Source organism: Phyllostomus discolor, chromosome 3 (genome assembly GCF_004126475.2).
Source record: "Phyllostomus discolor isolate MPI-MPIP mPhyDis1 chromosome 3, mPhyDis1.pri.v3, whole genome shotgun sequence".
Lineage (NCBI taxonomy): Eukaryota > Metazoa > Chordata > Mammalia > Chiroptera > Phyllostomidae > Phyllostomus > Phyllostomus discolor.
In genome coordinates, this window is record NC_040905.2 from 929,068 (window position 1) to 989,491 (window position 60,424).

The following is a 60,424-nucleotide window of genomic DNA, read 5'->3' on the forward strand; positions in this document are numbered from 1 at the left end:
CCCCCTACTGGGGACGTGGCCCGCAACCCAGGCATGTGCCCTGACTGGGAATCGAACCAGCGACCCGTTGGTTCGCAGGCCAGTGTTCAATCCACTCAGCCACACCAGCCAGGGCACCTGGTGACACTTTCAAAATGGCAAAGATGACCAGAGTGCCCCCTTCCCTGGCAGGGTCCTGGTTTCCCACGGCAACGGAGGGTGCCCTGTGCTGTCTCCCCCACTAGAGCCCGTTAGGGCAGCTGCTGACGCCGTGTCCCAGAGCGCCCGGCCCCACCGGCTCCTGCCGACCAGGTGAGCTCGCTGTAGACAGCAGTGCGGCCCCTCCCCGGGAGGACTCCCGCGGCCTTGGGCTCGGGGGGCCCGGCACAGGGCTCTGCTTGGTGTGTGTCTGAGCAGTGTATGCCCTGGCTGTCTCTTCTTGGCTGCATCTGAGAGTTACTGGGGTTCTTTTTTTTTTTTTTAAAGTTCTCCCCCTTCTCTTTCCAACCAAACAATCGTGAGAAGCCAAGATTTACCGCCTGGAACCGAGAGCCGCTGCTCACCCAGCAGCACAGTCTGGTCCCCGGCTGAGGGCGAAGGCAGCCAGCGGTGAAGGCTTCAACCTGCTGAACCCGCCCGGGCCCCGCCTCCCCCGCACCAGCCCGCAGGCGGGAAATTCCTGGGCCCAGAAGGGTCAGCCTGCCCACGGGGAACTGGCCAGCCAGCTGGCTCCCCTGGGCACGGGGCCTGGCGTCGGGCCAGCCACAGCCATCAAAGCGGGGGCTTTTATGTTCTTTCTGCTGGAACTCACGGTCCTGGCCCCCCCCCTCCGGTGCCCCCCGGGCCTCGGCTGGGACGTGTTAATAATTTGCTCGGGGCGGCAGCAGCGCTTAGATGCATGCAGCACAGACGCACGGGCACTGCGCAAAGGTCGGGCTTGCGCAACGGGGGTCCCGCCCGGGGGCCGGGAGTCGACTGGGGAGAGTGGCCTTGCCTCCGGGCCCCTCCTCCCCAGCAGCGCCTGCTCTTCCCTGGCCCTGTGGTGGGAGACGGCGCCGCCCAGACGGCGGGTGGCAGCGGAGTCCAGCCCGAGCTGCGGCGGGGTGCGGGGGCGCTGGCCTTCCACACGGGGGGTGTGCCTCCCGGGCGCTGACCAAGGCCTCCCCCCAGAACCCGCGTGCTAGCGTGGGGAGGGCATCACAGAGTCCAGCATCTTCACTTCATGGTCGAGGATGCGGCTGCGAGGGGTCAGGTGGCCTGTCGGGGTTCCCTCCTGCCGCCAGACCCCGGCATGGTTGGCCCTTGAGGACTGCCCCAGGCCTCCCGGCCCCACAGGGCCGGCAGGAGTGAGGGTGAGAGGAAGCAACCTTCTCAGAGCTTCTGCAGCCCTCTCTCTGCACCCACCCCCACTTTGGGGTGCTGCTCCCCATCAGCTCCGAGCACCGCCACACAGCCCTCGGCCTGTGTAGCATTGTTCTCAGTGCCTTGGTCTCAGGGGCCTGGCACGCTGGGGGGTCCCCCACCGCTCCCCGGAGCCACCATCCCGCACCCTCAAGGCCCTGCTTTCTGGAGCCAACACACCCACAGGCAGCGAGGGGGACAGTGGGCTGACGCCCCGCCCCTCGCAGACCTGCGACCGGTCACACGGACTCCCCTCCGTCCCAGGGCAGAGACGCATGGGCAGCCCCAGCTTCCCTGGGGTGGACCTCCGGGTGGCCGCACCTACCCCAGGCGCTTCCAGGTGTCATGTGACACTCACCCGTCGGCAGGTTTCAGAGCTTGGGAGAAGCTGGTCCGGGCCACTCGGGGTCTGGTGGGGAGTCCCGGGTGGGGTGTCGGAAGCCCAGGTCCAGGTCCATGTTGTCACCTGACGGTGACCTGTCCAGACAGACAGACAGACTGTAAAACCTGCTCTAACCAACGCCTCAGGGGTGATGTGAACACAGCTAAACAACGGATATTAAAGTGGTCATTTAAAGAAATGGATGAAAAAGAGTTCTATATGCGAGGTCTGTCCGGAAACAGCCCAACCACTGTTACCATGACAAGGAGAGTTTGTGCAGCACCGATGTGGCCCGGCCGCCAGGGAGCGTGCACTGGAGTGTGCACACGCGTGAGCAGTGACGCCCTCACTGTGCCAGTCAGTGGGGGCGGTGGACGCCGCTGAGTGAGCGAGTGTGCGCTGTGTGGCCGTCGCACTCAGAATGACTGAGCGAGCCGAGCAGCGGGTCTGCGTCCCATCCTGTGCTGAGCTGGACCCTCCCCCGGTGGACACCGCTCGGACCATTCGCCATTCAGCGGCGACTGGGGCCCGGAGCAGAGTGCAGCAGGTCCCGGGGGTGGGGGGCGGGGTCCTGCGGGGTCCTGCAGGGTCCCGGGGTGGGGGTGCTGCCTTCACGGGGCAGGGGGGGCGAGCAGTCGGGAGCTCTGCTCCAATGTCGCCACCGGGATCCACCAAGAAGTGGGTGTTCGGCGCAGACACGTCGGAGAGAAGCCCAGACACACTCGTGTGTGTGTATAGTTTGGGGCCCTCCGCTTTGTTTTCGGGGGGTTCTTACGCTCCCCGAAATTCCGTCAGAATCAATGCAGGCGTCGCAGGCACGCTCCCAGGGGAGCAGCACCCCCCATCTTGTTCCTTCTCCCGACACGACACACACACACACATGCACACACGTGCACACACATGCACACACACCACACCACAGCAGTCGCAGAGCTGCCCGCGACCCCGGGAGGAGGGGTGGCGATGCCCCCCCCCCCCCCCCCCCCCCCGCACTGTGCCCGGCACCGCAGGGAGCAGGTGAGGCCTCCGGTCCCCAGGCGCCCGGGACGGGCCCAGCGGAGGCGGCCTGTGGTCCGTCTGGTGTGCGTCTCGACCCGTGCAGCACCCCAGCACCTGCACCCCGGAGAGCGGCAGACCCTCGGCCCGGCTGCCCTGGAAGGGGCGCCCTTCCCGCCTCGGGGAAGCACCCCGGGGGGCGCTGGTCTCGGTTCCCTAGAGGAGAGACTGGGCTGTTTTCCTGGAAACCCTCTGTTCAGACCGCAGGCTCCCAGAGGTCCCACTTCGAGCGCCTGGAAGGAACTGGGATCTGGGCCTCGGTCACCGGGCGGCCCTGACTGCGTGTCCACCCCCCCATCTCCGTGCGCAGCCCCCCACCCCGGGGTGCGGACCCAGGGCCGCCCCCACCTGAGCGCGCCGGTGCCGAGGGAGGCGGCGGTGGAGGCCGGAAGCGGGCGGCCAGGCAGCGCGGCCGACGTGCCCGTGAAGGGCCGCGGGGGGGAGGGCGGCGAGCTTCCCCGAACTAACCGGCCCGGCTCAGGCAGGGCCAGAGAGCCCACGCCGGCCCCCGGCCCCGGGGCGGTTGTGTGCCGCGCCACCAGGGCGGCACAGGACACCGTGCGGCGGCTGGGAAGAACCGTCCCGCCTGCGGCCCGGGCCCTCCCTCCCAGACGCAGCCCCCCCTCCAGGCCCTTGTCTGTGTCGCCAAGGCCTTCAGCGCCAGGAGCACAGTGGCCCCGAGACGTGTTTTTGGAAGGAAGGCCGCCACCCCCACCCCTGATTCTTTCTGTTCCGCTGTGCCGGGCGCGCCGTCCGCCACACCTCGTCCGGACGGGGCCCCTGGGCAGCCCCGCTCTGGAGCCAGGCACGGCCTGCGGGGTGGGTGAGCGGCAGGCAGGGACCCTCGCAGCCAGCTGCCCCGCTGGACTGCACCCGGGCCGCCGTGGGCCGGGTCCTGCCCTGACTCCCGCAGTGAAGCCGCATCGTGGGGGGGCGGGAGGGGGGGGTTCCTCAGAGGCAATGACCTTGGTGCAGGGAGGTCACGGGGCAGGGCGCTCCTCCCGCAGAGCTGGCCGCCTTTCAAGAAGGAAGCGAGACAATCCCTTTTCCTCTCCGGCGCACACACCCGGGAAGGCCAGCGAGGGCGAGGTGCGGGGCCGCCAGCCAGGGGGGCGTTCTCGCTGGAGGCCACGGCTGGGGCCCCTGTGGGGGGAGGGGGCGTGCTCCCTCCGGGCCTTCGGGCTCGAGCACCAAGCGCGTCGTGTCCTGCTGTGCGTCGCTGGGCGCCGGCCCCCAAGGCTGCTCGGCCCCTGGGAAGCCTCGGGGCCGCCCGGAGCCTCCACCGCCTGCTCCCCGCGCACGGCCTCGGGGGAGTCCCTCAGCGTGTGCCTGGGGCGCCGCACCGGCGCAGCAAGGACGCCGGGAGCCCCTGAGCCCGGGCCTGCTCGGGGGGTGGCCTGAGGGAACACCTGTGAAGGCCGAGGACGGCCCGGGGGGGAGGGGGAGCGAAGTGGGGGGGCAGTTCCAGGGGCTGACGGTAGTGTTGTCCCGACCTGAAGCCCCTCCTGGCGGCTGCAGGCCCGAGTCTCGGCCCTGCGTCCGAGTGTCGTGCCGACAGCTGAGGACGAGATGAACCCACAGACGAGGCCGAGTCGCGGTGCAGACCCGACCGGGGAGCGCAGGGGCCGCCCCCCGCCCGGCCGAGGGCCCCCCACTCCTCAGTTCCGGCCTCGGACCGCGCGGTGGGGACGCAGGCCCGGAAGGTCTGTCGGATGTGCCCGTGTTCACGGTTCAGACCAAGTGCATGTTTAAGGCGTGTGCTGCAGCCCACAGGAGCCAGGACGGGGCGGCTTTCAGCCTGCGGCCACAAACACGTGGCCTTTGCCTCATGTGATGGAGACGGGCTCCCCAGCGCACAGCGGGCACGTCAGGCACGCCGGGCACACAGCGTCCCGTCTTCCTCGCAGCCAGCACAGCACTGCCAGGCTCGGCCCCGACCCGGCCTCCTGCTCCTCTCTGCTGGCCACAGGCAGGGGGTCCTGGAGGAGCCCAGGGCACCCGGGCACCGCAGGGCCGCAGGGGTGAGGAGCCCCAGCGACCACGCAAGGATGCCCCGCCCCTCACCCCTCACCCCCCTCCCCTCTCCCCGGGCTGTGATGACAGAGAGCGGTCAGCCCTCCCAGAGCCCCCGAGGCCGGCCAGCGTGGACTCCCAGAGGCGGTTGAAGTCTCCCTCTCTCGCGTCAGTAGCCACGTTTGTCCGTCCAATCTCAAGAGACACAAGATAACTTTTGTCATGCTGACAAGGTAGAAAAAGAAAGAACACTAAGGTTACCTGTCCACGTGGTTTTGAGTTTGCAAATCTCTGTCTTTTTTAAATCGTATGTTATGGATCATGCTACTCCAGTTGTCCCAATTTCCTCCCCTTTGCCCCCTCCACCTCGCCCCCTCCCCACCCCCCCAGGCCGTCCCCGCACCGTCGCCCACGTCCATGGGTCACGTGTGTGTGTGTCCTTCGGCTACTGTGCTTCCCGTGCCGCACGTCACAGCCCCAGGGCTGCTCTGCAACTGCCTCTCCGTGCCTCTCCGTCCCCTCACCGTTCCCAGCCGGGCTCCCTCCCCCCTCCCCCCTCCCCCCTCCCGCCTGGCAACCGTCAGAATGCCCTCTGTGTTCATGGGTCTGTTTCTGTCCCGCTTGTTACTTTGGTTTTTAGATTCAATTATTGATAGATACCTATTTGTTGTCATTTTACTGTTCATAGTTCTGGTCTTCATAAAAGAAGACCCTTAAACATTTCATATAATAAGGGCTGGGTGGTGATGAACTCCTTTAACTTGACCTCATCTGGGAAGCTCTTCACCTGCCCTTCCATTCTAAATGGCAGCTGTGCTGGGTGGAGCCGTCTCGGCTGTAGGCCCCTGCTTCTCATCACTTTGAACACTTCTCGCCACTCCCTCTGGCCTGCAAGGTTTCTGTTGAGAAGTCAGCTGACAGTCTTACGGGGGCTCCCTTTCCTCCTGTTACTTTTAAGATTCTCTCGGGCATCTGTCTCTCTTTCTTTTCCAAACTGCCTTCACCAAGGAGCTCTTCTGCTGGAGAAGAGAAGGCTTCCGCGGGCAGAAAGCACCCTAAAAGCAGCGAGGAGGGGGGTGGCAGAGATGAGGGCCCCCCCGCAGCCTGTCCTCAGGCCCTGCCCCCTGCTCCCGGGGGCCCGGCCCCCCAGCCCCTCCTGAGCGGCCCCACCGCAGGGGTCGAGCAGAGGATACAATGCCTCTTCCCTCTCACTCCGACATCTCACTTTTCTGTCTCCACCCGCAGGACTTGCGGATGCTTGAAACTCCTATTTTCAACATTTGCCCCAGACAGAAACACTAATGCACTAGAAATTTTTTAACGATCCTATTTAAAATCATTTCCTTGTTTGGAAGCTTGAATAATTTCTACACCAGTAAGGCATGCATGCGGAACACATCAGGAAAATAAAACTCCAGAATGCAGTTTTACGGCCTCCCGGGCCCGTTCTCAGCACGGAGCGCTCCGGGGGCCGACCGGTCAGCTGGAACGCGGTGAAACGGAAGCACAGAGCAGAATGACCGCTGCGGTAACGATGGCCGCTCTTCAAACGACTCGGCGTGCCGTCGGCGCCCACGGGTGTGGGAATGACATTCTCCGTGATCAGAGAGTAAAGCTCGGAGCGCCATGACGACGCCGTCCTGTGTGGTTCCCCGGGGCACCGGGTGGACACTGAGAGGGGTCGGATGTGGCCCACGAGCCGTGGACGTTTGGCCCTGCAGGGGATGGAAACCTGCGTCCTTCCACCCTCCCTGGCTCTGCGTCCGGGCTCTGAGGCAGACGGCAGACAGGCGAACGGAAGAACAGCACACGGACGTGTACCACCATGCATACCACACCCGCGTGTGGGAGAAGTTCGGTGGGGGGCAACGCCAAGGGCGGCCAGAGCTCAGGCTTGGAGAGCGTCTGACGAGGAGCAGCAGGCTGTGGAGAAGGGAGGAGACGGGGGCGTGGGGAGGGGACAGACAGGAGACAGCTGGACGGTGGGCGCCCTGCTGGACGGGCCCTCTGGCCTCCGGGGGCAGCACCCCTCCCTGTCGCTGGTGCGGATGTGGATGGGGGGGATGCTCTGTCCCTGGGGGTCTGTGTTCTGCTCCTGGGGGGACTCAGGGAGGGCAGAGAACTCCTCCTACGCCCGCCTTTCCTTACTCGCTGCCGTGTTTTGGGGTGGCGCACGCTGAGCCTCCTCACCCTCGGTGGCAGGCCCCCGGCACAAGCCAGGAGCGCAGCTGCCTCCCATGGCATGTGTCTGTATTTTAGCTCAGCACGTTTTGTGGTGCCCGTGTTCGTTAGACGTGTGCGTGCGCCGTGGGCTCCTTGTTACGGTGAGTGGGCTTGAGTTGAACTTGAGTCCGTGAGGTTCCTCTCTGTGGAGTCCAGTTCAGGGACTACGGCATCCACGGTCTATTTGTTATTGTCAATATATTTGTTAATGAGAAGAATATTAGTCATGTTTTGGTTACTAAGCGATGCTCAGATATGGACCTGGAACAACATTAAAACTCAGTCTGGACCAATCTGCCCTTAAAATCACATTGATTTTTCTCTCTTTGATTTAATGCTTCCAAATAAACTCTTTTTAAAAAGCGGCCAAGGAACAGACAATACAGAGTGAAAACGACGAAGAGTCGGCTCTCCGAAAGCCGCACGTACAGAGAGCAGGAGCTGCCGTGTATCTTCGTCTGAACGGTGCGCTTCAAAAATAAATGAACAGATTCGCCGTTTATTTTGCCGGGATGGCGCTGAGATGAGTCTGTGGGATGCGGATGTGCCTCCGAGCGGCCGTGAGGTCCGGCCCAGGGTGGGGCCGCGGGGGCCGGCACGTGGGGACCGACTGCCACTGCAGCCCAGCAGGGATGTGGGACAGCGGTCACAGTGAGCTGCCGCTGGCGCCGCTGCTGCCGCTTCGGGACGGTCGAAACCCTGGTCATAGACACAGTTCAAGGTCGCCCGACCCGTGTGGCTCAGGAGTCGGTGTCATCCCGCGAAGGGAAAGGTCCTGGTTCGGTCCCAGGTCAGGGCACGTGGGGGGGGGGCAGAGAGCGGTGCTTCTCCCCGACCCATGTCTCCCTCCCTCCCCCTCTCTCCAAGAATAAACATCAATGAGCAGCAGTTAAAATCCTGGAGGTCTCACGGCTGCGAAAGCTGTGCATCGAGGGCTCACTTCATCTTCCCGGAGTCGGAGGCTCCGCCCCCAGTAGGCGGGGTCAGCTCTGAGCTCTGCGCCTCTGACACCCCCCCCCCCACTGGGGAATGCCCCTGGCCGTGTGGATGACCGCAGGACAGCCGTGCAGGGACTGGACAGGGGACCAGCGCCCGTGGCAAAGTCCGAGAGCGAGCGGGAGGTGTGGCTGCCCTGGGCTGGGGCGGGGGTAGGTGAGGCCAGCTCAGAGGTGGGCGAGCGGGTTCCCCACAGAGCGCTTCGCCGTGTGTTCCGGTTGGGGTCCTCCGCGGAAACGACGGTTCCGTGGGTTTCTTCCCCCTGTTTCTGAGAGATGAAGTGGACAGTCCAGTCGAGGAGCAGGCTGACGCCGCCTTGGCCGGTCTCCCCGCAGGGAGGCCGTGGGAGAGGCGGGGGGCGGGAGGCCAGGGGCCTGGGGCGCAGGCCCCTGCTCCCACACGAGCCAGGCGGGTGTCTCGGGGGTGTGCCCCACCCACCTCGACGCCCTCAGCGGGAAACGGAGCGATGCCCCCCACCCCGGTGTTTCCGTGCGGATTGACGGGACGCTGCCCGCACTGCCCGGCGACAGCAGGCGCTCAGGAAAGGGTGGCGCTCACCGTCTGCACCCCTGCAGGGTGCTGCCTGGGCCCAGCCCTCGGCCCCCACGGGGGGAGAACACCCTCGTGCCCTGCGGCCTCGGCACCCAGACCTGCCCCCAGTGGGTGCAGGGAGCGCTGGGAGGAAGCGCCGTCTCCCCCAGAGAGAGGCCCCACGGCCCGGCGGGAGTGGCTCTGGGCCAGGGCCGGAGTCCAGGGCCTTCTGCGTCCAGCTGGGACCGGATCAAAGCAGAGCAGAGGGGGAGCGGAACCCCCAGCGCTGTGCTCATCGGCTCCTTCCAGCCGCGCCCCAGTCTCCAGCCCACACTCCCTGTGCCCCCCGCCCTGGGGTGCAGAGGGGGACGGAAGAGCTGGAAACTGGCCTCAGCTAGGTGGCGACGCCGCGGAGTCCAGGTGCGGAACGACCCGGAGTCTGCCCCCCACATGTCGGTCTGAAGCAGCGCCTGGATGTCTGGCCAGCAAGGCCCGGCCCTGCCCCCAGCTGTGCTGCGCAGAGCGGGAGACCACGGCCCAGAGAGGCTGCTCCGGGCTCCAGCCTGTGCACAGCGGTCCCGGGCTCCGAGGGAGGACCGGCCCTGCTCTGAGCCCGGGCTTGGGAGGAGCACAGCGGAGGGACCGGCCTCTGGGGGGCGCTCTTGGGCCCTGGGGCGAGACCGCATGCATCTAACCTGGGGTCACTGCCAGGGTGGCCGCGGAGCCCTCCTGACAGGGGCAGCACCTCAGGGTGGGCGTTGCGGGACCGCCCTCCTGGGCTCCCAGGAGCTGGAGCAGCCGGACAGCTGTGTGCCCTGGACCGGGCGGCCGGGGAGCGCCCTTGGCCGTGCAGGACAGGACCCGCCCCTCCAGCTCCCACAGGGGCCGGAGCCTGGTGGTGGGGGTCCCGCCGTCTCCGGAGCCCGACACTCCCCGAACTGGACAGACTCACTCTCAGAGGGGGAGGCGGCGGAGACCGCGCCCTGGGCCCCGCTCGCTCGGGCTCCAGAACTCGGTTTCTGTTGCCCGGTGACAGAGGGGGGTCCTGGACCACACGGCCCCGCCTTTCTCTGCTCCTTTCCTCCCCCGCCACCGGCCCCGGCGGGGGGCAGAAGGGTCGCAACCCCGCAGGCTGCGACGAGAAGCACACGTGGTGACAGGGCCCGTCAGGGGCTCCGCATGTAGGGAGCCCGGAACCCGGACAGGCCAGGTCGCTCCTCGGGGAGGGGCCGGTCCTGGGGCGGGGTGGGGGGGTGGAGATGGGGGACGGGGCAGTCGGCGCCAGCGCCGGCCGGCTGCGAGCTCTGTGGGCACGGAGAGGCCGCGCGGAGTCGCGGAGGCCGCTTCGGTGTGAAAAGAGAAAGGCACGTGACCCGGGGCCGGCCCAGACCTTCGAAGGGGGACCTGGCCGAAGCGTGAAGTCTCGGCCTCCCGGTCAGACACGACCGTGCCCTGGGGGGGAGGGGGGGGGTCGAGGTGCTGACTCTCCCAAGGACTCAGATTGTTCTGGGCGGTCCAGCCCAGCCCCGCCCTCCGCGGCCCCTCCGTCCCTCCCCGGAGCCTCCCCTGGGATCTCCGTCGGCCGCTCCTTCCTGGGATTCAGACTCTGATTTGAGAATAATTCCCAGTGCGAGTCCCCTGTGGTGTGTGGGCCAACCGGGCCCCCCCTCGGCCGTGCGAACGCAGCCTCTGGACCTCGGGCCGGGGGGGGGCGGGGCAGGACAGGCGGGTCGCACGGGCGGGCGGCGCAGGAAGGGGCATCCCACTTCCTGTGTCGGGGTCCTCTCGCCGTGGGCCTCCACGCTGGGCCCGGGGCCAGGGTCCAGGGCGGGGCCGGGGGCTGAAAGGCTTGGCTGAGGGAGCAGACGACGGGGCAGGGGGAGCCGGAAGGGGCCGGCCAGCAGCGGGGGCTTGGCAGAGCTTCCCGAAGCCTTGCTGGACACCATCGGCCCAGCTGCCCATCTGGCCTCGGTCCTCAGAGGCCGGTCCCTTCTGCCACGGAAGGGGCCTGCCAGGAAGCGGCCCCTGGGGGAGGGGGGGCCTTTGGAGAAGCCGGTCGCGTCTGGCTGGGGCAGCTCTGAGCAGGCGGGGGGAGAAGGCAGCTCACAATGAGACCCCCGAGGCCGGAGGGGCGGCCGCCCCAGCGCTGACCCCGGGAGTCCAAGTCCTGGGAAAGGGCCCGGAGCACGGGGGCGAGGCCGGGACGCCGGGGAGGGACGGGGCGGCCAAGCGTCATCCCTTCGGGGGACACTGTCGGGGCCTGTGTCCTCCGAGACGGCCCAGCTGGGATGACTCACCGACCCTTCCCAGCTCGCGTGGGCCGTCTCCCGGTGAGTCACCGGGAGCCTGGGTCCCCGGTGCGCATTTCACACTGTAGACTCGGGCGCAGAGCCCGCCTGCTCTCGCCCTCTGGCCTCGGCCTCCAGGGGCCCGAGGCTGCGCCCCTGCCTGGGGATGCGGGGCCTCCCTCTGAGCCTCCCGGCTTCCTGAGGGCCTCTCTCCTGCCTCGGTGAGTGCCCAGCTCCGGCCACCAGGCACCCGCTCCGGGCCCTGCCCTGGCCAGCTCCTCCCTCCGTACAGCCTGCCTGGAACCCACACTCCCGTCGCCTCCCGTTGAGACGTGCTCCACACCTGTTCCCTCCTTCCGTGGGGGCCGGCGGGAGAGTTCACGGGGAAGTCCCCGCCCGGTGCCGGCCACCCGGAGAGACTCAATGCGGTGACCTCGGTCGGAAGGGCGCGCCCAGGCCTGGTGCTCCTCCACTGTTCTCCACGCCTGCGCCCAGCGAAAATGGCCGTGGCTTCGCCATCCACTGGGACAAACAAGGGAAAGACAAGGGGCCGTGGGGGCTGGACCCGGCCGGCCGCCCAGCCACCCCCATGCCTGCCGCTGAGGGCTGAAGGGGTCCGGTCCCCCACCTGTGCCTCGGACGGAGGGCGGGGCTGGCCCAAGGTCTCGGGGGAACCCCACCCCCACCCCCACCGCACAACAGGTCATTCGAGAACTTCAAGACTTTACCTCTGAAGTTCCAAACCGCTGGTGACGACTTCACGGTGGAGTACAGACCACAAGTGAGTCCTGGCAGGCGGGTTGTACTTCACGAGGGGAGAGAATGCGTCTTTTTATCTTTTCACCCTCTAAACGCTGTGCGGAGACCGGCTCACCGTAGTGCTCGGGAGCATTCCATTGTAAATGTTAGCAGCAGGATGTTGATCGAACACTCGGATACTTATCTCCCTGTTCTGGCCACCACTCGCACGCCCACCACTCACACGCCCACCACTCACACGCCCACCACTCGCAAGCCCACCACTCACACACCCACCACTTGCACGCCCACCACTCACAAACCCAACACTCACACGCCCACCACTCGCACGCCCACCACTCACGAGCCCACCACTCACAAGCCCACCACTCGCACACCCGAGGACCGTCACATGAGGCCAACCTGCATGGCAGAGTCCCAAACAGACAGAGGCTCAGGTAAGTCCGCTTGTTTCCTTGTTTATTTTCCTCGTCAGCTCTGGTCCTCGGATCACCGGTCCAGGTTGGCGGTTCTCCCACGTGGCCGTGCAGGAACGCAGCCCCTCCCTGTGTCACTCAGCCGCCTCTCAGGGCGAAGGTCAGCACCTCACAGCCTGCACGTGCACCTGCCCCACCTCCTGCTTTGGAAACAGAGAGTCACCGGAACGGAGCGATGCTCGTTTGTATATCATCTGCGGCTGCTCCTGCGCCCCGACAAGGGTGGAGCTGAGTAGTTGAACAGAAACTCTGTGGCCCACAGAGTCTGAAATGGTTACTGCTGGGACCTTCGCAGGAAAGGCTCGCTGGGTGACAGGAAGAGAGGCCAGGAGAGGACAGACACAGCCCATCATTCAAGGCCCAGACACGGCAGACTCGCCTGTCACTTTCACGCACATCTCCTTGGACCACAGCCGGTCACATGACCTGGCCTAGCTGCAAGGGAGGCTGGAAATGCCATCTCTGGCTTAGGAGCCTACAAGCTTTTTCTGTAAAAAGCCAAATTGGAAATGTTTCCGGTGCCGAAGGCTTCACACGCTCTGCCACCGTCACTTGACTCGGCCAGTGCAGCAGGACAGCTGCCGCGGACAAAGTGTGAATAAACTAGGTCACGGCCGCGTTCCAACGAAACTGCGTGTGCAAAAAGGGGCTCTGTTCTGGGCTAGAGTCCTGTGAGCTGTTTGCAGAATTAAAACCAGGAACCTGCCCAAGGAGGCAAGGACACACAACGGGGTGAGGACGGTCTCTTCATTGAAAGCTTTTGGAGACTTTACGTGAGCCCCTCGTCAGACCCCCGCCGGGGCTCTCTGCGTCGGCCGGGCTCGCCGTTCCCATCGCACGGGCACTCAGAGCGACTCGCCAGGACGAGTCCGGGCCCTGGCGTGTCCGGCGATGCGCTGGTCAGAGCAGCTGGAGATGGATGTGCCGGTGGGCGGCGGGGGGGAGGCCTTCTCCAGGGAGGGGCCCCTTGGGCATGCGGTCGGGGCAGGGATGGGGGGCGGGGAGCACAGGCAGAGCATGTGCCAGGCAGGCAGGCTGGGCTCCAGGAGTGACCCTGTGGCCCGGCACCATGGGCGGGACCCAGTGGCCAGGGCCAGACAGATCGAAGCCGGGTCACAAAGACAGCGTTAGGAACGGGGCTGCAGAAGGCAGGGCTGGAGCCAGGGCAGACGGCGGGTCCCTCGGGGACTCCCATGGGACAGGACCGCGCCGAGGGCAGGAGGAGCCAGCCAGGGAGGCCCCGGCCCCACGGGGTCCTCGATGCTCTGCCCGCCACTCCGTGGTCCTGTCCTTCTCCGAAAGCTCCCGCCTCGGACATGGCCATGGCCCGTGCCTGTGGCTCAGCCCGTGGAAGCGCCAGCCGGGCCGTCTGTGGACAGGCGCTGGGGCGAGTCCCTTCTTCCTCAGAGTGTGGCGCGTGCGTGCAGGAATCGCCGCCGTCGTCCTGTCACGGGGGGCACCGCGGCCCGGAGAGCAGGTGGTGACCGAGAGCCTCCAGGAGGAGAACGTCCACCACGAGCCCCCCCCCCCCCCGGGGAACCGCCAGCTCAGAGACGAGGCCCCGTGCCCCCCCCCCCACCCCCCGCGCTGCTGCAGGGCGGTCTCGGGGGGCGGGGACAGCGCAGGAGCACGGGCGAGGCCGGGACGGCGCCCAGCGCTCACTCTTTCATGGGGAGGGACGTGTGTAAGCGACGGGAGGGCCCCTCCCGACGGCGGAAAGGCCGGCTGGCCCGCACTCCACTCCCTGCGGAGCCGGAGGAGCGGGGCCCGCAGTGGTGAGCCCGGTCTCTGCCGTCTGCCCGGTCTCTGCCGTCTGCCGGGAAGCGCCTTCTCGCCCCGCAGCCCCGCTGCCCTCGGAGGCCGGAGCCTGGCTGGTCCCAGCCTGCCACCTGCTGGCGAGACGCGGCACAGCACAGCCCCGGTCCCGGACCGCCGCCCTCCAGCCGGGGTTGTGAGTGGGCGCCTCTCCCACTAGGTGAGCCTGGCGCCCGTCACACTGGGCAGGCCGGCGGGAAAGCAGGTCCCAGAGGGCCGCAGGCCGCGGTGGCCGACAGACCTAGGCCACTCACCAGCTCTGTCACCTCGACCTTCTTGTTCCCCGAACCCCAGTTTCATCGTCTGTAAAGTGAGGTCCCAGCGGTAAGGGTGTGCTGCCTGACGGGTGGGTGGACAGAGACCATGCGTGGGCGCACTTTTGTGGGTTGGGCCGCAGCCCACGCCTGCAGAACACCTGTGGCGGCACGGGGCACTGAGAGGGGGCACTGAGACGGGGCGCAGAGAGGGGGCCCTCTGGGAGGGGGCGTGGTGGCGGGGTCCAGACGGCAGAGCCGCGTGGCAGGAGGAGGCCGCTGAGGCCGCTCCGCCCGCCCGGCTGCAGGTTGTGCCGGCGTCAGAGTGCGCCCAGGAGATGCTCGGAGGTCTGAAAGCAGGCTGTGGGGGGGCTCTGCAGGAATGCTCCGCGAGTTACTGCCTTTAGTCCCTAACTCGGCCGCCTAAACCACCCAGGACGGCCCCCACTCCACTCCGCAGGTGAAGCACAGGGGGCGCGGCGAGGACCCAAGGTTGCCCCCCCGCCCCCCCCGGACCTGCCCGCCAGACCTCCCCGTGCCCTCCCTGTGCTCCCGGCTGGAGTTCGGCTTTGTCCAGACGTCCGTCCCTGCCAGGGCCTCGGGTCTGAGAAGCCGGTCATAGGGGCCACAAGACACTCGCTGGGGGTTGGCCGAGGTGGGACCAGGCGGTCCAGCTGTGTCCAACGGTTCGCAAGGCCGGGTCTCACCCCCCTATGCTGCTCACAAAAGCTTTGTCGCCCGACCTCTGAGCTTTTAGGAATTCGTTGTTTTAAATCAGTTTTATTTTATCGCAAAGTTCCAGGACAGTCGGGTTGCATGTGCTTCTCCTTCCAGCCAGTGTGGTCCACGGGGGGTCTGTCCCACGAGAGTCAGGACACACAGGAAAGTTCCGGAGCCACGTGTGGTTTTGTCTGATCTTCCCTTCGAAACGGACAGGAAACGGCATGAGTTCAGTTCATCGAATCATCGGAGTCAATTCCTTAAATGCAGTTTTCACACTGTGTTCAAGCGTCACACTCGCCCCACTGCTCTGGCACGGCCATGCCGAGCGAACAAGCACCGGCGTCCCTCCCATCGCCCCCTTCCCACACCGGCCGCGGGGCTGGGGTGGGCCGGTGACCCCTGGGAGGGGGCGGGCCAGTTCATGTTCCTTTCCCACGGAGACACTCCTGCTCACGCGGCCACGAGGGGACAGCCTGCACCACAGCAACGCAGACCCCGAGCACGACGGCGAACACCGGACAGGACACACGACACACTCGCGTGCGGGGACTGGGGACAGTGGGCACCGGTGGCCTGGAAGGACAGCCCCACGAGTGCACCACACACGCACCCCGCCCAGGTGCCTCCCTGAGGGCGCTGGCAGACGCGGCGGGACGCGGGTGCACCGGGCAGCATTCTCACCGGGCTGAAGGGGCAGCAGCCGGGGGCTGCAGTCCCGGGCGCTCGCTGCTCGGGGAGCCAGGCCCCGGGGAAGGGACAGCGGCAGGGGAGGCGACCTGAGTCCCGCACGCGCGACCCCGAAGCCGGGCTCCGAGCCGAGCGGGGCACACAGGGCAGGAACGGGCAGAGAAGGGCGGAGGTCAGCGGGCGTGGAGGGCTGGCCAGGATGCCCGCGGTCGGGCAGCAGAGCCCAACGCCCCTCCTATTGAGGGGGAGGCGGCCGGCGGCTGTGCCGGGGTTCGCACGGAAACTGTGGAAGGGTGACACCCAGGGAGTCCGTGTGGTGCGTGGGGAGGGAGGGAGGGCCAGGTCTCAGGGCTCGGGGAACTGGGATGGGGACGCCGCCCGAACACGCGAAGAGCCCAGTTTTCACACGGTCTCAGTGTTCACGCCACACGCAGAGATGCACCCGCGGTGGGTCAGAGGCTGCGGGTGAGGGTGAGACGATAAAACTTCTGGGAGGAAAGGCAGGGCCTCTGGGCGGGCCGCTGTCCCTAAAACAGGGCACACGGACACGCTGGTGAACTGAATTTAGTTACATTAAGAGTTTAAGACCTAACAAATGACAGAGTAAGAGAACCGCAGAGCCAGCCTCAGGCGTGCACACACACACACAGGCACACACATGCATCCACACATGTACTCACACCACACACACGTGCACCCTGACGAAGGACTTGTGTCTAGAAGGCACAGTTTTAATTCTGGGAACTGACGGGGAGAAGACACCACCGTTTTTAAAACAGGGAGAATTCTGAGCAGGCGCCTCACGGGAGAAGACAGCGAATGGCCGGACGAGCCGGACGAGCCGGCGAAAGGGGCTCCCTTCGCCTCGTTGCTCCCGAGGGAGGACCCGCATTGCACACCCTGACACCGCGGGCTGCTCGCAGTCCGGAGACGCGGTGTTTCTCTCTGGACCAGCACTGGCAGAGCCCGGCTCTGACTGCGGACACAGCCAGGGTCCAGGGTCAGAGCAGCTGCAGTTCAGAGAGAGCAGCCTCCGTGGGAGACGCTCCCCTCCCAGCGAAGCGACTGGAACTCCCCCGTGGTCGTGCAGAAGTCACTCTCGCCGGCCTGGTAGTACAGAAACAGCAGGAGGCGGGGACGGGGACCAGCCACCGGGTGGGGGGGTAGGAGGTGGGGGGAGGGCTCCTCGGAGAAGCTTCTCGGGAACCACGAGGTGCAGCCTGGCCTTCTCCCGACGCCTGCACCCCCTGCTGCCCGGGTCCCCGAGGCGCAGGCACTCAGCCAAGGTGCCCCTCCCAGGAGGCAGCCGTGACGACAGGCCGGTGCGTGTGGGCAGCGCGGAGGCAGGGACGCGCCGGCCTGGGCCGCACACCACTGCAGCCCTGGCTCTGCCCTGCATGAGGTCAGGGGGCTGGGCTGGGGCTCTCCCGCAGCCCTCGGGGCTGCTCCGAGGGGCTTCTCACTCGCCGTCTCCCCGGGGCTGGGTCTCGGCGGAGCTGCCCGCCACCGGCTGCCTGATGGGAGGTTCCGGGGTGAATCCAGAACCAGCTCCTGGAAATGATCGTTTTGTGTCCCCAAACCCAGTCCTGCCCAAAATTTCATGCTGCGAACTGAGATCTCTTTTTTACGTTCCCACGTCTCCACTTGAGTTTCAGTGGAATTTCTCTCCCCGAGGGAAGGAGGGGGAATGTCGGAGTACAAGCTCCGGAAGCTCACGTCCAGGCGAGGTGGTCCACCCCCTGCCGCGTGCGTAGCTGCCGCAGCAAACCACTCGCAGATGAGGCAACTGGGCCAGAGGGGGGGTCCAGGCGTCGTTTCACTGGAGACACTTGGCCGGGTCAGTGCAGCACCAAAAGGGCGGTCGCTGCAGGGACCCACAGCCCGTCCAACGCGCTGTTAGGTCGGCCCAATAAAACACACGACGGTTCGACTGAAATTCCAGTTTTCTGCCCCACGAGCTTAATACAGATCTGTTCGCTCTAACATCATTCTCAGCGGAAAAGAAAATAGATTTTTAAAAACCGTGTCTTAGGAAAAAATGTGAAATCAAAACAGGCATTGCTGATGTCGCTCCGCATTGGGAAACCGTGGCCAGGCACAACCACACGGGGAAACGGCCCCCTGCACCACAGGTGAAGGAGACCCCGACCCCGCCGGTGCCGAATGGCCGGCGCTCTGCTCCCGCCACGGGCGGGCCGCCTCCACCGAGGGCCCGAGCCCTGTCCTGTTTCCTTCCTGCGAGTAAAACACGGCCATTCTCTGACGATCGCCGGTTCAGTCGCCGACTCTCTGGGTCTGTCTATGGACTGAGCCCGGTTAGGGCAGCTCTGTGCCCTGAAGCCGTCACGAGTCCCTGGATGCTGGGAGTTTTTCTCAGGACACCTGATGGGGGGACTCGGAGGCTAAGATTCTCCTGAGAAGAAGAGATCGGAGACATGTAGGAGACCGCTCTGCGTGGCGTGGGCCCAGCTCCCACTCAGAGATAGATGCACAGGACCCACGCCCACGGATAGGTTCTCCCGTGGGGCATCAGCCCTGCAATGTACCTAGGCCGCTGTGGGTCTTGCTTTTTGCTAAAACTCCCTCACCCTGAATTGAGGACATTTACTGCAAAGCAACTTCCTAAAAACCATGCTAAACCTTCCAAGGATGAGTGTAACCGGTTCAACCACTTTTCTCTTTTCATTTGCAAATATCCCTCTTCTGTGATGTGATTAGCAGCATTGGCTCCTTTGTTTTCTGTAAAAGGTGACCGCCTACAGCGAACTTCTACATAGTTAATGAGGACCTTCACGTAATGGGCAAGAAACCCAATAAAGGCCTGTCATGGCAGAGGCTGAGGCTTTTGCTCCCCTTGAGAGCAAAGCCATGCTGTCCCCTTTCCTCCACCGGACCCGGTGGTCCGTGTGAACGTCTCACTTCATCCATGATGATGCGGATACTGCGGGCCGGGGTCTGCATCAGAGACAGAGCCGCATAGAGAGGCGACGGGTGGCTGGTCCCGGAGAAACCCCAGACGGGGTCCCCAGGAGCGGATGGGGGCTGTTTTCCCCCCCCAGACTCAGCGGTCTGAGGGGCCGGGCCTGGGCCCCTTGGCTGACTCACTCACCCTCCCCCCCGCCAGCCCTCCCTCAGGGAGGGAACCCTCTCAAAGCTGCCGAGCGTGTGCACGGGCAGCCCTTGCTCGGGCTCCCGGGGAGCCAGGGCCCACCCGGGGGCGCGGGCGCGTCAGCCCACACACAAGCAGGAGGGCGTCGCCCTGGTTTGCGGGGCGAGGGTCTCCTTTCAGCCGACCAGGCGTCCACTGGGCCCCTCGCGCGGGCGGAGCAGGATGCGGGCTGGAGCCCAGGTCCCGGGGCTGCGAGCCCCTCTCTCGCTCCGCCAACTCCGCACGGCCAGGCGCACGGCCAGGTACCGCTGCGACCCCCACAGCGATGACACGGGACGCTTGGGTGGCAGAGCCCAGGCCGTGTGGGACATCGTGTTTAGGTTGGCACGGTTTTTTGTTTTAAAGATTTTATTTATTTATTTTTAGAGAGGGAAGGGAAGGAGAAAGAGAGAGAGGGAGAAACATCAATGTGTGGTTGCTAGGGGGCCATGGCCTGCAACCCAGGCATGTGCCCTGACTGGGAATCGAACCTGCGATGCTTTGGTTCACAGCCCTCGCTCAATCCACTGAGCTACGCCAGCTGGGGCCAAAGTCGGCACGTTTTTGTAGCAGGGGTTGCCAACCAGCACCCTCCCACTGAAACCACAGGAGCATGGCCACAGGAGAAGTGGGACCTCGCTGTCCCGTCAGAGCCAGTGTCCATCCACCCGAGAGGGAGTCTGTCCATCACAGTGGGTGTCCATCCAACAGAACTGGAGTCTGTCCACCCGAGCAGGAGCCCGTCCATCCAAGCAGGAGCCCGTCCATCTGAGCAGGAGCCCGTCCATCCGAGCAGGAGCCTGTCCCGCGGAGCGGGTGCGCAGCGCAGCTCGCCCTCGGCAGCCGTGGAGCAGAGGCTGCACAAAGGAGACTGGGTGGTTGGAAGGGAGGGCGGCCCCTTTGGAGAAACATCATGGTTCTGTTCTCTTTGGCTCTGTTTCAGGGTTGGGAGTGCGCACACACGCAGGCTTGGGACAGGGATCCGGAGGGAGGGAAAGGACGCAGCTGCCGGGAAGATGGGGAAGTCTCCGGCGGCAACAACAACAGTGGACGTGGTGGGAACCGCCGTGTGTCAGGCATCGCTCCAGACCCCGGCGTGGTGAGTCGGCCCGTGCGAGGGAGAGGCGGAAAGGGTCGGATTTTGCAGGCGAGGGCAGGAAGGCACTGCTCGGGCCGGGCGGCTACAGGACTGGGTTCGGCCTGGGCTGCAGAGCCCCGGCCCCCGACGGACAGGCCGACCTGCTCCCGGGGCGTGCTGTGCGCAGGGGCTGACGGAGCTCCAGGGAGGGCAGGCCCCGCCCCCACCAGCGGCGGCAGCAGCGTGCGTGAGTGTGTGACCACGTCGGCGACGTGGCCGCCCGACCGGGGGTCTGGCTGGGCCTGGCACGCGGAGCTCTGTGTGCTTGTTCCGAGTGCATCTCCTCAGGCTCTCGGCTGTGGATGCAGAACGGTGGACCCCCTGTGCCGAGGACCCCAACGATGCGAAGGCAGATGAGGGGCAGTGTGGAAGCCCCCCCCCCCCCCGCCCCAGCTCCCACGGTGGTCCCTGCAGCCGCCCGCACCGAAAGCCGCCTCCGTCCGCCTCTCCCTCGGCGTCCTGCAGCCCGCCTGCCTCATCGGCCCCGTGAACTGTGGACGAAGAATGACAGACGTCACTCGTCTGTCTAACCGCGGTTGGAGGCGTTCCTCCCGACACACACAGGGAGACGGAGCTCGGATGTTTTCATCCGGTTCGACTTCACTGCCGTTTACTCCACGGCTCTCGGACGACGGGCGTTGAGCCGGGTTGCAGGGGCTGTCGCCGCCTGTGTGCTGTGCTGTAGACGCCGGGGACGGAGGCGGCTTTAATTCTGTCCCGTGGTGCCCGAGCCTTTCAGCCGCCACCCCTCCCCCGTCCCCGGCACTCGGGGAAGGAGCCCCAGGGAGGCTGGAGCGGAGCTGGCCCCAAGGCCAGTTGCCTCCTGCTGCGGCGCCCCCTCCCGCTCCGCTGAGCCTGTGTGGCTCGCTCGTCCCCAGCGCGGCTGTCCCCGCACCCAGAGCACAGCCAAGCCCCAGCTGCACCGCCCGCCGCACATGCTCCGTCCGCCCTGCCCACCTCGCCCACCACTGAGGTCTGCAGGTTCATCCACAGTCCAGCCGCCGGAGCCCCGTGACGCCCGGTGTGCACCTGGCCCGGGTCCGAGGCAGGTGCCCCCAGCCACAAACCCTGCTTTTTAGGGCTTGCGCTGTTCTGTATTCTGGTCCGGGGGTGGCGGGTGTGTGACACTCACACACGCACGGGGCTGATGAATGGGCCGTGGAGTGACCCTCCTCCCGGCGGGCGTCTGCCGAGTGACACTTCCCCGCTACCCTCCTTTGCCATGACAACAGCTGCAGCTCGCGCGCGGTCTGGTTCTCCTCGGCCGGAGGTCCCGGCGGAGACGCTGGCTCTGGCTGCTGCGCGCACCGGACCGCGCGAGGCCGTGTCTCCTCCTCCTCTCCAGGCCCCGGGGAGCTGCCTGCCATTCTGACGGCGCAGGCCGGGGCGGGCTCCATGGATTTCCACGCTCCGTCCGCGCTGGGGCAGCACAAAGGTGAGGGCTGCTGCCGGGGCCGCCGGGGCCTCCGGGGCCTCCGGGGCTCGCGGCTCTGGTCGCCGCTGGGCACTGCGGCTGTGTGTGTGCGTGTGAGAGAGAGGGAGGGAGAGGGAGGGAGAGAGAGAGAGAGAGAGAGAGAGGGAGGTGGGCAGAGGATTCCACACGGAAACCAAGCCTGTTCGGAATAAGCTTCCGGCCTCTTTGTCAGGTGAGAGTGCTCCTACCTGCCGGTTTTTTAAATTGGTTTTCAAGCCATTTTCAGAGTACCATCTTTATTCTGATTAGCGTTCTCTGTTCAGATGTTTAAAAACCCATCGGAGAAAGTCATGTAAACCAGAACAGGGGGTACCGTGCCCCCTTTTGGTCTGTACGTCTGCTCGCGGTTTCGTGGCCGGCCCTCGGTTGCCTCCAGGGGCAGGTGGCGCCGCCGCTGCCCCTCCTCCGAGGTCGTGTGGTGACCTGTCCCCACTCTGTCACTGTCACGCACCGTCCTGCTCACGGCGCCCGGCTCCGGGCTGGGGCTCCGCAGGAAACGGCTGTGTGAAACTGCCCCTCCCGCGTGAAAAGCGTGCGTCGGCCGTGCAGCCTGTGTGCGTGCGGCTTGCACCCGAGTGTGTAAATGCCGTGCACGTCGCCCTGCGTGTCACTGTGCCCTTCCTACGAGTGCACAGGGGCCCCCGCTCTGTGAGTGCCGCGGGCCACACTGCCTCCCCTCTCTGGCTGGCCTTCCGGGCCTGAGGTCGTCCGGCCTTCGCTTGTTTGGGCCGAGACAGACTCACTGAGAAAATTCGCCGCTGCTTTCCTTTTCCCCTTCCCTCCGGACCACAGCGCGTCGGCCGCGCTTGCAGCCTCCTCCGGCTGCCGGGGCGTTTTCTCAAGGAGCAGATGTGCACTCAGCTCTCTGGGGGACCACGTCTATGCGTGCGTGCACAGTTTGACCTCCAGGGCTTCCTTTGTGTTGAACACACCTGTGCACACCTGTGTGTGCGTGCCCCCAGCCTCCGCCGGGCCCCTGCGGAACCTGCGCGGTGCAGCTGCGCCCCCCCCCCCCCCCCGCGGTGCCCGTGGGGTCACCGCTGGCAGTCAGCGGCAGCACGTGACTCGGAACCCCGTTCTGGCCAGAGAGGGCGCCGTTGAGCTGCCATCCCGAGACCGAGGGGCACCGGTGTGAGTGCGGGCGCCAGCCCTTCGCAGTGAGGCCGTCGGTTGTGGGGCGTCTCCCACGGCACTGGCCCGGCGCAGGCGGTGACGCTCGGCCCTTGTTCTCACGTCGCCCTTCGCAGGTGCAGTTCCCCGCCGCGTCTCCGCACCCCAGGCCCGCGCCCCTCCCGCGCCAGCTCGCCTCTCCCAGCCGTCCCTGCCTCTGTTTCCCGCCCTTGCCCCCTGGAGGGGCCGTGCGGTGGTGGCGGGAGCGTGGGCCACCTCGGCAGCTGCAGGGCAGGTCGGCCGCTCCCCAGCTGCGTGGCCCTGGCGAGTGCCCCGGCCTCTCTGGGCCTTGGTCTCCTGCCGGCCCAGGAGGGCGGTCGTGTGGATCGAACCCAGTGCAGGGACGCGCCCGCCCCGGGGGGCGCCGTGCAGCGCGCGCCCCACACTGCGGCCGCCTGTGTGGTCTCGGCCCTGACCACGCCCCCCGCCCGGGCCTCGCTCTCCACGCAGCTGGGGCTCCGCCCCCTCCGCGCGAGCCAGGTCTCGGCCAGCGCTGGCCGGCCGGCTCACGTTCCTTGTCTTTTCAGGCCTCGGGGGCTGTGCCGGGAGCAGCCCCCACAATGACCGTCACCTCACTGAGCGGGGTGTGCGCAGCCCTCTCACTCCTCCGTCTGTGCCCTTCCCGACCGCGGGAGAGGCCCGGCCGGGGGCGGCCGTCCTGCGGGGTGAACGACCATGTGGCCGGGCGAGCCCGGGCACGAAGTGGCTTTCGTGGCGGAGCTGAGTGTGGGCCTTTCGGGGAGGTTTTCCAGGAACCCCGAATGTCCGGGGCATGGAGACAGCAGCGCCCCCGTGGCCCGGGCTGATGTCGCCGAAGACACTGCACCAGGGACGGTCAGAGACGCCGTGGGAGCCCCCGTTCTCACACTGGGGCTCCCCCTGCACGTCCCCCCTGTCCTCGGGCTGGGGGCTGCCCGGCGAGGCAGAGTGGGGGACCACAGGACAGCCCACCCTGCTGTCTCGGGTTGGGGGGTGGGGAGCGTGGAGCGCAGGGCAGTCAAAGGTGGCTCGTTACTGGGGTAACAGCAGGGGTGGAGGCCCAGGAGTTCCCGGTGGCCGGAGGCGGAACCAGCGGGAACTTCTTTTTGCCGCGGTCTCTGGCCTCGCAGGCATGGGCGTGGGCGGGGGTGGGGCCCACGGGCAGCTCTGGCCGGGGTCCCCCAGGGAACGGCCGGCGGTGCGGTCGGTGCGGCCGGTGAGCAGGACAGCTGACGACACTCGCGGCTCCCACGAGGGGGAGCTGGTGAGTCCGACCCGTCCGCGAAGGCCGCTGCGCTTCCTGCTCGGAGTAGCGGCGGGGAGGCCGCCTGTGCCTGGGGCTGGGAACAGATCCGCCCCGCTGCAGCCCCGCCCGTCCCCTGCGCGGCGGCCGGGACTCGGGCACACGACCCGTCTCCGCGTCTGTAACGTGGGGACAACAGCAGGTGGTGGCGGGGTTGCCAGTGACTTAAAGATCCGCTTCCGACCGGCGGGGCGCAGGGCGGTCTTGGTGAAACTGAGACGGAGGAGCCTGGGCCTGGAGACCTGCCCTTCGCGCTGCGCCCAGGCCGTCACCATAGCAACCTCTCTCCTGGCCCCGCGTGCCAGGGGCGTGAGCGAGGACTGCAGTGGAGCGGTTACTACGGAACACGCAGGTCCCTGTTGAAGCTGAGACGTGTAACTGAGATGTTGGCATCTCACCCTTGGTCTCCAGCCGTGGGAGGCCAGCTCTGCGGCACCCGAAGGAGGACCCGGGGCCTCAGGGACAAGTGTGGCCTCAGGGCCTCCTGCCCCGCCCTGCCCAGGGTCCCTGAGCTGGGGCTTGCTGAGCAGTGAGCCTGCAGGCACCTGCGGGGCCGGGGGACAGGGGCTCCCTCACAGGTCTGTCTCTGCGAGGGTCGTTGGGAGAAGGTGGGGAGGGCTCCCCCGCCTGCCCGGCTGGGACAGAGCTTTAGGGTCCTGGACGCTGTAACACGTGGCCACCGCGGGCCGCTGGCAGCACGCACCTGCATTCTCACGGTCTCGGAGGCCAGCGCACCGGATCCAGGTGTCGGCTGGGTGGCACGCCCTCCGGGTGCTGCAGGGAGAGACCTCCTGCCCCTCCCACTCCGGGCTGCCCTTGCCCCCCAACTTCTGCTTCCCCCTCTTCACCGGGCCTTCCCTGGGGGTCTGTCGGAACCCCCCGCCTGTCTCTCATAAGAATCCGTCCATGGGATCACATTCAGGGCCCACCCAGACAATCCAGGGCGAGCTGCTGCCCTCAGGGTCCTGGGCTTCACCTGGATAAACGCAAATAAAGGAAAACCAAAGGTCCTCAACTTGACTGCCCACCGCACCGCACGAAATGTCAGCTCTCAAGTCCTTTTCAGAAACCCTGCAGCCCGGGACTTGGGTTCTGGCGAAATCCTTTCTCCTCGCAGCCAGGAGGGGCCGGGGCAGGCAGGGCGCGGGCGGGCACACACTGTGCGCACCCTCAGCAGGGACCCAGAGCCCGGGGCAGAGCCGGGCAGAGGGCAGAACAGCCTTGGATCCTCGCCCCAGCCCCACCCTCATCCCCCCTCTGACCCATGAGGAAACTCACACAGGTCGTGACCTGCCCAAGGTCACCGCGGAACAAAATGACCGAAGGGCGGCCCGAGACTAAACCTGCTTGTTTCCCGGAAGGAGTGAGACGTCGGCGCACGGTCGGGTCGATCTCGCCCTCCCGCCGCGCTGGGGGTCCCCGCGGCGCCCGCATGCCGCCCGCACGCTGCAGACGGGCTGAGCCCCGGATGCTCGGCCAGGAGCGCTGGGAGGGCGCGGACTTGCGCTGCAGACGCAGAAGTTCAAGGCCCGAGTGCCCGCCGGGCGGCTCCGGAGGGGGAGGGGACGCAGACCCGGAGAGGGGCTGGAGCGGAGCCGGGGTCGGCGCGCCAGGGGGCGGGAGGGGGGCCTAGTCCAGCCTCCGCGGGTGGTTTCCGGTTCACCCGCCTTCCTGGGGGGAAACGAACGCAGGAGCGTGGGGCAGAGTTCAAATTTCAGGGGGGCGCCAGAGAGGAAGGTTCGGGCCGTGAGGGACCCGCAGGCCTGGAAGCGGTTGTCCGCAGCCCCTCCTTCTCTGGGTCACGGAGGAGGAGCCGAGGGGGGGAGAGTGGGGGTGGGGATTCTCAGTGAGGTCCTGGGAAGGCTAAATGAGGCAAACCAGGTCTCCAGAAGCCCGCCTCTCCCTGTCCCTGCGGCCCCTCTGCGCTGCCCTTCCCGGAGCCGAGACCCCTCCCTCCCACCAACCCGCCCTGGCTGGATACCAAGGCTGTGACCACCCTGTCCACCCGCCCCCCAGGTCCCCCCTTGTGAGCCTGGCTGGAGGGACGCCCACACAGTTGGCCATCCGCAGCCTCAGCCAGCTGTCCAGGGAGAGGGGCTCTGGCTTGCAGTTGCGCCCCAAGAGGGATGACGCCTCACCAGCCTCCAGAGTGGACCCCGACGTGTGTCCGACCCCACAGCCAGGCCCACTCAGCTCAGCCCCTCGTCCCAGAGCCTGCTAGGTCAGCGGTCCCCAGCCTTTCTGGCACCAGGTACCGGTCTGGCAGAAGGCAGTTTTTCTACAGACCGGAGGGGGAGGGGGGAGGGGGGAGGGGGGTGGGGGCTGGAATGAGACAGGAGGTGAAACTCAGGCAGTACTGCCAGCAGAGCTCAGCTCACTCACCTCCTGCTGTGTGGCCGTCCCAGTCCAGCGCCCGGGGGTTGGGGACGCCGCACTGGGCGGCCACACTGAGCTCTTGCTGCCTTCTCTGGTCACGGCCGCCACGGCACTGCAGCAGCTGCTGAGCAGCTGTGTCAGATCACTGACACCCGTGGGGTTTGCTTCGATGCGACCGCTGGGACGCAAAGATGTTGTAAAGAAACGCTGCTGCCCTGGCTGGCGGAGCTCAGTGGACTGAGCACAGGCTGTGAACCAAAGTGTCGCAAGTTCGATTCCCAGTCAGGGCACATGCCTGGGTTGCAGGCCAGCTCCCCAGTAGGGGGCAAGCGAGAGGCAACCACACATTGATGTTTCTCTCCCTCTCTCTCTCTATCTCCCTCCCTTCCCTCTCTAAAAATAGATAAATAAAATCTTTTTTTTTTAAAGGAAACAATGCTCAATTTGTAGCTGTTTTTTTATTGCTAGGCAGCGATGAAACAGACTCTGGGACAAGGTGAGGGTGTTGGTGCTCTGGGGTCCAGGGCTGTGTAGAAGGTGGGCGTGAGCTAGACACTCGGTGGGAAGACCCCGTCCAAGCAGGGGTCACGCGTCTGGCACACTCGGGGTCCGGAAGCCTGTCGGTCCTCCAACACAGCGTTTGCTCTGTCCGAGAGCTCCTGTGTATGTTGAGTGAGCACACATCTCAGACTTTCTGGTTTCGCTCTTGAGGTCACTGTGGCTTTGTCCTGAGATTAACCTCGAACCTGTGAATAGGTTTGAGTGATTATTAGGGTCCTCGGGTTGGTTTCTCTCTGTGAAAGTGGAAGCCGGCGCTTCCCGTGGACGAGCCGGTTCTGACGACGTTTTACCGCTCTGTCGGGGGAGGGGCGGAGGAAGGCCGCTCGGGCCTGCGAGGGAACTGGTCCCATTGCTCAACGTGTCCTCGGAGCTTTAAAATACGCACACGTAACGTGTAACAGTGTTCTGATTCTCGAACTTGCTGTTTGAAAACCGGCTCAGACCTGCGTGTCGCGGAACCGTGCAGACAACAGCCGCGCGTCTTTCACCCGGATCTGCCCAGCGCGGCCCCGGCCGCTCCGTAGGCAGCTCTTTCTCCGGGTGCACACGTGCACACGTGCACACTTTCACCTCCCGGTCCCGCCCCCCCCCCCTCCTCCGCCCACCGCCCACCGCCCACCGCCCAGCGCGGGGTCCCGCCTGGGACTGGGTGCCGCACACACCGCACTGCTCGCTCGCTCTCGCCCCGCTCTCCCTCTCGCCCTGGCCCGCACCGGAAAACCTTCATCTCGGCGGGTGTCGTCACGGCGGACTCGTTCACGGGAGAGCGCGGGGCTTCGCCGCGTGTGTGTGACCCAAACGGAGGCCAGACCAGGGAGCCCCTGAGTGTTGACACTTGCAGTTCGGCCAAACACGGGTCCTGGGGCTGAGGTCACACGGGGCGGGGGGGACACTCCGAGTGTCAGCGCTGGTGGGCTGCGGGCCAGCGTCTCCGGTGACCCGGGACCTTTCCGCAGCCCCTGCCCCCTCCCGTGACGCCACGTTTCTGGGGATCCGCCCCTTTCGCGCCTGCCGCGCTGCCACCAGGGCACCACACGGGGGCGCCCGCTCCTCGGCCGGCAGTTCGGGGGTGAGGGTGCTGGACGGTTCTGTACCGACCGGCTCATACAGGGCTTTGGAAATACTGTGTTTCTCCTCGTTGTAAAAAAAGCACGCCACCTGCTTCGAAATGCTCCGTCCCTCCCCTCCCACCGCCAGTGCCCACCCCCGCCCCCGGGGCAGCTGTCCGGTGCGTCGGCTGCAGAAACTCGACAGAGACGCCCCTGCTGCGGCCACGTCGGGAGCAGCCCCGCCTGTACCGGACGGTTTGCTGGCCCCGGTGCATCGCCTTCAGTGTCCAGCTCCCTTGCTCCTCCCGGGAGGGGACGGGTCAGCTGCCGGAAAACCGTCACTGACCCCTGGGGACCCTGGGACAAGAGGAGCCACGCCCAGGGGCCAGGACCCCTGCCAGCGAGCGGGGGGCCGGTTGGGCGATGAGGTTTCTCTGGCACGAGGTCCTCACTGGGAGCGAAACTCAACCTGACAGGTTTTCTCCCACGTATCCCCCCCATGAGGGCTGTGCGTGGGAGAAGCCGTGTGAGCGGGGGGGCTGGGCACGGCGTCATGCTGTGGGGTCCCTGCGAGCGGGACTGGCCCCCAGGCCTCCCGGCGTGGTCCTGGGCTTGCTGTACCTGCAGTCCCGCCAGCACCGCCCGTCCCGGTGTGCAAGGTGTGCACGGAGGTGCCCTGCCGGTGCCACCAAAGTCAGAGCCTTGCACGCAGCTGTGTTCCTTCTGGAGGCGCCTGTCCTGAAGCCCCGGCCGGCTCCCTCCCGGGGAGGGGCTGTGGCGAAGGGGCCACGTGCAGAGACGGGGCAGGACAGGGCTGAGAACAAGGCTGGTCCCAAGGGAGCCAGGGCGCCAAACCCGGGCAGGGGGAGCCCCCAGGGGGGGGCCCTGTGTTCAGGGAGGGCCTCACCCTCCCTTCTCCCCACCAGCTCCTGTGTGGGCATCTCCCAGCCCAGGGGGTGGGGGCACTGGCGGGGGACGGGGGAACTGTCAGTAAGGCGGGGCCCTCGGGCGCAGAGCGGGCCAGGGCCAGGGCCGGGAGCAGGGCGGGAGGACAGAGAAGAGGCACGCGGTCACTTTCCCAGGTGGACACGCTGCGTCACCGGAAGGGAGAGGGACACGTTCCCGACAGAAGCAGAAAGGGGAGGCCCGGGCGGTGGCCTCGGATTTCATGTAGCCCGACGCCCGGAGGGGAGGGTGAGGCCTCGGGGCACAGCTGGTGCCCACGGCTCCTTCCCGGTCCTGGTGACACCGCCCGAGGCCGCCCCGGCCCACCTTTCTCGGGAAGGGGAGTGGGTGGCAGGGAGCGGCTGGCCCGGCCCTCTGCCCGCCCGCCCGGAGGAGTCCGTGCACCAGCAGTGCCGGCTCGGCCTGCGGGCGCCGTCCTCTCGGGGACCCCCCCCCCCCCGCCCCGCGCACTGAGGGCGTCTCTGTCTGAGTCCCACAGGCGAGTCGCTGGAGGAGGTCGACCTGACCCTGGTCTACCAGGCGGCAGCGAGCGGCGACGTCGGGGCCCTGACGGCCGCCATCCGGGAGGACCCGTCCGTCCTCGAGTGCTGCGACGGCGAAGGTGAGCCTGCGCCCCGCCCCCCCCCCCCCCCACCCCGGACGGCCGGCCCAGCGAGCAGCGGGGGGGGCCCCCGGCATCTCCTTAAACTCGAGGGTCTCGGGCACAGAGGGGCAGATTCCGTTGTGTCTCCTCTTGCAGCGAAGCCCGTTGGTTTGACCTTGCCCCCGACTTCTCCGTCCCAACGTGGAAAGTGGTGGGCGGAGGCGAGGGGCGGGCAGCAGGGGCACTTGTGCCCTGACGGACGTGGGCAGAGCCCCGGTTCCCCGCAGACAGCAGGGGCGTCGGCCCCCGGGAGGATGGAGTCGGGGGGCTTTCATCTCCGCCCTCCGGGCTGAACGCGGCTCCAAGTCCCTGGCGCCACGCACAGTGAGCACAGGGACCCTCCGCAGGGCGCAGAGGAAATGACAGCCCGGCTGGGGCCCTGGCTTCGAGGGGAGACCTGGTGGTGGGTTTCTGGGGTGTGGCCCCCGGTAACCCAGACTTGGGGCCGACGAAGCCGGAGCCCAGGGAAGCCACAGGCACAGACCAGCACCCCTGATGGGAGTCTGCTTCCCGCAGCCGGAGAACCAGGAAGGAGCCGCCTGGCGAGACGGGAAATCTCAGACAATAGTGACCCCATGCCAGCCGGACACCCCCCCCCCACACACACACCTATGGCCCCACCCACCCGCTCCACCTCCACCAGCTGGGAACGAGGTCCCGTCCCCTGCCCACCTGTGGGCCGGGGGCCAGAGGAGGGGGTCCTGAGGAGTGGGACTTGCACCGTCAGCTTCCATTCATGAAGCATCTTCCCCCTCAGATGGCTAAGGGGGGAACCTGGACCCCCCATCCCTCCGGGCAGTAACAAGGGGGCTCCCCCCTCTTCCCCTTGGGAGTGGTGTCAGCGGAAGCCAAAGAAGATGGAGGGCGTACGTGAGATGAAGCAACTCGTAACACAGAACCCAAATGTCCAAGTTTCAGTAGAACTCACTTGTCGCACCCAGGGAGACCTCGGACTGATGCAAAGGGGGACAGTTGACAGGTGTCGATCAGCTGAGACGGCAGCTGCTGGGATCATCTGACAGATGGTTCACCAAGTAGCCACGAAAAAATGCTTCGGTTACAAACACGCTCAAAACAAGTGGAAAAGCTGGGAAGCCTCGGCAAAGACCCACAGACACAGGGACACCAGGTGGGAGTTTGGGGACTCAACAACACAGTAATCCCGGCGTAAAACTCCTCAGCAGAAACGGGCCGAGCTGACGGCTGACAGAACGTTTCAAAAGGGGAAAGAAAGAACAGAGCCTCAGGGTCCTCTGGGGCTGAAACAGACACCATCGTCACCGGCGTCCCCCTCCCGGCCTTCTGCGGAGGCCTTAACCATTTCTGACCAGCTGGCCTTCCCGAAGGAGGTCTGGACCCCTTATCGTGACAGCAGAGAGTTTTGTAGTGCAGAGTGTTGCTGCCCGATGTGTCTCTGGTGGTGGTTGTTGATTCGTTTGTCTGTGTTCAAAGCAGACTTACTGGTGCACCTGCCACGGCGCTGGCAGTGCAAACAAGGAGAGTGGGAGGTTCAACACCCCTTGGGTGGTAAGTGCAAGAGCCAGACTGCGTGAGCTCAGGCCTGACTTGCGCTGCCGGCGGTGAGCAGGGAAGGGGATACAATGTATCGGAACTGGTGGGAGACAGCTAAAGGGATGCCGATGCCGAGAGGGAAATCCGTAGTGCTGTCCTTAGAAGAGAGGGAAAGTATCCGTTAGCAGTCTCAGTTCTTGACCCAAACAGTCCCAGAGCAAACAAAAGGAAATAAATCATAAAGACTGGGAGCCAATGACCTTGAAAACAGAATAGCAATAGAAGAATCAATTAAATGAGGAACTGATCTTTGAGAAGACCAATAAACTGACGGACGTCTAACAATGGCGCCGACAAAAGGAAGATGAAAGGAGACACGAATCTCCACTCTCAGGAGTGAGACCGAAGGGGTCGCGTGGACTCGGAGACGCCTGGAGAGCAAACAGAAACGCAACCAACAGCTCTGCACACAGAAGCGTTGCTCTTTAGATGAAATGGATTAATCTGGTGAGAAGGTTAACCACCACAATTCAACGGGGAATAGGTGAGTTGAACAGACCTATGGGCATTAAGGAAATCAAATTCCTAATATTACAATTCTTAGACGAAGAAATCTTTAGGCCTAAATGGCTTCACTAAATACTTCCACAAGTTTTTAGGTAATAATATCAATTCTATATCATTTCTTGCAGAAAAGATAAGAGAGGGAAACTTTTCTCAGTTATGCTTACGATGCCTGACAAAGATGACATAAAAAATAAACCTACAGCCCAATACTCCTCCTAAACATACAGATATCCTTGGCAAAATGTTCGCAAATAGGGTTTGGTAAAACATAGAAATAAAGAATTATACACCATAACCAAGTGGGGTTTGCCCTGGGGATCTGTCTTGTTTGACATTTGAAAAATCAATCAATGTGATGCATCCTATTAACCAGCTTAAAAAAGATCACATAGTCATACCAGTGAATGCAGAAAAAGCACGTGACAAAACTTACACACATTTATCAAAAAGTCTCAAAAATAAAAGAGGAGGGGAACTCCCTCAGTTCGCTGTCTACTGAAACCGCGGAGCCGACTCTTCACGGTGCGGACGAAGCGCTTCGCTCCTCGGTCGGGAACAAAGCGGCGGCGGCCCCGCCCACTCACCGCGAGCAAAGGCAGGGAACACATCGGAAGCCTACGTGGATTTTCCCCAGAAGGATAAAATAAATGTTCCTTTTTGCGTGGCTGGGCCGTGGACACAGAGAACCCGAGAGAACCTACCAAAACCCCCTTCAGCTGAGTGGGGTCTGCAGTCACGGGATGAAAGGTGAGCACACACACACACACACACTCACACACACTCACACAACTGCACGTACACGTGCCGGAAATGCACGCGCGGGCACCGCAGCCAGAACCACCGCACCGGTCAACGGGCCACGCGGTGCAGACACTCGGGCGCCACTGCCCCGCGCAGGCTGCGTGCAGGCCGGCGCCCTGGGAGCTGCGAACGGCCGGTGGAAGGGCCGGAGGCGGGCCAAGGACACCGGGAGGCAGACCCGGTGCACGGGCAGAAGACTCAGCCCGGCGCGCGCGAAACGCTGCGCGGGGCCGTGCGCAGGCTCAAGGCAATTTGCACCCAGCCCGGCCGGGTCTCCGCGGCGCTAGACGAGCGTGTCCGAAAAGCGCGCGGAAGGGCGGAGGCGGCCGCAGACCAGGTAAGACCAACTCGGAAACATTAGAGCGGGGTGGGCGGAGTCGGCCCCCCCACCCCCGCCCCGCGCGGGTCCAAGGCGTCACGTGGCCGCTCGCGCCAATGGCGTTGCCGAGGGAGGCCGCGGCGACCTCCGAGACCTCGCGGTGTGAGTGTCACCCGACCAGTCCCCGCGAAGCCCCGACGCCGGCCGGGCCAGAGAAGGTGCCGCTCGCGGCCGGGTTTGCGCGCAGGGTGGGCTTCCGTCCGCCCCCGGAGAGCGCGGCAAAGAACCAGGCAGGCTCCGCCCGCTCCACGCGCCCGGGCCCCAGGTCTGAGCGCGGGCCTCTCGTCCCAGGGTGCACCCCGCTGATGCACGCCGTGTGCGGGCGCCAGGCGGACACCGTGCGGCTGCTGCTGAAGATGGGCGCCGACCTCAACGCCCAGGACGCCCGCGGCCGCACCAGCCTGTGCCTGGCCGCCTACCTGGTAGGGACCGTGTCCGCCGGGGCCCGGGGCGTGGGTGGGTGGGCCGGGGCGCCGGGAGGGGGCTCCCAGCGGCCCCGGGGAATCGGAGCTGGAAGCTCTGCGTCCATCCTCCCCCACGGCTGCGTCACCTCTCAGAGCTGGTGGCACGGACCCCAGTCCCCGGGGCCCTTCCCGGCAGCCCTCTAGAGCTGAGAGGGAGGCGAGTGCGCTGTGAGAGGCACAGCCCTTCTCACCCGAGTTCCCCGTGGGCGTGCGTCTCCGGGCTCCCTGGTGCCCCTTCTGGGCACAGTCCGGGCCTCGCGGCGTGGGGCTGCGGCGGGGTGACGGGGCTGCCGCTCTCGCCCCCCCACCCCCCAGGGGTGGCTGGACGGCTGCGTGAGCCTGCTCAGGAACGGGGCCAAGCACAGCATCCCGGACAAGAACGGCCGCCTGCCGCTGCACGCGGCCACGGCGGAGCCCGACGCCAGGTGAGCGGCGGGTTCCGGGCGCGGGGGAGGGGGCCCCACGGGGTCAGGAGGTGGTCCGCTCCAACCCCGGGGCCAGCTAAAACGGACCCACCCCTCTGTGGGAAGTTGGCACAGACAGGACCGCGTCTCACTAGAGCAGAAGACCCTGGAAGGATCCTCAACTCGAACCCAGCAAGCCCTTTCTCCCAGTCAGATCCAAGACGCGGTGCAGTCTGTCCACATCCGAATTCGCACACTCATCCCCCGAACCAGCCACCCGCCCCTTCCGTAGCTACTGATTGAGTGCTTGCCACGGGCCACCCCCTCCTAGGCCCACGCGAGCTCCACGGGAAGCACAGCGGGGGCCCTGACCTTGCGGGGGCTCCTGCCCCAGGGACGGAGGTGAGTGGCCACTCACAAGGCAGTCCGTGGGACCACTGAGGACAGTGACGAGGGCCGGGGGAGAGCCCAGCAAGGGAGAGTGCAGGCAGGCAGGCGGAAAGGAGGGTGCCGGCCGGGACTCGGAGGCGGGCCAGTGTGTCTGGGTAGGGAAGAGGAGGAAGGACCTGCAGGGAGCCTGGGCAGGACGCCGGTGGGTGGGTGGGAGCGAGGACCAGGCGTGTCGAAAGGCGTGGGAGCAGATGCACTCAGATCCGTGGGGCGGCCTCGAAGGTCACGTTTCCATATGACAATGGAGAGAGGCTTGCACAGGCCAAGCTCGGTGCCCCCAGTCCTGGGTCTCCGTGGTCTGCCGTCTCCCGAAGGCCCCTGGGAGCCGCTGGCTGCAGCTCATCCTGCTGGGAGTCCCAGCATCCGGGTCCTTCCCCAGCATGGCTGCCCGGGGGGTGGGGGGGGGCGCCGTGGCTGGCGGGATCTGAGCGTTCAGGGGAGCAGCGCCCAGCACCTTGGCCCCCCGGTGCCCTGTGTCCGGAATGGACGCTCGGGCCCCGTGGGGTGGAGGAGGCTGCGGCCCTTGGGGGGGACGGTCACAGGACCCCTCCATCTCGGCCTGCCTGGCGCTGACACCAGCCCTGCCGCTTGTCACCGCTGGGGTCCGTCCAGGGACAGCAGAAAGGCGCCCGGCCTCCCAGAACGGGGAAGGTCAGGGGCGCAGCACCAAGTCGGAACTGATGGCCGCAGGGGGCATGAAGGAGGACGCCCCTCGGACGCAGCGGGCGGGGGGTGCTGGGCGGGGGGGGGGGGACAACTCACCCACACGACTCCCAGAAGCGTGTGCTCGCACAGTCGTGCGGTTTTCCTGGGCGTGACCTTCAGGACACCTTCAGGTTTAAAATGTGTCCTTTAACACGGTTCTGCCTTGACTTACTCCACTTGACTGCCTTCCTGCGCCTCACCCCGGCGGTCACTTCCGAGTCGGCCTGCCCGTCCTGGAAGGTGCCGGCCTGCCCCGGTGACAGCGAGTATCGGCGCTGGAGCAACGGGAGCCCGATGCTGCCGCGGGTTAACCAAGCACAGTTCAGTGTAGTGGTGGCGTCCCGGGGGGGGGGAGGGGTGGGTCCTTCTCCTGGTGGTTCCTTCTCCTGATGGTTCCTTCTCCTGGCTCTGTCCCCGGACCCCAGACCCATCGTGGGCAACCAGCAAATAGGGAGAGGAGGGCGGAGAGGCCCCGCCCACTTCTCACGCTCTCCGCCCCAGATGACGCCCTTCACCTCCACTCACGGTCCCGCACAAGGACCAGCCGGTCCTCCGGCCACAGCCGGGGCGCAGGTGTGGGGGACCCGAGTCCCTGACCGGGAACCCACCTCCCAGCAGCGAGCCCAAGCCAAGGTACGAGGGCATGACGACACCCGCGGGCGCAGAACCCGTGAACCGGCCCACCTCTCTGGACTGCGTCGTCCAGGGCGAGCCCACGCGGCTGCCTCTCCTCCAACAGGGGGTGACGCAGGACTTGCCCCGGGGAGTGGGCGGGAGGGCAGGACAGAAGGAGTGGGGGGCACCGGGCAGGGTCGCTGGTCAGCTGCCAGCGGGGGCTCGGCGGGCGGTGGGGACGGAGGGAGGCGGGGGCTGGGGGAGAGAAGTGCCGCGCACCAGCGCTGAGAAATGCACCCTGCGCGGGCGCCCCTGCTCCCACCCACCTGGCCTTCCCCTCCCTCGCACACGCGGCACACAGAGCTGTGCACACACGTGAACACACATGCGCACACACTGCGAGGCCGTCGGGGTCCCCAGCGTCTGGGGCTGCACTCGAGACCCTCCGGCTCCCCGAAGCGCCCCCCGCCTCCCCGATTGCGAGCACGGACGGCGCCGTGGCCTTGTGCTCAGCAGCCACCCTTGACTAACACCCAGCAGCTCCCGCGTTTCCGAGCAGCGGGCCCCTCCCACCCGCTGTTCGCCGCAGGGCGGCGCTCCGAGGGAAGCCCCCAGCCCAGGCTGTGCAGAGACAAGCTGGGGGGGGGGGGCTCTTCTGCCAGCCCTTTGCCTCCGGGGGACGGGGTCCTCGCAGGGAGGGCTCGCCGGCAGACCAGTCGGCTCCCCCATGCAGGCTGCGCCCCGAGGCCCCGGGCGGTCCCGCTGCTGCTGAGACAGGTGACTCGCAGTCACCAGCTCGAGGGCAGGCGGGTGGACAGGCGCCGCCTCTGCCTCACGACACCCCCCCCCCCCGTCCTGTGTGGAGCCCCCAGGCTCTCCGAGGGTCCCGGGGCCGCTTGCCTCCTGGACTGGAGCCCGCGGCGGGGCCCCTGGGGAGACGGGGGCCGCTAAGACAAGGCTCCGAGGGGCGGGGCTGTGTTCGCACAGGGCGCGCCTGCCGGTCGGGGGAGGGCCAGCGGCGGGGCCTCTGCAGCAGCCAGGGCGCTCTGCCGGCCTCCTGCACAGTCGCCACGGTCACTGGGGGACTCTTTCTTCCCTGCCTGAGAGACCACCAGCCCCCCCGGCCCGTGTCCCCCTGAGGCTGGGAGCAGGGAGGGGACTGTCGTTTCTGGGTGCTGCTCTCCCATCACCAGGTGACGCCCTGTGACCTGGGGCGGGGCCGGGGGTGTGTCTCCCTGCCGCATACTCCCGGCCAGGCAGCTTCGGGGACCCCTCCCCCGCCCCCCCCCCCACACTGGGCTGGTGGGACCCCGGGCGGTGGGACCCAGGGGCGGGGAGCCCACGGCCAGCAGAACAGAGAAGCAGCCCCAGGACGGCCTGGGCGGGCCGCCCCCCGGCCCCCTGGCCGCCTGACAGCACTCAGAGGACAGTCAGAGGACCCCGCAATGTAACGGGTGGACGCGTTTCCAGAAAGCGATCACTCAGTGGAGCGCAGGGCGCACACGCCACCCCAGTGCTTTGCGAGGACGGACACTCCCAGTCACAGCAGACCGTTAGGTCTGTGTGACCAGGGCAGGAAAGTGTCGGCGCTGGGAGTCGAAGGGCTTGGGCGAGGTCACGGGCTCCCTGGGCGTGGAGCAGGGACCCCGGCGAAGGCAGCGTGGCCCCCGCACCTGCCGTCCCGGCACCGACCGGGGGCGAGACGGGCCTCTCGCTGCTGCCCGGAGCTCCGAGGGCGCTCCTGGCCACCTGCTCGCAGAGCCTGAGGGGGCAACACCGAGGGGCGGGCCGGTGGTGTGGCGGCCAGCACAGACGCGGGCCCAGTGTCCTCAGGTGTCCTCTGGGCTGTGGACAGCCTGGGAGCGGCAGCTGGGCGCCAGGCCCCCGGGGGCGCGTCCAGGTGACAAGTGGTGGGGCAGCGAGGGCCGGCCAGCGAGCAGGGCAGCGCCGTGGGGAGGTGGGGTGTGCTCATAGAAGACGGGAAAGAGATGGTGGGGCGGGGGGGGGGGGTGGATGAGGCCGGAAAGGAGAAGAGGGGGAGGGAGAGAGAAGAGAAGGGCAGGCAGCAGCCCCCCGCCCCCCAAAGCAGCTTCGAGGGAAACACGCCCGGCAGCGGAGTGTAATTACAAATGCGGAACGGCGTCACCCAGAACGCAGTCACGTTCTCGGCCTCTTCCTCCCGGAACCCAGGAGCCTGAGCAGCCGGGCTAACCGGCGGCACCGCGTCGTGCCAGCCGCTCACTCCCCGCCGGCCAGGACTCCGGCTGCCAGGCTCCCCAGCCCCCAAGGGAGCGGACAGAGGGTGGGGGAGGGGGCGTCTTCACGTGGAGGTTCCCCCTCCCCTCCCCACCCCCGCCCACCGCGCGGGCCGCCCCGTGGAGCTCCCTCTGGTTCTCCCTCCGGTTCTCCCTCCAGGCTCCTGGCAGTCCTGGTGCAGCAGTCCAGCCTCGGCGAGGTCAACCACCAGGACAACGAGGTGAGCCTGCCCACGGGGGGCGGGGCGGGGGGACGGCGGCCACTGTGCACGGGGGGTGGGGGGGTGAAGGCCTTCCAGAACCACTCACTGGGCTGCCGGGACCTTTGAGCAGAACTGTCCGCCCACGGGGGCCGCTATGGGCAGCTTCTCCCAGGGGGCTGTGGCGTTAGGTGTTTCGGCACCCCCCTGAGGTGCTGTGACCGCCCCCGGGCACCGAGAGACCCGCACGGCCCTGTCCCGTTCTCTCAAGTCCCCAGGGTGCAGGTGGCCTGCTGACGCGGAGGGACCGGTGTCAGAGGGACCGGTGTCAGCGAGCCAGCGGCCCCGGGCCTCCTGTGCCAGAGCCCTGGTTCCGAGCGCCAGCAGCCGCCGCGGCTGCTCCGGTCCTGCTGCAGGGACAGCCGGGCGCCAGCCTCCGAGAAGCCCCGTCCTGGGCAAGTGCAGGCCCGACGCCGGGGGCCGGGGGGCTGCTTAGCTCTTTCCAGAAGCGGGACTGACCGGCCAGGGCCAGCCGGATTCCTTTAACGGGCCCCAGAAAACCAGCTCAAACGCCTGGTTTTTAATGAAGCGTGTTATAAGCATGTGCTTAAGCATGTGCTTGGTGTGGCTGCCCTTTGCTACGAACACGCAATATAACGTCAAGCAAGTCTCACAGCAAGGAAAGTGCGTCGGCCCCTAATGCCAAGGGGCACCGTCGCCGAGGGAGCGGCTGGCTGTGTACAGCGGGCAGGGCTGGGGTGCGGCCCCCACCGGGGCTGGGCCTCACCTTCCTCCCACCCTCTGTGGCCGGCCTCCTCCCCGCCGGCCTGGGCCGGCGGCCACGGCGGGAAGCCCCTGTGTCGCACGCACGCAGCCTGGGTCTGGCGGGGGGGGCCCTCCCGACCGGGCGGCCACACTCTGTGTCCATGCCCGAGTCCTCAGCGGTTTGAGGCCGACACCAGGAGAGAGGGGAGGGCATCGTGTGCGGCTTCTGCTTTAGACACGAGAGCCGGAGACGGGGGGCGCACATGCCAGCCACGGGCCAGGGCATGTCGTTGGCTGACTGTGAACTTCCAGGTGAGCCGCCGGCCCTCCCTCCGCCTCCAGCTCCACCCGCGGCTCCCGGGAGACCAGCTCCCGGGAGGGACTGACGGGAGGACTCCGGGCCCGGCCCAGTAACGGCCACGAGGACCGGTCGGCGGTGGAGGCCTGACTGCGGGACGAGGTGTGTCGGGCGAGAGTGAAGAGAAGGAACAGAGAGCACGGGAGAAGGCGTCTGTTTCTGATGCTCATGTCGCTGCCCGAGCACAGCACAGCAGGTGCTACTCTCCGTCGGGGAGCGGGCGTCAGGCCAGGGCCGCCCTCCCCCGGCTCGGGGGCCGCACGCACTTCCTGCTGCTGTTGCTGCTGCTGGTTTTCACTCACACGAGTGATTGGTGAATGCGTTTGCTTTTCCAAACTTTAGAGACCACAGGTCATGCTGGGGCGTCCTGGGGGACGGCTGGGCCGCCACCCCACGGGGGCCCCAGGCAGCCACCGCCGAGGGGTCTCTGTCCCGGCCTCCCCTGCGTGTCCGAAGGCCCCAGGGGACGTGCCACAGAAAGTGTTTCGGTCCCTCTGCTCTTCTAAAACTTCGCTTTCTCTCCAGAGCCGTCCCAGAGCCCCCACCCCAGGTGACCTGTCATCGGGCCCATCCCCGCTGATGCCCCCTCGTGCGTCATGGGTCACCCCCTTGTCCCCGGTTCAGCCCCCCAGGGTCAGCCGCCATCCGAGCGGGGTGTGTGGGGACCTCCAGAAACAAGCACTTCGCGAGCTCCGGCCGGGCACTGCTCTGAGTAGCATGGCCAGGCCTCCTGCTGTCCACCTTGGGACGGGGCTTGCCCTCCACCTGGCATACCTGTGCTGACGGCTTCCCGCCGGCCTGGGGCTGAGCAGCTGTCCCGTTGTCACCTGTGCGACGGTCTCGGCGTGGCGGTGCGCCTGCTGGGCCGGCCTTCTCTGGCTCGGCGACGCCCTGTGCGCGTGACCCCCGTCCCCGTGGACCGCTGCAGCGTCCGCGCCCTCCATCGGGGTCACTGTGCGTCCCTTCCTGCGCCTCGCTGGTGAGTCGACCTCATCGGGGGCACGCCGTTCAGGGGGAGCACGGCGTGCGCTGGGTCGGCGTCCTTGTGGGTCCAGGGCCCCACAGTGGGGGCCCTCTGGGCTGTGACAGCACCTCCGTGTATATTCCACCGCTCCCCCGGAGGGACGTTTAGGTTGTCCCGCCTTTCACCCTCGAGACGCCTCCCCAGGCGAGTCCTCGTCTGAGCCTCGTGAGTGTGTTACACACGAGTTTCTCTGGACGGCTCGGAACAGGGCCCACGGCCACCGTCCCCCCACCCGCCTGTCTCCCTCGCTCCCCTCCCACATGGCCACTCCGCCCCTCTGCCGGAGCTCCCTGAGGCCGCTTCCGTGTGCACCCCAGGGAACCCGTGGGAGGGGCCCTGCCCTCGCAGGCCGACGGCCGTTTCTGCACTTTCTCCTGCGACTCGCCTGTGGGGACCCCCCCCCCCCCGCCGTCTCCTCCTCGGCCGGGCGGCTCGTCGCCCCCTCACGTGTTCGCGGGAGCTCACGTCTTGGAAGCGAATCCTTTGCTGTCGGGTCACAGACGGTTTTCCGTCTGTCGCTCACTCCACTTTTCTCGCGCTCACATTTTAAAGTGTGACGCCGTCGAACCGTCGCTCGTGCCGGCCCACGCCTGCGTGTGCGTGTGCGTGTGCGTTTGCCTCCGAAAGGCCGGCCCTGCCCCCAGGGACCCGTCAGCACGAGGCTGCGCGTCGTCACGAGGTCTCTCTGTTAACCATGTGCTTCCTTCCCTGCACTCTCTGCTCTGGGCTAATGGTCCGGTTTCGGGGTTTGTTTGTTGTTTTCTGCCTCGTTAACCTCACCGCTTAAGTACAAAGTGACTCGTTCGGAAGCAGCCGCGCCGCAGAGCTGCACCCCGTGGGAGGGGCCGACGGCCGGGGCTGCTGCCTCGCCTCCTCCTCTGGGGCCTCAGGGGGACCCCGCACCGGGGACAGGCTGCTCCCTGGCAGCCCCGGGGGCCCGCCGCCGCCGACTGCCTGGACGCTACCCTCTCCCGCTCTCGCCGCGGCTCCGGCGGGAAGACGCCCCCATGACAGAGGGGCCGTGCGCGGCTGGCACGCGGGCTGGAGCCTGACGCCCACCCAGAGAAGCGCTGGCACGTGTGTGCTCGGGACGCCTGGTGGATTCCACGCCAGAGGCGTGTCCTGGCCCGAGTGGACTGTTTGTGAGCAGCCGGACATCCACGCCCGCGTTCCCCCGGCCGAGACAGCGAGCCCACGTCGTAACAACCAGATGCGAGCCTCTGGCTGCAGCTCTGAGCCCCAGCACCCCCAGACACGGCCTCAGGCGCAGAGCGGGCCCTGGTAGGGCAAACTCGGAGCAGGGGGTCCCCGGCCCTAGACACCAGCTTGTGGTACAGCCCCCGGGAGGCGGAGCAACCGACCCGTTTTTCACCACGCAGAGCGTCTGTGCTGAACGTGCGCACCTCGCAAACACGGAACGGAGTCTCTGCTCGCAGGCGTGCGTCCCCCCGCCCGGCCCCCACGCCCCACAGCCCACGGCGGGGGGGGCGGTGAGGGGGGCTCGTGTTGCCCGCCCGTGGACCCTGGAGTCCAGAGGAGGCGTCGTCACGCTCACACACACTCCACACACGCCAAGGTGCCCGCCGGGGGCCGTGCAGGCCGCGCCCGCCCCGAGGGGCCGCAGTTCTGTGCGGAAGCGGCGAAGGGTCCACGTCCTCGACAAGGGGGTGTCCCCACGGCCTGCGCTCCAACGGCCGTCTGCTCGCGAGTCCTCGAGAGACGTCGCCCCGGCGCTTCGAGGCCGACGTTGATTTGTGCTGTTTTTCTCGCCTTTGTGTCTCATCTGCACCGAGAGAAACTCCGTTCCCAAGATGTCTGCTTTCTGTCAGGCACATTGCTTTTGTCGCTACTGCAGGGCGGAGGCGAGCGTCTTCGAAGGGTGTCGTGACTCGCGGGCACCCCTGGCGCCCGGCGGCCGGCCTCGGGCGGTCTCGCCTCCGCGGGGTCCCTGGCCGTGGGGACTGGGTGTGGCAGGGAACACACAGGCAGCTGCTCGCGCTGCGGCGTGAACACACACGGTGTCTCCGTGTGCTGCGTGCCGTGTGCATCGTGATCCCTACCACGGTCTCGGGAGGTCACAGTCCTTCGAGGCTCCCTCGGCTCGGGGCTGTCGGCAGGGTCACCGACAGTTGTTTCCGACGACGACCCGGGGGCCTGGGTGGGGGTGGGGGGAGAACACGTACCCCAGACGCCTCGCCTGAGCGAACGCTCGCCAGCTGCCCTTCCTGGGGGGGGGGGGGCAGAGGTGCTGGCGAGTGGAACAAGTGGTGGCGGGTGGTGGGTGGCAGCTGGCGGCCACCCTTGGGCTGCGGAGAGCCCCCGTTCCAGAAGCGAGGAGACATCGCTCCAGCCGAAACCACGGAGACCCGCCTCTCCCAGCGTCTGAGCTCATTTCCCAAGTGACAGCCAGCCGGGGGGTCTGCATTGGAGAGACCCGGACTCGAACCCGGCCCCGCCACGGAGCTGGTCGGCAGCCTCAGCCAATGGCCCCTCCCGCCTGCGTCTCGGTGCCCCACCAGGCACCACTGGGCACCACCGGTGGCTCAGGTGGGAGTACCTGGGTGCTGCCGGGGCCATCCGGAGGACTAGTGGGGGGGCACAGAAAGTCCTGGGCCCCAGGCAGGAGGGCACACCAACACCGGCTATGCCCACCCCCACTGGGCTCCGTGGCCGAAGCAGGGGGTGGAGTTGGGCTGCTTGTCTGTCTGTCGTTCGTGTGTATGGGGGGAGGGCGTTGTTTGGAGACAGCAGCTCTGGCCGCCCAGCGGTGGTGTGCAGGGGACGAGGGCCCACAGACCGCCAGCAACCACCCGCTCGGAACCGCAGGCTCGTTTCACAACTGCACTGCAGGCTGTGATGGGGTCTCATATCGCAGGGTCACGTGTCCCCGCACAGCGGCTGCAGCCCTGTTCTCAGCTCTTGCCAAACACGCCGCCGGGCTCCGTGGGTGACTCGGGGGCAGGGACCACGTCAGACAAGCTCATTTTCCGTGGAAGAGGAGGAGCCCTGTTCTGCGTCTCCATCCCGTGCGCGTGGTTTTAAAAAGCAGAGCCAAGTCTGACAGAAGCGGGACACGCACCAGGCACAGCGAGGAAAAGCCGTCTGTCCTCTGAGCAGGCGCTCCAGGGAGCCACGGGGGCCGACAGCCGGGTGCCCACCTCGTCCCCCCGGCGCCTTCCGTCCTGGGCACGGGGGTGCGGAGCGGCAGGGCCCCGGCACCGGTGGGAGGGGAGCCGTGCGTGGCCAGAGGAGGCCGCTGCTCTGGTTCCAGGGGCCGGCTGAGAGTGAAGTGTGCCGGGCTCTTCCGAGCCTCGTCAGGTCGACAGGCCGCACGCTGTCAGGACAGAAAGCTCCTCCGCCCGGAGACCAGCGCCCCTGTCCACGTGGAACCGTTTCCTGAAACGTCATCCGAGCGTCTCCGGAGGCTCGGGGTCTGTGGCTGGAACTGGACACTTGAAGGTGAACCACAGCCCAATGAGGCAGAACGTGGAGCCGGCCAAGGGGACTTCAAGTCTGACCCCAGCGCCCCACAGACCCCACACCCTGGATTCAGTTCTCTGCCCACCCATGGACTCGGGGGCTTCTCTGGGGCCCAGCTTCCTCTTCCGTGGGCCAAGAACCAGAGCGGCACCTGCCAGCGTGGGCTCGCCGCTGTCCCCAAAGGGTCCCGAGTCTCGGGGCTGCGACATGGTGTCAGCCTGTGTCCTGCCGGCCTCAGGCGGAGCTGGTTGACCAGATGGCCCTGTCCTACGGGCTCAGGGCCAAGGGCTCTTCCATCCCGTGGTTCCGGCATGTTCTCGAGCCTGTGTGCCCCTGCACCCGGTTGTCAGGGGAGGAAGGACAGATGCTCGCAGGACCACGTGGGCGTCCCGAGAGGCTCCGTGACAGTGGCCGCACAGTGCGGTCGGGTCTCAGTGTTAGGCCGCGCCTGCCCAGGGGGCGGCGGAGCCCGTGTGCCCGGAGGAGGCGGAGCTGGAGGCTGGGGAGCAGGCACAGTCCTCCCACCACACTTACCGCAGGGCGAGAGAGGTCACGAGCGCCAGAACTCTCGGAGGCCCCTGGGTCAGTGAGTGCTAAGGGGGGACGCTGTCAGCCCTGCTCTCGGACCCCGGCGGAGGCCCCTCTCTCCCCCCCGCCGTGGGTGGGGCAGGGCCCGGGGCGGGACCCCCTCTTTACACTCTGCCCCGCGTCCCACCGCCACCACCTATGGCCGTCTCGGCTCTGCCGCGGGCCATCGAGAGGTGCGGGCAGGGCCAAGGGGCCCTCAGGAGTCCACTGGACCACGGAACGGTGCTGGAAGCGTGCGACCTCCAACCCTGAGAAGAAACTGGGGCTCGACTGACCCGTGTCCGCGCCGGTTCTCCCGTGGCCACGGCGGGACCAGCTCTCTGCGGTGCAGCGCGAGCCAGGCAGAGCCGGCATCTGCTCGGGGCCCGGTGCTGCCCTCCCGTTGCCTTCAGAGCAACCGCCCAGCGCCTTCCACGGCTCCCCCCTCTCCCTTCGTCCCCCCTCCATCCGTCCACCTGCAACTTCCTCCTCTCGGCTCCCAGAGGCCCAAGGAGCGGTCCCTGCCTGGTGTCACCCTGCCAGGGCTCCCCACATGCGTCCCTCCGGCTCCCTCTCCCACAGAGCAGTCCCCGCGGGGCCAGGGTCCCACCCACCTTACTCCCTGGGGTGTCCGCCGTGGTGTCCTCGGCCCATGTCCCGGCACAGAGCGGAGGCCTGACAAGTCTGGGCCGGGCGACGGTGTGAGGGATGGGGGAGCAGGCAGCAGCGGCCTGTCCGGTGAGGCCCCCGGCCCGGGAGAGGGTGTGACCCCCGTCTTCCCCTGGCGGCCGCCCTCACCTCCGCCCGCTCTGGCCCCCCCACAGGGCATGGCGCCCCTGCACTGGGCGGCCTTCCACAACCAGCCCCAGCACGCCCAGCTGCTGCTGCGGAAGGGCGCCGACCCGGCCCTGGCTGACAAGGACTTCAAGACGGCCCTGCACTGGGCCGTCCAGGTAGGGCCGGTGGGCGGCGCCCTGGGGGGGGGGCCGTGGTGCCCATGCGGGGCTTCTCTGTGTGACACGGTGGGCTTCCCGGGGCCCTGTCCCCTCCGTTCACACCTGGGGAGCGAGCTCCCCCGTCACCGCGGAGGGGGTGGGCGGGGGGGGGAGGGAGTTAGGGGCCGTCAGGTGGGACCTGCCTTGGCTGTCACACACACACACTCACACTCACCACACACACTGACATACAGTCACACACCCACACACACTCACCCCACACACTCACATACAGTCGCGCACACCCCCTCACAGGCACACACTCACATACACAGTCACACACACACACACTAGCACACAGTCACGCACGCACACGCTCACACCCACTCCTCCTGCTCTCTCGGTGCTCCTCACGGGCACGCTGGGCTCCAGGATCAGCCTCCGAAGGGTCTAGACTGTGACTCCCTCCTTCCTCCCAAACCCTCCGGAGCGGAGGGGCGGGGGGGGGGGGCTGCCCGTGTTCTGTGCGCAGCCGCCGTGGCTCCTGACCCCCAGGTCACTGTCTCAGAAGGGAGTGTGTGTCGGGACACGCACCGGAAGAACCAGGGCTGGCCCCGGACACTCGCGGTCGGAGCAGGGGACCAGGGGGCGGAGTGCAGGACGGGGGGGGGGGGGAGCCCACGCTCCCTGAAGCCTTCTCCCCTCCCTGGGGGGTGGCTGGCAGGGCGGCGTCTGCTCTGTCCCCGGGGACCGTGGCACTGTGCCCCACCCAGCAGCCCCTCCGTGTTCCGATGCCTCTGAGGCCGCCCCCACCCTGTTCGCTCCCATCAGCCCAGGAAGGGGGCACCGGCCGGGTCAGGTGGATGTAGGTGCCTGAGGTTGGGGGGTGCAGAAGGGGTTGGGAAACGGCCCTGGGTTTGTCCCTCCAACGGTGGCGGCCGCTGCGGACCCGGCCAGCCCTGGGCCAAACTGGGGGCCAGGCAGGCGGCTTTCGTCATCTCCACCTGCCACAGCGCGTCCAGCGTCTAATCGCCTGCCCTGCCCCCCCACCCCTGCAGCCAGTCCCTGCTGGGCCCAGCGGTTCATAGTCACAGTCGTCCTGCCGACGTGAACACCAACCCGCCAGTCTCTCGGCGGTCAGCCGCTGGGGCCACGTGGTGGCCCGGACGGGGGCTGGGGGGCTGGATGGGGGCTGGGAGGGGCCACCAGGCTCGTGACACGCGTGCCCCCCCTCACCCCCGCCCCGTCTTCCAGAGCGGGAACCGGACGCTGTGCGCCCTCATCCTGAGCCACCGCCAGGGTCCCGCCCTGGTCAACTGCGACGACGAGAGCGGCAAGACCTGCGTGCACATGGCCGCCGCCGCGGGCTTCAGCGACGTGCTGGCCGAGCTGGCGAGGGTCCCCGCGTGCGACCTGCAGGCCCTGGACGTGGACGACAGGTAACTGGGGGCGCAGGGCACAGCGGGGCCAGGCTTGCCTGCTGCAGACGCCCCCTCCAGTGAGGCGGCGGGCCAAGGGGCCGCCCGGTGCGGCTCCAGCTCTGTGCCAGCTGCTGGCACGTGTGCACGCGTGTGCTCGCAGCAACACGGGCCACCCCGTTTCCGCCGGGCAGGGCAGCCGCTGCTGTGAGGGGCGACGCCGGCACGGCACGGCATGGCACCATGAGACCCGCCGCAGTTTGCCACACGTGCTGTGCCGGCGTCGGGCTCCCGGCAGCCCGGCTCCCTGCCCGTGACCTTTGCGTTCGCGACCACGTGTCCTGTTTTCTTCGTTCCCGAACACGTCACAATGTCAACAGTCTTGTTCTCCAGGCGGGAGCACAGCAGAGGCTTTGTGTCCTTTGGAACGAGGTGGGGCCCTGATGGGGTTCTCGTTTTTATGTTTCAAGTCGTGAAAGAGGCGTTGGCAGGGAGAAGGAAGCGGGGTCCAGAAAGGGAAGAGACCTAACTCGGGGTGAGGAGCAGCTGCCTGAAGCCTCGTGCCCCGTCTCCCAAGCGCACAGCTGTCCGCCCCGCGGGCCCTGTGTCCACACTCACTCACCAGAGCCCCCCAGCTGCGGTGCTGGCCTGACCTGCCCAGGCCGGGCGTCCGCTCAGGGGAAGCAGAGAAACACGACGGCGGCAGCAGCAGCAGCAGCAGCACCGTGGAAAATAAGTTGAAGGCTCTGTATCGTGGGTGGGGTCTCAGCCTCTTTGGCTGACGTGCAGGACCAGCCACTTACTGCCCGTCCTGGTGTCAGAGGCCGCGGGGTGCTCCCCGGCACCTGACACCCTGCAGCGTGGGGTGGGCGCCTGAGCTGCTCGTGGGCCTGGGAGGCAGGAGGGGGCGGGCCCCGGACCTCGGTCGGAGGGAAGGTGCCCCCGTCCCTGCAGCAGGCGCCCCTCAGAGCGGGGGGGTCGGCCCCGGGCAGGTGAGCCCACACCAGGGCTTTGGGCCCAGGGGACGAAGGTGAGTGAGTGGCCTTGGAGCAGGAAGGCGGGAGGAGCGGGGGCTGGGGGGAGAGGATAGCCGGCCGGCCTGCTCCCACACACACCCTCCTGGAGCCCGCTCCTCGCCGGCCAGTTCGCACCGTGTGTGTGTGTGTGTGTGTGCGCGCACACACGCAGCTCCACCGCGAGCAGAGAAAATGCAGTCCCTGCCGCCCGGCCGGCCCCCGGGGAGGAAGTAAAACCGGGCGGGGGTGCGCAGGACAGGGCCACGAGAGTTCAAGGCGAAGTGAAATCGCTGGAGCCCGTGCCCGCCCCGGCCACCTGCGCGCACCGTGCCCCGCCCTCTCCGGTTCCTCATTCCCCGCGCCGCCGCCCGGCTGACGTGCGTGGTCGCTGGCGCTGGGGAGCCGGAGCTCGCGGGGACGGGGTTTCCCGGGACATTGCGAAGCTGTGGTGCGCAAGTGCGGTCGCCGCCACTTCCCGGAGGAGAGGAGGTCTCTGGGGAAAGGGAGGAAAAGGAGGCACCGGCTTGAAGAAACGAAAGAGGATGAAGAGGAACGAGGGGGAACGCGTCCTCCTGGTTATGAAAACGCGTCAGGAATCCACGGTGTTTGAAACAAGGGGGTCCCGGCCTGTGGTGGACGGCACGGAGCGCCTGGCCCAGAAAGAGCTCAGAAGGTTGAACACCCCAGACTTGGCCCGTCTCCGGGGGGTCGCACCGCCGCCTGACTCCCGGCTTACGTGTCCCAGGAAGGACGGCCTTCCATCGAGTGTGTCCCTGGGCGTCCCCGGGGCTCTCCGGGGAGTGTGGGCTTGTCCGGAGGTCTGTCCTTGGCTTTGGACCCCTGTGTCCCTGCACCCACACCCCCGACCATCCCCGCCACGCCTTGCGTGCACGTCTCCTGGATCACAGGCCCTGCCCCCCCACCCCTCACCGTGGGAGCTGAGGCCGTCCCAGGGGCAGGAGATGACCTGAGCTCTGGGGGCTCTGGGACCCGGAGCCCAGGGGGCTGGGAGGAGCCGCAGCGGAGCTGGCCCGGGGGCACACGTGGCAGGCAGCCCCGAAGGCTCTGTGCGCATCAGGGCAGTGTTGGCTCCACACTCCCCGTGCGGTGCCGCTCTGCAAACCGAGGCGAGCTTCCCCTGCTCCCCTGGGCTGCCCCGGCCGAGCCGGCGGTCAGCAGTGCGAGAGCAGCTGGTTTCGCAGCCCCCCCAAGGACGCCGTCCCACGTGGGCACGCCAGGCCCCCCAGGCCCTCCTCCAGCAGCTGGGGTCCCCCCGGGCCGGTGTGCATTTCTGTTTGGAACCGTTTCCACGGTGACGTGGTGGTGTGTTTCCCAGCGGTTTTATTTGCATCTTATCTCCCCGGGGACCGAGGCGCTGAGCTCCTTCTCGCGGGCTGACCGCCCACCCACGTCTTCTCTGACGGTGTCTGCTCCGGGCTCCTGAGCTTCCGCACCAGCTCTGAAACACTGTGTCCGTTCAGAACGCCAGCCCCTCACTGGGGGTGTGGTCTGCAAGTATTTGCTCCGAGTCTCTGGCTTTTTCTTTTCACTTGATTAAAAAAGTGCTGGTTTTACATTTTAATGAAGGTTTCGGCACCGATGAGTGTTTATTTACCCCCCGGCTGATGAAAGACTCTCCAAGCCCAAACTTGTGAAAGAGACAGCAACGAAGAGGTCATTGTTTTAAACTGGTGGAAGGTCACTAAAAGCTTGAAGGTCAAGCAAGCAGCTGGGGAAGATGTTGGCATGAGGTCGTCTGACGGCAGACTGATGCACGCAGTGTGCCCAGAGCCCTCACCGCCCGGCCGGAGAACCGGCATGCGCACCGCAAGGGCGTGAGTCACCCAGGGAGGAGCTCACGTGGCGGCTGAGCGCACACTCCAGAAGGTCAGCTCGTGGCTGAGCACGGGGCCCCCAGGGACACCCCCAGGGAGGCGTCCCTCGGCCACCAGCCTGGCCGAGGGGTCCGGGCCCAGGGGTCCGGGCCAGGCCAGCACTTGGCTCTGAGAGGGGCCGGGCCAGGAGGAGGGCGAGTCGGTCTGTCTTCTTGGAAGGCAGCTCAGCATGAAGGACGAAGAGCCTTAAAACAGCCCCACTCTTAGACCCCCACCTTTGACCCCCACCTTTGACCCCCACCTTCCTCTTCCAGGAGACGCGCAGAAAGGCCAGCAGAGGCGGAAGGCTGGGGGGCACTGGACTCCGGCCCACACCCCGTCCCCCCCAGCCCCTCCCACCCTGCGGTTCCCACACTGACCAGCCACCTGCCCCTCCCGCAAGGAGCAGGGGCCCGTCCTGCCTGTGCTCACTCACCGGTGTCCCCTCTCCCCCCGGCCCCCAGGACACCCCTGCACTGGGCAGCGGCGGCCGGGCAGGCGGCCTGTGTGCAGGCCCTGCTGGACCTGGGCGTGGACGACGGCCTGCGAGACGTGCACGGCAGCACGGCCCTGGCCTACGCGCTGCGCGGCGGCCACCTGGCCTGCGTCCGGCTCCTCTCCGAGGACAGCAGGTGAGTGTGGCGTGGGGCTCGAGTTCCCTCGTCCCCCATCGGAGAGCACTGGCCCGTTCGCCAGCACCGTCCGGGCTGACCCGGTGAGTCCCTGACGGCTGCCTTTGCCGCCGTCTGCACGCAGCCACGAGCCCTGGAGAGGTGGCGGCGGCGGCGGCCTCGGAGGAGCACCGGAGTCTCCGAGGGGCGACCTGGGGGCCGCGCCCCAGGGAAGCCCCTTGAGTGCCGCCGATGCGCTCTGACCTTGCTCCCCCGGGGCCGCGCCTGCTGTCCTGCTGCTCACTACACCGCCCCCCCCCCACCTCCGGCCCCTGCGCCTCCTCCTCTGCGGCTGGCGCCCGAGGCGGCGTCCCTGCTCCGGCCCCTGGGCTCCGTGTTCGTGAGGTGTTTCCAGGCGGGAACTCCATGGAGGTGGGGGGTGGGGCTCAAACAGCCCACAGCCGGCCCGAGGTGGGCGGGCTCCCCGAGGGGGGGGGAGTGGCAGGGTCTCCCGGGGTCCCGGGGCCGCCCCTCCGGACACCTGGGGCTCCTGACTCCGGTGAGCTGCTGGGCTCGCCCCTGGCCTCCTCTGCGGCCCAGAGCCTGGTCCCCACCCCGCGCCTGCCCGTCCTCAAGAAGAGAGAGCAGGGCGCGACCGGCGGCTCCCAGGGGTGAAGACCCCCGTCTGGGGCACATCGGGGAGGGCAGCCTCCCCGGGCTGAGCGGGGGGGGGGGGGGGGACCGGGGTGGGACCCACTCCAGCCAGGAGGGTCGGGCGGTGCCCAGGAAGCCCTCCTGTGCTGGCCAGCGAGGCCTGGCCTGTTGCGTCCGCCTCAGGACACAGGAACTGGCCACTGAGACCCCACAGCCCACCCAAGAGGGCGTCATGTCCTGTGCCCACCCGACGAGAAAACCCGTCTGAACTTGACTCATTCCCACCGGACAGACGGCTGTTGTCCTGCCGGCTGTTTCTTGTTGTCATTTGGTTTTTCATTTGACAGTCTCGGGGGGACGGGGGGGGGAAGAGGCCCGAGCCCCCGACTGCACAGCTGGTGGCGTGTGTTTTAGAACTCGTGGCAGGCAGGTTGGGATCCACTGGTCCAGGGGGAGCTCTGGAGTCACCTGGGTGTGCCCCCCCCGTGACCCGAGGGGCTGCGCCTGGGGGCGGGCTGCACGGGGGATGCGGCGGGGGGTCACCGACCTCGCCTGTGTCCCCGTACCCCACAGAGCAGAGCCGGCTCGGCCCCCCCCTGCGCAGCCCGGCAGGCCCCGGAAGAAGGAGGAGGGGCGTCACGGCGTGCTGCACCAGATCTTCGGCAAGGGCAGGAGAGCAGGGCAGAGGGCCCCCCCGGACGACGGCCGCCCGGACGCCCACCGGGGGGAGCCCCCCTCGGAAGTCGATGACATCATCACCACCTTTGACGGCGTCCTGGGCTCCAACTGCCAGGAGCAGCCCGGGGACCAGGGGCCCATGGTCGGCTTCAGAAAGAGGACCCCTGAGGACTCGAAACACCTCTGGCGGGAGAAGAGGCCCCCGGCCCGTCAGGGGCTTCCACCAATCAGAACGCAGAGCCTCCCGCCCATCGCCGTGGGCAACGGCTTCCCCACGGCCTGCCCTGGGGCCCCCGCCCACGCCGGCCCCCAGCACGCGGGCCCGCCGCCATCTCAGAAGAGCTGGAGCGAGCAGGACTTGCTGCATAGCAGGCCGGGCGGCCAGGCGCTGAGGGGTGACCCCCGCGAGGGGCTCTGCCAGGCATGGCCGGCGGCTGCGGCCGACAGGCTGCTGGACCGGCTGCTGAGCGGCAGACCCTCGCAGCAGGACGCCCCCGGGCCTGCCCGCCTCCCTCAGCTGCACGGCCCGTGGGCAGGTAAGGTGCGGGCTCCCTCCGCCCTCACTCCCAGCAGCCGCTCAGAGACCGGGGTCCCGTCTGGGGAGGGGCCGGGGCTGGCAGAGGCCGGGAGGGCGGGGCCGGGGAAATGGTGGCGGGTGGTCTTCTGCGTTTCTTGGTCTCTGATCCTCCCTGGAGGGCATGTGCACGCACCTGGGAGAGGAAGGGAGGGAGCCAGACAGGGAGACAGACCTGATGTGAGAGAGAGCCCTCCACCCGCTGCCTCCGGTACTCGCCCCCCCCAAGGGGGATTGAAAGCGCTGCCTTTGGGTGTGCGGGGCGACACTCCAACCACGGGGCCACTCAGCCGGGAAACGCCCCCTTTCTTTCTCGAGCCCCCGGATCCAGTGCCCTCAGGGAAAGCAGGTGCCGCCTGGCCTCTCCCAGTGATTTGAGTGCCGGTCACCGGCAGCCATTCTGGGCCGCTGAGTCCCTGGAGCCCACGGCCTGCACGGGAGCCTTCAGGGGCGAGGACGGACTTGCCAGCCTGGCCGCGCCCTGACTCAGCTGGTTCTCTCTGGGGCTGAGGCGCGAGATCGAGCGGCGCTTTCACAGGAAGGGCTCGGTCACGCCCTCATTCGCTGAGTGTCTGTCGAGTGTCTGTCACCCTCATTTATTAGGAGGCAGCGTCTCTGTGGCCCAGGGCTCTGAGCCACGCCGTCGGCTCGGCCACTCACATGTGGTCACTCCATTTCCCTGAGCCTCGGTTTCCTCGTCGGGAGAAAGTGCTGGGGAACTCACCCAGGGGGGCAGGCTGCCGTCGGGGTCCGAGTCGAGGTGTGACTCGGAGACCAAATCCCAGTCTCCGGTGCCCGCTCCACCGGCCTGGGAGGCGGTATCTCCTTGGCCCCTCGGGCGAGTCCCGCGTGCAGCCGGGGCCGAGGGGCCCCACGCTGGGAGAACACGTCCCGCCCAGCACCCACGCGCTCGCCTCGGCTCTGACGGCCACGTGACGCATTATGACCTGCCACTCTGCTTTCCAGCCTTGGAAGTTTCAGAGTGTGGGTGGCCCGCTGGGCTTGGTCTTAAGACTGCACTTAAACTGGTGCCTTCCAAAGTGCCTTTGATGCCTTTCCCCCCTATGTAAACAGCGCGGGGCTGCAGTGGAAACCCAGTGAGGTGTGGCTGTCACGCTGCCGGTGTCAGCGTTGTCGTCACCGGGGTGGCCTCTAACCACGCTCACGGTTCTCGTGCCCCCTGCCTTTTCTAACCTGCGCTTGGTGGGCCCTTCAACGGTTGATGCAACTGTGTTTGTCCCCAGGGCAAAGCCTCCACCACCTGTCCCCAGACAGAGCCAGAATCAGGGACCTTCCTTTCAGCCGGAACAGCCTGGCGCCACTGCCCGACCAGAAATGTGAGTCCCCTGCGTCTCCCTCCGGCCGCGTCCCGGGGGGCGTCGGCGCATCTGGGCACGACCGAGGGTGGCCCCGGTTTACCGTCCTTCGTCGGGTGGGCGTGCCTGCCTGCCTGCCTGCCTGCACTCGTAAGTCACGGGAGAACAGGACAGGACGGAGACAGTCCTTAGGGCTTCGTCCAGCTCGGTGATGCTTGGTTTTTTAAAACAAAAACAAAAGCTGCTCCCTCCCCCGGGGGGGGGGTGTTCCTGCTGGGACCGCACAGACGGCGTGTCCGGCACGTCCCAGCTCCCGTGCGTGGACGGTGCGCAGAAACCCCCCCCTCAGGTCGGCCCCTCGGCGGGGCCCGTTTGCCCCGACGGGCGGCTGGAGGGTCTGTGCCCTGCGCGTCCGCCGGCCGGAGCCGTGCCGCAGAAAGGAGCGGTCCACCCGCGGCTGCCACCGAGGTGGTGCTCCTGGCGTCGCCGACCTCCGTTATGTTTTACACAAAGATGTCTCCCAGTGTAAAACACCAGTGGGGTCCACCCAGCGGTGACCTTCCTGTTGGAGCGTCTGCCGGTGTTAGCCGGGAGCTCGTCGTCCAGCGGAGTCCGGCCGCCACCCGGACACTATGTCCTCAGGGGCAGAGCCCCTCACCGCTCCCACCGTGGGGAAGAGGGGACCAGGGTCAGGGAGGTCGCTCGACTCCCAGAGTCGACGGCAGAGCCGGGAGCACCCCCCTCCCCCGCCGGATGCCGAGTCTGCCGCCCCTGAGACGGGCGAGCTTCCTGGACTCCCTGTCCTTCCTCCCTCCCCGTCCCATCCTGGCCCGGCCCCGGGGCCCCAAGCGTGTCCAGGCCCACGCACCCTCCGCGCCTCTGGACTACGGCCGCTGAGGGGTGTGGGAGCTGCCCGATGCCGGACGACCGGCAGCCGTCCGCAGGGCAAACACCCAGAACGCCTGCTCCGCCCCAGCCCGCGCTGTGCAGGGGCCGGGTCGAGTCCCGGAGCTCTCCGGGCGGCCCCAGCCAGCCAGGGCGTCTCAGGAGGACCCTCTGTTTTCCCAGAGAAGGAAGGGGGGCAGGGGAGGGGCGGTCCCGGGGTGGCAGAGAGCCGCAGAAGCCCGGGCCCCGGCCCTCCAACCTTCGGGGTCTGTGCACAGAGAGTTCCGGTGGTCGGGTGCAGCCGCCGCGTGCGGTTCAAGGCCGGTCCCGTCTCTGGGCAGAAGCGAGGCTCAGGTGTCCAAACGCAGACAGGCACTCGTCTGCTGAAACCCTGGCGGGGCTCGGGGGGCCCAACAGGGGGGCTGTCCCTGGGCGGGGCCCAGGTGCTCGGCTTTCCATGGTCCCGTGTCAGGAGTGCAGGGAAGGTGAGAGTCTCGGCTCAGCTCCAGGAGGGGACGTGGGAAGGAAGGCAGGCGGTGCTGTTCCTGAGAGAAGCCCGGAACCTCTGACTTTGTGTGAAAGCAGAGCCCGAGAGCTTCGGGGCCGGCAGAGGGCCCGTGCTTGTGCTGGCGGGGTGTCCAACAGCTGCCCCCCCAGCGGGCTCTGCCCGGCCACAGAGCCCACCGCGCGGCAGTCCCTCTTGGGCCTGACTCGTGTCTGCGCGTACTTGACGGCGCTGAGCGCGTGTGGTGAGCTCACACGCACACACACACACACACACACGTGTGTGCACACACAGCCTCCTCCTGCAGCCCAGCCCCCTCCACACACGCTCCTCAGACTTGCCCTTGCTCCCGGAGGAAGAGCCCGCTTCTCCTGCCACCACTGCTCAGGGGACATGGCGAGGGGCCGCCCCTGAGAGTGTCCCCTCTGTCTCCTCCGCAGTTCTGTCCGGAGGGCCTCTGCGAGCCAGCCGGGTGCTGCCCGCCATCCCGAGCCACCGGGGCGCCAGCCCGGCAGCCGGGAACGGAGACTGAGCGTGGGTCCCACCCGCCAGCCCGGACCACGTGTACGGACCGCGTGTACGGACCGCCCGGCACACTTTCCACTGTCCCCGGGGGAGGGCCCTCGGGTCTGTACGGGCCAAGGCCGGCTTCGACTTCGTGAATTGCCCTGGATAAGCCGTTCACGGTTTATGACTCTGAACTCTTCGTTCCAAATAACGGGATTTCCCAACGAGCACCCGGACCCTTTCTTTGCTGTGCCTTCACCGCAACCGTGTGTGAGTGTCCGGACTGGACCCTGCCGGGCGGAGCGCCCACCCAGGTGGCCGTGGGACGCGTGCGGCGGCTGTCCCTCCCGAGGGACCTCACGTTCTGTTCCTGGGAGCCTGCCGTGCGGAGTGACAAGCAGAACAGCACGTTCTGCCATTGTTCCTCGCGCTTGTGGTATGTGATTCTACCTTGTCGTGACGGAACGTCGTTAAAATTAAAGTAGTAAATTCCTTAACCGGTCACAGTTTATGGCTTCTCCATGGACGGCCTCCGGCGGCAGAACAGTTTCTGATGCCGTCACCCCCGGCTGCAGGCCGGGCCCCGGGCACTGGGCCCTGTTCCTGGTCGTCTGCGTCACTCGGCGACCTCGCGTGGGGCCTCTTCGGGCCGACTGGCTGTCTCCGTGGCAAGGAGACACGGTGAGCTGGAAGGGCCTGTGTCTCGGCCCCACAGGGCGGGGCGGAACGGGTGTCTCTCAGGCATTCCTCACATGCTCTGTGCGTTTAACCCCTTGTTTCCCTGTCTCCAGCGACGGTGTGGCCCGCTCGCAGCTCTCCCAGAGCTGTGACTCGGCCAGGCGTGATGCGGACCGTGGGTCTCCCCGCTAGGGCGTCTGCGTGCTGTCTGGGCTGGGCTGCAGCCCAGGGCTGAGCTGCGAAGGGTCAGAGTCACCCCCGGGTGCTTTTTAGCCAGCGTGTCGCTCGCTCTGTGCGCGCTCGGCCGAGTGCCGCACTCGCCGGGTCCCGTCGGCAGTGCCGGTTGGTCCGGGAGCTCAGACGTGGCAGAAGCTCCCCCGAGGCCCAGCCGCGGCCCTCCGGCTTTGCCTTCCGGAGAGCCGTGCGGTGCCGGCACAGAGCCGGCACCTGGCTGTTCCCTCGTTTTCAGGAAAGAGGGAAGGGAGGGGTAGGAGGTCGGGAGTGGGCAAGGGGGAGAGACGGGGGAAGGAACCACCAGAGGGTGTGGCACGCGGTCCCGTGTGGACGGCGGGTATCTGACGGAGGGACCGGGACGGGGGCACCTGGGGCCCGGCCTCCCGCGCCAGGCAGCCGCCGAGTGTGACGGGCAGGACCTGGTGCCGCCTCGGAGGAAGAGGAGGAAGAGGAGGAAGAGCGTTGCTCGGGACAGGCTGCACTCCCGCCTGCGAAGACTCTCTCCCCGGGTCGGCGAGGCCGACCCCCGCGCCACCTGGCTGCCTCTGCACCTGCCCCCCCACGAGGGGACGCCTGCCCTCCACGGCCGCCCGCAGTGTCGGGGGGGGGAGGGGGCGGCGGGCATCACTGAGAAACAGCCCCCAAGCCTCATGGGCCGACACTCTCGTCTTCCCGTTCACCGCCCACGTCCCGCCCCGGGCAGCGGGCGGCTGGCTGAGTTCCGCTTCACCACGGCTGCCTCGGTGACCCGCGCTCGGGAGACAGGAGACGGGAGCCTCGTCACCGCCTGGCAGATCCTGTTTGCCAGCCTGAGTCACGTGGCCACGCCTGGCTTCAGAGGGGCAGAGAGACGCACCCCTCCTGCAGTCGGGGAGAGGGAGGGAGGACGGGAGGGCGTGACTAATCCCACAAGTCGCCACTCTGACCAAAACCCAGGCCCCACGTGCGCGTTTAATGGCCCTGGCTTGCCCCTGCCGAGCGGAGAGCTGAGAGGTCACAGCAGTTGGGAGGGGAGGGAGAGGGGGAAGGGGAAGAAAAAAGGAAAAAAGGACCCCCCGGGCACAGCTGTGGACAAAGCCACACCTCTCACAGATGCCCCTACATCCACACGCCGAGAATCCTCTCGTGCCAGGCCTTTCCCTCCGGGCTCCTTCCAGAACCTTCCTCAGCTGCAAAGAAGCGGCGTCCGCCTGCCCCCACCTCCGTGGGTGGAGCGCTGCCCTCTGGCCCCCGGGGTGCCCGGCTGGCTCCGGGCGGGTCCGTTCTCAGCCAGTATTTCACTGACCGAATCAGAGGTTAGGTAATCCCAGTGTGCACACAACTTTTAAAAATCTGTTTTCTTAGGAAATGTTTTTTTTCTGGTTTTGTCACTTATTTTTCCCTTCGTTGCTAGAGATGGTTTACCGACACCCACAAAAACCCCAACTTCCCAGGCGCTGTTCTGTCCAGTTGTCACGCACACCCAGGCCCCCCCCCACGCAGGCCGGGGCCCACGGCCGAGGGAGAGGTGGGGCCCCTCACCCCGAGTCACTCGGCTGGTGAAGGGCACGGAGCAAGATCAGGGGAAGCCTCCCGGCCCCAGTCCACACGGATGGCGCCCAAACCGCCCTTTCCCGTTCTAGAAGTCCCACGGGCGGGTGTGGGAGATTCTGTGGACGGCCGTCCAAACGGCCCTGGCCAGTATAGCTCAGCAGATGGCCTGCGAACCAAAGGATTGCCGGTTTGATTCCCGGTCAAGGTACAGGCCCCGGTTGTGGGCCAGGTCCCCAGTAGGGGGCGCTTGAGAGTCAACCACACTTTGACGTTTCTCTCCCTCTCTTCCTCCCTCCCCTCACCTCTTTTTATTCTAAAAATAAATGAATAACATCTAAACAAAACAAAACAAAATGAGGCCGAGGAAACCCTAAGGTCTCCTCCTAACTGGCGTGACTGAGCCCTCGCTGCGTCCGGCAGTGTCCTGCCCAGCAACCAGAAGGCCCTCCCGGGTCGGGCCCGTGGACGGTTTCTCTAGGAAGGAGGGTGGGGGGAGGGCGCTGTCGGCACAAGAGAAGACGGATTGTTTGGGAGCCTGGACATTTTGGGGGGGGGAGGGGGCAGTTGTGGGTGATGCAGCAGATGCCTCTTCTGTCCACAGGGTCGGGGGGGGGGGCGGAGACCCCTGTGATGGGGCCCACGGGTGCCCAGGCTGGCTGGTTTAGGTGCTGTTTCCGGGAGAAGCGGAACAGTGGTGAGGCCAGGGCGCGGTCTGGTTTCGGGGTCTCGGGCTGCAGCGCAGGTGCAGGTCCCCCCAGGGGCGAGATGCCGAGGACCCAGGTGAGGACGGAGCAGGCCCTGGAGCAGGGCGGACCCGCTGGGTGGCCGTGGTCAGGGTCCGGCGGCCGGAGACCCGGCTGGACGCGAGGTTGGCGGGAAGCGAGCTCGCCCGGGCGACCCTGAGGGCCGGGCTGGGGGTTGCCACGGCAGCGGCGGCAGCGGCTGTGCCGCTGAGACCTGACTTTTCCGGGAAAGCCCCCCGCGGTCTGCGTGCCTGCGCGGAGTCTCGCAGGCCGGGAGGGGCCGGTGGCCTGGCTGGTGCTGCTGCCACTTCTTCAGAACTGGGCCGGGAGCCCCCACTCCGCCTGCTGCAGAGTCAGCCTGAAACCGCGCTGGGGGATCCCCGGGCCGAGCCGTCTCCGCGGTCAGGCCCCCCCCCCCCCCCCCCCCGGCTCCCCAGCGCCCAGACCTGGACCCGGGGCTGCCTGTGAACGTGGCCGCCGGGGCCTCCGGGGGCTCTGCACAGGGGCCTGTCCCTGCCCTGCGCTCGCCTGGGTGTGGTGTCTGAGGCCCTGACAGGCTCACAGCTCCAGGCACCGGCCCCTTTGCCCTGATTTTTAACCCCTTCATCGCCGTGGCTGCCTCTAGACCACGGGGCCTGAGAGAGAAGGGGGGGGCGTGGGGCCATTGTGCCCACCCAGCCACGCCACACTGGCCCAGCTGTAGCCGGCGGTGCCCGGTGGCTCCCGCGCCCTGAGGGAGAGGCGGCCTGGGGACGTTCGCCGGAGACTCACTTGGAGGAGAGGGGGAGGTCGAGGGCGTGTGGCCACCGCTGCCCCCGTTTCCCTTTGGGTCGCAGCCTCCGCCCAAGACACTCGGCGGTGCAGGCGTGCGGACGCCCGTCTGCTCCGGGAGACCCTCACACGCCCTGCCCCGCGGCGACCCCCCTCCCGGCACTCGCCGGTAACCGCACCCCTGCGCGCGGACCGATGGGTGCACACTCGTTCCCTGCCCCCCCCACCCCGACTGTGAGAGGAGGGGAGTGTTCCAACCAGCCCCCGGACAGCAGGCTGTCTGGCGAGGATGGTCTGGCACGGACGTGTCCGGGCACGGTGGCCCGCGGTCGGATGCAGGGCCTGGCAGGAGCCGCGCCCGCCCGAGCGCGGTTGGCGGGCTGCAGGAGCGTCTCGGGGCCCAAGGTCAGTGCCGCCCAGAGCCGGTGACTGGTCCCAGGGCTTTCTGCGCCCCGCCCACAGGCCTGGGCTCGGTGTTCCTCGCTGCCCACTGAGGGGGGGTGGGTGAGAGTGGCTCCTTTAAATGTCATCTCAGTGGGGGAAATGAGGAAGCGGTCTGGCCCCCGTCCCCGCCGCCGGCAGCCGGCCCGGCCCCGGGAAGCTCTGCACGGCGGCCGCCCCGCACCGTCCTTCTGTCCGAGTGAGTGCACTGGGTGACTGACGCTGGTCCCAGAACCACACGGGTCTCGGGGGCACAGCCCTGGGGCCCGTCACCCGCGCCCGGCATCCTGTGCTCCCCACCCCGAGTCCAGCACCCGCCCGTCACCGTCAGTGCCCGCCCACCCCTCCCCCCACTGGTGACCGCCGGCCATTGCCCGCGTCTGTGACTGTCATTTCCGAGGACGTGAGGAGTGTGGGGACAGGAGCTCAGTGTCCCAGCCCGGGCCGCGTCCCTGAGCCTCTCCTGTGCACAAGCCCTGTCCTGTGTTCAGCCGAGATCCGGGCTGGCCCCAGGGGGCTGGGTGGGGCGGGCCGGAGCGGCGCCGTCACCGGTGGGACACGGTCCCGGCCTCGTTGTCCATGCTGGCAGGTGTCGGGGAGATGCGGGGACGGGCACTGGAAACAGGGGTGTGAGCAGCCCTGTCCTCGGCCCTCAGCCCCTTGGCCCTCACCCCTGATGCCCCAGAGCCGCCGGCAGCCCTGCAGGCTCCGTCCATATGGGTCCCTGCCCCTCGCGGGCGCACCAGGCCCGTCTTCCCGGCCGCGTTCTCGCTGGGCCCTCAGCGTCGTGGGGCAGGTGCCCGAGGCCCTCGGCACAGGGCTGTGCTGTGCGGGCTGTGCCCTGGGGCGACAGGCCAGCCCCCAGAGCCCCGGCGAGCAGCGGCCACACCAGCCAGGGGTGTGTGACACACTCGGCCACGCCGGCACAGCGACGCAACCGCCCGCGGGCACTCTTCTCCGGAAGCACCCCCGTCGCTCAGCAGGCGGGGCACAGCTGTGCAGTGCTGACCCGGCTCCAGTGGGGCGACGAGCTCAGGTGAGACGCTCCGGGCTTCCCGTGCCGGGTGGCCATGACCGGACGCTGGTGCATGGGGGTGGAGTCAGCAGTGAGCGCG

The 60,424-nt window shown here is 67.2% G+C and overlaps 1 protein-coding gene across 1 annotated transcript; it reads left to right on the forward strand.

Annotated features, from left to right (window-relative positions):
* The first annotated feature begins 28,204 nt into the window (after nucleotides 1-28,204).
* ANKRD55 (ankyrin repeat domain 55) lies at nucleotides 28,205-58,642 on the forward strand. Its single transcript, XM_028524759.1, is given in 17 exon segments — nucleotides 28,205-28,440; nucleotides 29,218-29,348; nucleotides 32,941-33,071; nucleotides 33,429-33,538; nucleotides 37,703-37,763; nucleotides 44,761-44,889; nucleotides 46,126-46,310; nucleotides 49,644-49,811; nucleotides 51,018-51,658; nucleotides 52,941-53,033; nucleotides 54,843-54,916; nucleotides 54,918-54,979; nucleotides 55,485-55,590; nucleotides 56,214-56,639; nucleotides 57,444-57,559; nucleotides 58,020-58,134; nucleotides 58,535-58,642. Coding segments are annotated over 17 exon segments (2,892 nt in total).
* Nucleotides 58,643-60,424: the final 1,782 nt, after the last annotated feature.